Below are 72089 nucleotides of genomic sequence, written 5' to 3'. Positions count from 1 at the left end.
TTGAGGGTTGACTTTAGAATTAGTTTACTTTTGGCCAATTGTTAGTTTTAGAATGAAGACTAAGGGTTTTACCTTGTATGGATTGATAGGAGGTGTCAATACCATTCTTCGGTTGTGGGTGTTGTTAGCTGTGTTTCGTCTGCGAGGTGAGTTTCTTCATTGTACTAATGGGTCGAAGGCACCAATGTCGACCCACTGAATTATGTTTGTAGGATGATAGTTGTCTTTATGAAACTTGTTGCTACGCATGTATGTGCTTGTTATCTTTGTGACTCTTGTTGATATGATTATATGCTTGGCTGTAGGGGTGGAATAGACCCAATACCAGTTGAAAGATACCGAACGGTGAAATAGGCCCAGTACTAGTTGAAAGAGATCGAAGGTGGTGGTGGTGGGTGGGGGGGGGGGGGGGGTGAAATAGACCCATTTTAGTTTTGTACTATTATATATGTATGGTATGGGGTATTTTGGGGAACTTACTAAGATTTGTACTTACGCTTTATGTTTACAATGTTTTCAGGTACTACTGGTTTCAAAAGGAAGGACCCGACTTGATCGTATTGCATCCCTTGGAGCTTTATTCCACATTTACTATTTATGATTTTACTATGATGTTTTGAGAATTTTTTTATTATGACCGTATTTTGGGATAATGAATGAATAACTTTGACTTTTTTAAAATAAAATTTTAACTCGGTAATTTTGGGGCGTTACACAATGTTCCATAGAAAATGATTATTTTGCAAAAAAGACCATAAAAATTAATTATTTTTGTTAAACATATCATCTATAATTGTTAGTTTGCTTAATTTATAATGGAAAACACATACACTCTCTGTCACGTCCTAAAATGCTCATTTTGTCTCTAACGATACTAACCATAAGTTGATGGGTATCCTTTTACCAATGCCTTATACTATTAAGTCACAAGCCGTTTGGTGTTGGTTTACTTAATATCCTAAAATAAAATATTGATCTTAATACATTGGGCCATGTCAAATAGAAAGAACGTATGGATGTATATCTAAAATTTGGATCATAGACATCGATCACATAATCTCGATTTTAAATTCAGACTTATTTTAGAACATGTATCTTAAGCTAAAGAGAGTGAGATTGGGAGAGCTCGACATATGTGAGGTGAATGAGGAAAGCACCAACCCACCAGCTCGGTATGACGAGGTTTTGTGTAGAGTTTAACACTCTCTTGTCATTTCTCTCCCATCGATAAAGAAGGGGATATGACTAGGACTGTAAACGAACTGAACGTTCAACGGACTATTCGTGAACCGTTCGACGGGAAGTTTGTTTATGTTCGTTTATTTAATAAATGAATAGACATGAACACAAATTCTTGTTTTTTTAATTAAATAAAAGAACATGAATGATGGTCTTGTTTGTCCAGTTATGTTCGTGCATGTTTGTTTATGTTTGTTCATGTAAGTTCCACTTATGTTCATATATGTTCAATTGTCTTTGATTACTTAAATATATTATTTATTTGTTTATGTTCATATATGTTCAATTATGTTTGTTTATCTCCATTCGTATATGTTCATTTAGCATGTTGTGATAACTGGCAGTTCTAGGTCAGCAAAAGTCAAACAAGCCAACGAAAGTCAACGAGTTAGGACATAAATCGAGACTTATACCTTGCTTTAGGGTTCTCGGCTTAGGACACAAAACATTGTGATTTCGGTTGGTACGTGGACCGAAATCACCATGTGATCTCGGTTGGTACATGGACCGAAATCACCTATTGAACTCGGTGGTACCTGGACCGAAATCACCATGTGGTCTTGGTGGTACTAGGCCGAAATCACCATGTGATTTCGGTGGCTTTGTGAGGTTATCGGTTGAAAAGAAAGAGGAAAATAGATGACTTCGGTGGGGGGGGGGGGGGGGATACAAGAAATATTTGGAACATTTACATAAATTTTTGCTTGATTCATTCCTATGCCAAATATAAAACATAATTTGCATGAAATATGGTTATCACTAGTTTTTAGAATATTTATTTGTGGTAAGTTAGTTTTGAGATGTAAAACTAAGAAAAACAAAACATCAACTATGTTATACATCCATAAGGAAAAGTTATAATTACAAAACTACAAAGACTAAGATTTTCTTTGGACAAAGTATGGAATTTCTAGCAAAAATGGTGATAATCTAGTTATTATACCATTTTTAGGGATAAAACCCAAAAATATGTTGTTTTGGTCATGCATTTTGAAACTAGACAAAATATCAAGGAGTTAGTTTTACAAAAAGAAAACTCAAGAATTTATCATTTTATGAAAGAATGGATTTTTAAACAAAAATGGACTTTTTTCGTATCAATTTTTCATACATGTGTTAAATGTAAAGTTTTTATGACACAATCCTTTAAAAAACACATAGACAAGATATCTATTACGTATTTATATAAATGATTATATAAATGGATTTAACAAACATTCATAATAAACTGTAATTGATATAGTTTAGGAATCATAGATACTACATTATCATTTCGGACGAAACATATAATTATTTAAATGTAAAATTATTTTTACACTATGTAACCACTATGGAATGGTAATACTTTCATCTACAAGAAAAATGATTTTCATTAAACTATATGTAAACCTGTTGATAAAAGTTTGTGAGATCACTATCTTCACCACACCTACCATAGTACACACTAAAGTCTTGAATTATAACCAGAGTCTCGGTAAAAGAGCGTACCACTTGTGTATAGATCTATACATGACTGAAAACCCCGCACCTAAGCTGTTAGCTACAGTTAGACCGACAGGTTTAGAGTGACAAATGTCTAACATTCATACAAGGAAAAATTACCGATTTTTCGCATACAAAACTCTTCTAAAACCACCAACTTAATTGTTGACACTTTTTCAAAATCGCTTGTATTCTCAGAAAATCAGTAAATAGATAACCAAAAGGGTTTTGAGAATGGGGCGTCATCGCGTCACGTCATATATTTTTGTCATATGTATTTAGTATCAAGCAAACAATTATTTGAATACAATATAAACTTATAAATTATCAATATGATGGTTGTATGACTTTGATCATTATTATTCATTTGTTATAATATTGTACATGAAGTCATCCACCCCCAGATGTTTCCCCCGTTCTGGTTTGGGGGCGTGACACATGTTCACGAACATAAGCGAACGGACATGAACTATGTAACTTGTTAAACAAACGGACATGAACAAAAAAACTTGTTTGTTTTATATTTTCGTGTTTGTTTGTTTGTTCGACTACCTTAAACAAACGAACATGGACAACCTCGTTCATATTCGTTCGATTCATTTACAACCCTAGATATGACTTCTTTCTAATGTAAAGCTCGATACCGCCACTCCTATCCTTATAGTTTATAGCCATTCAATCCTATCCTTATAGTTTATAGCCATTCAATACATAATTAAGCTCCTTAAATTATGAAGATACCAAATTTTATATGGTTTCTAGACCTTGTACTTTATTGTAAAATAACAAACATAGGGGACTAAACTTGCATTAACTCAATACTTTAAGGTCTAATAAATCAGGGTGTATTCTCTCTATGGGTCGGGTCTCCTCGATGGAAAACCTAACTCTTTGATTTCTCCCATACTCGATAATCGCTTCTCCCATCCATCTTCTTACCTGTACAGAGGAGGTTGAGAATGGGGTTTTTCGATCTTAATATACCCTACACTGAATCCAACAAGCGGAACCCTACCACCGAAAAATCGATACGATTGAAACTCGCCGTCAAAGCCATGGAATTGGGTTACACCGGCGTTGCATACAACCGTACTATTACCGGAGTAATGTCGGAAGTAGACCGTTGTTCAATCTCTTTGTTCCCACTTTCTTCTGTTCTCAAGGTCTCTCCTTCTATCTCCACCTCTGTAAACCTTCACCGCCGCCTCCTCAATGTTCCAACCTCCACACCCTTCCGTCAATACACTCGTCTCACGGTTGTTGTTGATACACCCGCACAAGGATCAGCTCTTAATTCTGGCAACCCAGTTCTTAAAACTTATGACATTGTTGCTGTGAGACCCTTGAAACAGGACGCCTTCGATCAAGCTTGTAAAAATTACGAGGTCTTGTTTTGTTTCATTTTTTTCAATGAATATCTACATCATACACAAGCAGATAATTAGTAGAGACTTGTTTAAGGTTTATTTTCGCTGATTTTATAAGGGGATACTAGATTCATAGAACCAAAGTATGCTTATATGTCAGTGTTTTCGTTATTAGTAACTGATTTAAGATTCTGAATGTGTTTGCATATAGGTGGATATAATTTCCATTGATTTTTCAGAGAATCGTTTTCGATTGAAGCAACCCTTGATTAAGGCTGCAATCGAGGTTATAATTCTGTAACTATCCCTATTTGGTTTGTTTTTAAATCTTTTTGTTACTTACCTTCTAGAATCTTTACAGAAGTAGAAATTTCGACATGGGTATTTGATTATGAGAAGATATTCTTGTTGTTGATATGCAGAGAGGAGTATATTTTGAAATTACATACTCAGGTCTTGTTCTGGATGCTCAGTTGAGAAGACAAATGATATCCAATGCCAAGGTATAACTATAAGATCTTCCATTTTTATTTTTATCACACAACAGATTTATGGAATTTGTCTTCTGATAAGAGGTCTATGCTATTTGAACTTTGAAGGTGTTGGTAGATTGGACACGTGGAAAAAATCTAATTTTTTCAAGTGCTGCTCCTTCCGTAACTGAACTTAGAGGACCACATGATGTTGCAAATCTTGCATCTCTACTTGGTTTATCAATAGAACGTGCTAAAGCTTCTGTTTCAAGAACATGTAGGTATATAAATAATGCTTTTTTCAAAGTGTCATGTGGTAAATTATCGACTTCAATTTGTGTAAACTATTTTTCTTTCATGATCCACAGATCTCTACTTGAAAACAGCTTAAGAAAGAAGAAATTCTACAAAGAGGCGATAAGGGTTGAGTTAATCACATCTGATACTGAGGGAGCTGGTTTTGATGACTGGCTTAAGTGGGACCCAATCTCTAGTGGTGAAGGTGATTTGCAAATTGATGACATGGCAAAGTCATTTGCAGCCTCAAGTAAAGAATCAAAAACTGTTAAAGCCATTGATTTTGTTTCAATCATTGATGGATTGTCATCACATGGATTGCACATTAAGGACATGGTATCTGAAACAAAATTAGAGTCATATGATCCTATTGAAAATAACCAGACTTCATTAATGGAGGCTCAGGAGAAAGGAGAAAATGAAAAGTTTGAAACTGTTGAAGTTTTGGCTAATGTTGAGGGAGGTGAAACTTGTGCTATGATTATAGAAGAAGTGAATAAGATACAAAGTGATGAGGCTATATTAGAAGCAAATGTCAGTAAATGTGAAGAAGTTGACAAATTTTCTTTTGATGCATCTTTGTGTGAAGAGTTTTTGGAAGGAGAACACATGAAGGATGCAAGAGATGTGATAGCTACTACACCTGTTAGTTCATCTTTGCCCTTGTGTAGTGTATCTTTGAATGAAGATGTTTTAGAAGAAGAATTGAGTGTAATGGGGGAAGATGTTTTAATTGCAGCTTCCAATACTTTGGCCACTTTAAGGTCTCATGATGAGTTGGAACAGATTGATGGTGATTCAGTTGTTCATGAGCCATTGGAAGATATGTCAATGGAAGTCAAAGATCATAGTCAAATCAATCATTTGTCTTCATCAGGTACATTATTCTTTTAGCAAAGTCTTATAAACTTTAAGAATACTGCCTTCTTACTTTGAAGTGTTTCTCATTTACATGAGACCTTGTTTGTGCATCTTGATTTTAGTCTTTATCAACCATTGACACAATCTTGACATAGATGTTAATTGTTTATAATTAACATGTTGAATGAAATCATTTTTGTAATGTTGGAGTTGCATCTTCAAAAGTATTTTCTATAGTCATTGACATCTATGATTTGTCTTCTTCCTACTTTAGTGAATCCACATCATTTCCTTTTAAGCCATTTTTGTGTTGTTTTATGCAGAGAAAGTTAGAAGAAAGCAAGGGAGTTCACTAGGATCCACATCATTTCCTTTTAAGCGTTTGTTGAGAACTTCTTCACATTTCAAGAAATCTCGGAAGCACAAAACAAAGAGCAGAATTTTGTAAAAGAAACCAACTTTTTTGTACAATTTTGCATTATTGATTTTTTTTGTCATTAACTCAGTGATTAACAGCTCTATCATTGTTGGTTAATGCAGGAGTCTAAGCGAACTTATCGGGTGAGATCTGATATCTAAGAAAGTTCTCAATTTTGACTTTTTTATTTGAAAATTTTGACCATTAGATCATGTTAGTGTTATTATATGAACTTGTGCTTGATGGTTCAATATCAATTGCATGTGGTGATCGCTTACTATTGAAAATTGAGTATGTCTTTTTACTATAATTTGATTTGATCATATTCATTTATACTATGTAATCATTTTTAGTATGTGAGTCTTATTTTACTAAATGAGGAGATATGAAAATGTTTGTAGGTCCTATTTACTTGATCTGAAAAATAATGGAAGCCGATAGATGAAGGGGATTATTTTTTTAGCATTATTTATGTTTATTACTATGAGGAGATATGATATTTTTTTTTAGAAAAAATGAAATCTTGAAATACAATTATAACAAAAAATACATATTTTTACTTTAAAAAATTAAAAAAAAGAAAGACTTTTAACTATTTTGAAAATTTCAAAAAAGCTAATATTATTAGATTATACGACTAAAAGTAATAATTTATAATTATATGTACATATCATTTCATTCCCGTAAGGAATGAGAAAAAAACCCTCTCTAAAATAAAAACATGAGAAGAAAATCGTATTTTGTGGGGAATGCTCAATTCTATATCTTATGACAATTAAGCATGTTTTTTTTTTTTGTTCATTACGATGTAAAACTTAATTCCATTCCATCTTGGATTATTAATTTATTAGGTGTGAGTCATATGTAATACATGGGTTTATTAAAAACAAAAGTTTAATATAAAATTGTAAACATTACATATTTTTTATTTAAAGTAATGCTTTTACATGTAATTACCATTGTAGCACGTGTGTGGCCCAGCCCATAAAGGCCATGCGGACTTGACGTCATCCCCACCTTCCTGTGCAGTGTATCACTAGCAGTCCTTCTTGAGTGCGACACACATCTTTTTGTTTGTTTCGAAGCCGTTTTGGCGGGGTGTACTAAACCCACTACGTACCACACCACCGGACAGCTCGCCTGAATGCCTAGTCTTTCTCTGCCGTCAACTCGACATCGTCATCACCTGCAAGATAAGGCCAAAAACTTGAGTTTACTAACCAAACGATAAAACCCTTTCTATCTTCTTGGTCAAACGCGCTAGCTGCAATCAAATTCAAGTGCACACTAGAAAAGAAAGGGCTTAGGCTTCGAAAGGCGCTGGCTACAGATATGATATACGAATAAAATAAGTGATTCAATAAATACTAATTAAAAATATTGATATTTTAAAAAATGTGTGATATACTTATTTAAGATTTAATTCTAAGAGAACTGAAATTGAAAAGAAAGAATGCACAATATATATATATATATATATATATATATATATATATATATATATATATATATATATATATATAGGTTTAGGTTTTATGGAAAACAAAAAACCCTAAAAATCATAGAAAATGCATAAAAAAAAAATACTTAGAGATCACAAGATTTTTTTTTTGAATTTTTTTCATATATATATATATATATATATATATATATATATATATATATATATATATATATATATATATATATATATATATATATATATATATATATATATATATATATATATATATATATATATATAGGTTTAGGTTCTATTGGAAAACAAAAAACCCTAAAAATCATAGAAATGCATAAAAAAAAAAATACTTAGAGATCACAAGATTTTTTTTTTGAATTTTTTTCATAAAAAATCGCAGTTTTTTATAAAAATTCGCTGAAAAAAAAATAAAAATAATATATATATATATATAAAGTTTTTTTTTTTCAAATTTTTTTTCCAGCGATTTTCTTTAAAAAGCTGCGATTTTTTCTTAAAAAATGTCAAAAAAAAGTTTTGTGATCTTTAGGTATTTTTTTTTATGTATACATATATATATATATATATATATATATATATATATATATATATATATATATATATATATATATATATATATATATATATATATATATATATATATATATATATAAACCCTTTGTAAAATATAGATATTAAATTTAAGAAAATAAAAAACACAAGAAAATGACAAATGAAAAAAAGTAATTTCAAAAATAATGTGTCAAAATTAAATGAGAACGTTATATTTTGGCAAAAACTATTTTTATTTATTAGGTTAGATTATATTACAAATGATACCATCTAGTTTGGTTTCATATTTAATTATGACTTCATAATTCTTAATCACAGATTTTAAAATTACTTGATCTTAACATAACATTGGTTAAAACACATTTTGTACTAATTATCTTTTATTTTGTTGAATACTTTGATATAAAAATATTCTTTACCGAAGATTGACAAAAGTCGGCAGGAATTTTAACGTGGGTAGAAGATTAAAGATGAAGAAAGCTGGATTTGTTGGCAGACCCAACAGCTCTTTAGTTCTAAGACTGAACTCACTGAACATGCATGTGGGGTGGGGTTTTGTTCGAAATATAATAATAATAATAATAAAATTGTTTATTTTGAATTTTAACTGAAAAAGGAACAGAATTAAAATAAGTTAAATAACACATTCAACTTTACAAATAACAATAAAACCCATACTTTTTTAAATAAATCCTAAATTATTTAATCGAAAACACTATTAAAACAATATAAATATTAAGACTATTAACAGCTTTTTGCATACAAAAATCTATTATGTTTTCAGTAATTTACTTCATAAATTATGAAATTATTTTATTTTGTGATAAAACTATTATACAAGTTTTTTCTTGGAGATATCATCGGTGCCTTGTTATATCTTATTAAGTTATCACTGGGCATTTGCAAAACCAATTTTTTCATTAAAGTCATTAAAGTTTTATTTTATTTTAGAAAAACTATTGTTGTGTTTATTGTGCCGTAATTATGTTATAAGTTAGTTTATTTTTATGGTTTTTTAGATTGTAATGTTTAATAAGTTAAAAGTAAGTTATATGCTGGTTTTAAAAAAATTATTAGGCTAATGTTAAATAAACTTATAAAACCCTTTTAAATTTCTTTTAAATATATAGTAAGGTATTAATTATCTTTAGAATCAATTCCCCACATTTACTTATTTTTTGTTTCATATTTTAATAAACTTTATAGGTAGCTACTATATTAAATATATTTAGAAAAAAAAAAGTATTACTGAAACTACAAATAATTTTAAAATAAAGTAACTTAACATTTATTTATTTATTTATTTCTAACCGTAGATCATCCCATTTAAGTGATTCGTCATTTACCGGTCATATGATTTTCAACATTGTTCTTCAATGATTAGATACCTACAAAAATTTAGACGATGATTTAAAATTTAAGCATAATAACATTCTAAGAGTTATACCACGAGATATGATAAATTTGTGATAATATTGCAAATATGATATTAGGGGTGACAATTATTGACACGACACGATAAAAATACACGATACGAAACGAAATTGGGATGAAACTGAAATTCAAATTCGTATTCGTGTCGTGTTCGTGTTAAGTGTAAAAAACACGATGTTGTGTCGTGTCGTGTTCGTGTTTAAAATTCGACACGAAATTGACACGATTTAACATTTATTTTTCGTGTTATGTATGATAAAATATTAATTAAATAAACTAATTTTTTTTATTATTTTATCTATATCGTGTCGTGTCGTGTTACATAAAACATTGCCGTGTCATGTTGTGTCAGACAAAAACACGACACGGTGGCCTGATTTTCCACCCCTATATGATATGAGATGGAAAAATTTACTTAAAAAATAAAATAATTGAAGAATTGTTATTTATTACTTATTTTAATGGGAAATCATTAGTACAGTCTGAATGTTTTGGATCAATTTATGAAGTTTTTTTTTTTTTTTTTTTTTTTTTTTTTTTAATAACAAAAAAAGTCATAAAAATCGGTAAAATGTTGCATTATGGCAATTCTCTCAATGTTACATCACATCAGCAGGTAACCCTACAGTCTACTGTAAAATTTCATCGAAAGACCACCACCGCTTGGTAGGGGTTTTGTACCAGATTATGATGAGATTGTAGTAGAGGTGTTTGTTTTTAGAAAAAGTGGTTGAAGATGGTGGAAAGCGGCGGTGACAAGCGACGTGGGTGGCGGTCGGTGCACGCTTCTCATGTGGAGGAAAGACGTAGCTTTTATCTAGAATTTGTTGTGCACATCAAGAAGGGTGGAATGATGGTGGTTAGGTTGAAAATGCACAGTGGGAGCAACGATTTCAAGATTTTCCGGCGAGTGCTTCATCTTCTCCTACGACTTCCCTTCACCTTACACACTTCTTTTCTCTTGTTCTCTCCATAGTGTTGCCATCAAATTTCCTATCCCCCTCACCTACGATCACTTCCACCCACCACCATAAACCACCATTGCCGAATATGCTTCTATCACCGTCGACAACCCTAATGGTGGTGGTTTCGCATGGTTTTTAGGCGGTAGTATAAAAGAAATGAAGATAAGGGTTTGCTCACGGTGGTAAGTAGAGGTAGTCGGGTGAAAATTGTAACAACCGTTTCAGGAATACTTCTTTCGAGACTTAGTCATTTTAGACCTTCTAAATGTGGAATTTGGTGGTGCCCATGACGTGGTGGGGGAAGCACCATGACATGACAAAACTATATGAAGCACACATTTTTTATGTACAAGGACGTGGCAAGGATATGGCCACGATGTCGTGACACACGGAGTGCAAAACCCTAATTTTCAGACCTAGAGCCCTATTTGTAACGATAAGTAATTCCCCAAAGTATTATATATATATATATATATATATATATATATATATATATATATATATATATATATATATATATGTTGGGCTAATTAACTAAATTGGTTTGGGCTTGAATCTATTGGGCCCTTATGTTTGGGCTAAGATAGCGGACGTAGAGCGGACCACTCTAAGTACGCGCAACATACTCACGAGTTATGGACGCAGATGCTATGCGCATACGCGTTGCGTTCCATAGGGAACGCGCAACGTACGCATGCAGTCCCCAAAACCTTAAATTTTGGGGTTAACCCTATATAAAGAACATTATGCACTAAAGTCTAGCCACCCTCTCACCCTTAAGCAAATCCCAAGAAACCCTAAACCCTTGTTTGTGTGTTTTGAGCTTAGAAGACCCTTTTGTAGTGCATTTTGGTATTTTGAAGAAAGGTGGCCATTGTTGAAGCATCATCAAAGGAGCAAAAGCTTATAGATCCAGAACCTTGTCAACATTTGGCCTTCATATAAGGTATAAAGCTTTGAAATTAGTGTTTATTTTCTTAGATCTATTGAAGTATGGGTTTATGGATTTTTGGTCCCAATGGTGGAGTCCCTTGAGTCCATGTCGCTTTTGGAGCTTAGAGTTGCTACTCTTAGTGCTACTTGGGACCTAGAACCAGAAAGTTGCCATTTTTGGGGTTGAAATCCACCCATGCATAAGTTAAGGTCATTTTCATAAAAGTCTATTGCTATTTCTTGAGATTGGAACTTTCGGGGGCATGCAAAGTCACCAAATTCGTGACTTTATAGTTCTAAAGGTCCTAAATGGTTGCGATCTACGTTTTGGGTGGTATGGATTAAGCATTAAGTGCTTAATGGCGTTTTTGAACTCTAGCCGCGAATGCGCTGCGTAAGGTCCACGAACACCCCGCGTTCTGACCAGAACCCGCGATCTGAACAGATGAGGAACGCCTTGCATTCGATCCGGCAGTGGGCTTCCTTGGGCCATTTTCTTGGACTTTATTACCATGGGCCTTAGGGGATCATCATTTGGGCCTTATTACATGCGTCCCAATAGTGGATTAACTAGACCAAATCCGCGGGCGTTACACGTATCAAACATGTTGAAGTGGATTTCCACTTTGTCAGAGAGAAGGTTATGTGTGGAAAACTAAACGTTCATGGCATATCTATAACAAATCAGGTCACATATATCTTTACAAAACCCCTTTCAACACAAAGATTTATGTTTTTATGATCCTAGCTTCAGGTCGTTTTCCATCCTTAGCTTACAGGGGAATGTTAGACTATCAATTATGTTTAGGCTAAGTTTAGGGTACTTAAGTGTAATATCAAACTCTATATATATTGTACCATATATTGTATTTCATAATGAGAATCAATTACAATCTTCTCTATCTATAGTCTCATATTTGGTTCTATATTAATTTTTGTAATATATATTTTCCATTCTTATTTTCATCCACCTCCTCTATACATAATTTTTTGAATTAAAACTTTATTTTAATATTTTTGTGATGCACTTGATATGATATAATCGTTACAATATATGAACTATTGACATTTGTAAATCACATTCTATATTTGAATTGCAAAATGAGTTATACCATGTATTAAAATTATGTTTTGGTTCCTTACATATTTTTTATAGTTTTTGTTTTTATTAATTGTAAATGAGTTAACCACAATAATCTATGGAATAACTTATAGTAGTTATTTTTCTGGTAATAAATTTTTGTTTTTAATTTTTTTCCCCAAAAATTAAACAACATGTCAGGTTTTTTTGGTTCTTTTTTTAGTTATATTTTTTGACCTTGTATTATAGGGTGTTTTTATTTTCAGAAAAACGATCGATTTAAGAAATTTGTCTGTTTTTCCAATCTAAACCTGACTGCTTAACTTTTTCGTTTTACCTTTTTTTTACATGGTTACTACTTACTCGGTTTTTTTTTTTTTTTTTTTTTTTTTTTTTTTTTTTTTGTAAATAACTAAAATATTATGTCTTTTATGGTAATAATATTTCCTTTCTATATGTCAGGTAGGGGTGACAATTTATGATACGATACGACAAAAATATACGACACGAAACGAAATTGGGACGGAACTGAAATTTGAATTCGTGTTCGTGTTAACAATAAAAAACACAATGTCGTGTCGTGTTTAAAATCCGAAACGAAATTGACACGATTTAGCAGTTCTTTATCATGTTATATTTGATAAAGTATTCATTAAATAAACTAGTTTTTAGTATATGTTATATTTGTCGTGTTTGTCGTTTTTTAATTCGTTCGTTTTAGTGTTAGTTAAAAAAAACACAATATCATGTCGTGTCAGTATTACATAAAACCTTATCGTGTTAGACAGAAACACGAAACAATACCACCATTTGCCACCCCTAATGCCAGGTAATGACAATACATGGAAGTTCGGTCCAACTTGTTTTTGTTTCAACCTTGTGACTAAGTTTGATTTTTGTTTCAATAATATCGGTTTTTAGCAAAGCAAAATGACATTTTTTTATATATAAATTTAGTACCGTTTATCTTTTATTTATTTATTACTTATATTATAATTATATATAATTAGTTCGGACCACTATCCACCCCCATTCGTACCCTCGCTTCCTCTTACTCCCAATGTAATCCACCTCCTCATGTTTGGTAAATAAAACCATATGGATGGTATATTCTTTATGCGTATGTTTGATTTGTGTTTGGAGTTTGGTTCATTATTTATATACAACGTATTCTCCATGCAAATTTTCATTATAATATACTATAATTTAAATTGTATATCGATCTCAACTTCAAAACCATATAAGAACAATTTTGATTGTTATAGGAATCTCACTTTCTCTTTTGAACATTTTTTTACCCCAACATGGTGTAATTTATGATTTTTATCATCTTTGTGGCTCATGGGGTAAAACTTGGATAATCTATAAAGGAGATCTCAAATTCAAACATTAGAAGTTTCTATCAAAAGTGTCCAAAAGTGGCTAATGCAACATCTTTTGCAAATGCAAGACAAACCGTTTCCATATATTCACCAAAATGTTGAACCATCTCCCAAAAATGAGAAAACCCACCTTAAACGACAATACCTTTTTAAAAAAAAAAATCTATTATGTATTTATTTATTTATTTATTCATTTATTATTTATATGAATACTAAAACAAATGGGACTCACAAGTCACAACCCCACTCGTATCCCCTTCATTGTCCCACCCAGCCCCCCTTCGCATTCTAACCTCATATTTCTATAACTTTAGAGGTGAGTATTAAAATAAATGAAAGCCATATATATCTTAGTTTTCTCATTGAATAAGATTAGTCTGGTGCTTTCCCCCTTACTTTTGATTTTCACATATAATCATTGATTTCTTCATCGTTTCTTGCACAGTTGTCTTTTCTATTTTCATATATAGATTCTCAAGCTGAGATGATAGAAGTATATAATCTTCATGTAAACTTTCACGTAAATTGTATACTGATCTCAACTAAATGATGAGCAACTTTGGTTGTTATAGGTAGGTCGTTTTCTCTCAGTAGCTTGTGTAACCAACCACTTGTATTCAATAAACAACAATAGTATTGACTTTTTCACCTCTTTGTAACCTTATATTAAATTTTAAACATGAATGAGATGGAAATGACCACTATTAATATAAAAAATCTCAAGTCCTACTCTAATGTGTTTCATAGCAATATTGATCAAAATTAGCATTTAAATGAAGCGAGTGGAGGTCGGTGTGGGTGGTAGAGGCGTAGAGCCTATCTAAGTAAAATAGTAAATATTAATATAAATAGAAAATACAAAAGGGATTGGAATAAACTTGAAAGTTTTTATATAGAACCCAGACCATTCTAATAATTTAATTTGTAAAAGACCATAATATATTTATACGTTAATGTTATAAAACGGGAACAAACTATTTTTTTTTTCACAAATGTAATATTATTTGATGTTATTTTATGACAACACAAATAGTTCTTTACTTATCTATAGTACTTATAATACATGTTGTTTATATATAAAAAAATAACAATTAGTTCATTGTTCATTTATGTGTGTGTGCGCGTTCTTTAATATTTTCCTATGCTTTGGGATGGGTAAAAAGTGCCCGTAGATGAAGACGGAGATGACCGACAATAAAAAGGATGAATGAGATGAGAGGAAATACATTTAGGAGGGAATCATGTTTGGAACTTTCTTAAAAAGATAGTGCAACGACTTATTCAGTTAAGAATAGAAAAGACTAACGACTTATTTGCGAAAAGGTGTATACTAACATCATTACAAGAGTTAATTTTGTAAACTAACAAGTGAAAGACATATAACGGTTATGGTTTCGTATTATTATAAAAAAGAAGTACAAATACAATGACAAAGAAAAACGTAATATATAGACTAGTTAATTATGATTTCATAGCTAAAAGACCCAATCATAAAACCCAATACATGATAAAAACCTAAAATCTTATCAGGCTAACATCTCCCATCAAACTCACAATGCAACAACAATAAACATTAAGAGCTTGTCAGACATAAAATAAAATTGAGGAGCAGTCAACGACTTCGTAAGAATGTGGTAAAAAAAAAAAGAATATCAACAATCTGCAAAGATGAAGGAACATAAGGAAGGAAGGAACATAAGGAAAGGAGATAGTCCCCTTCTGGAGATGATGACGTGTGAAATGACAACCAATCTCAATATGCTTTGTGCGCTCATGAAACACTGAATTATTGGCAATCATTATCGCACTCTCGTTATCACAATACAAAGGGTAGGCTGAGAGATATGAACGCCCATATCTGCAAGAAGTCATCTCAACCAAACAATCTCACAAGTGGCGATAGCAATGGCTCGGTACTCAGATTCTGTAGAAAATCGAGAAACAACATCTTATTTCTTGCTTTTCCATGATATCAATGAATCTCCAAGAAAAACACAATACCTAGTAGTAGACTTACGATCACAAATATCACTATCCCAATTTGCATCACTATAGGCACACAACTCAAGAGATGATGTAGATGGAAACATAAGAGTGTGGTACTGAGTACCACATAAATATCTCAAATACGAAGAACAACTCCCCAATGAACAGTAGTAGGAACAGTGACAAACTGGCTAATTACCACATGAACTGCATGAGCAATATCCGGTCTAGTGACGGTTAGGTAAACCAAACTCCTAACAATGGTACGATAAAGGCTTGGACCTGATAATGGGACACCATCAGTTGGAGAGTACTTTACATTACTCTCTATAGGCGTATCAACTATTCGATTATTCGTGAGTCGTGCACGTTCAAACAAATTTGAAATATACTTCGTTTGAGATAAAAGATAACCCTTTGGAGATTGAGCAACTTCAATCCCTAAGAAATAACGTAGCAAACCCAAGTCGTTCATAGCAAAACGGTGAGCCAAATCACGCACATAGTATTGCCTCGCAAGAAACTTTTCATAACATAACTCTAATAGGCATAGTTTTTTTCCATCAAGTTGAATACTAATGGACTGAAGAGAGAATCATCTCTGGACCGTATTTCAATATCAGTCAAATAGTAAATACAAGTAGCAGCATAAACAATCAAGATCTCGAAATCAACAAAGCCAACAGACGAAATGAAACCCTCAAAACCGACAAAACGAACAAATCAAATCAAACTGAATACAGAAATGAGCAAGAAAACCATACTCAAATTTGCAAACAATGCACGTGAACAGTGTAATGAACAATATTCGGTGAATAATATATATGAATAGTGCTCGAGGAACAATGTCGATGAATAGTAACTCCCCCCCCCCCCCCCCCCCCCCCCAAAACGAAAAGTACAAATAATCAATCGAGCTCTGATACCATGTAAACTAACAAGTGAACGACATATAATGGTTAGGGTTTCGTATTCTTATCAAATAAAAGTACGAATACAATGAAATACAAAGACATAATATATATACTAGCTAAAAAACCAAATCATAAAACCCAATACAAGAGAAAATCCAAAATCTTATTAGGCCAACAAATTTGACATGTCATAAAAATTGACATAAAAAACCATTGTATGGTAAAAAAAAGTTGGCAAATTATACATGTATTGCATATATTTCAACAATTCGTATATTAAGAGAAAGAAGACGAGCAAACACTAAAAACACATGCATGAGCATGTGGATTCCGGTTGTAAATCTTACACTTTTTTGGTATAGAAGTGAACGCTACGCACTAGGTATTGCGTATCAACCAAGAAATACTTCAACATAAAGAAATATATGATATTATAAATACGATTAAGAGTTATGGAAATGATAATTTAAAATATATATTAAACCTTGGGTCTTGAGTGTTATTTTTTAATATTTTATTCAAAGGAACTTCTGTAAAAACCATTATATTTTGGTATATTTTGGTTTAATCACTAAAATATTCATTTTTCCAAATTAACCACAAAGAATTGTTTTATGTTTTATAAAAAATCGTTACATAAAATATTGGATTTCATAAACATTTAACGTATGAAAATAAGGATTTGAAGTTATTATAAAATGTTTAACAATATTTAAAAAATAAATATTTGGGCAAATTGATATTTTGATTTGTAAAAAATAAATATGATATTTAGAAATTAAAATTATGATATGTTGATGTAAAAAAAGTATATATAAAATTTTTCCCACTATAAATCATAGTTAGGAAAACAATTAGAGGGTGTTTGGATAGAGAAAAAATAGGTTGCTTATTGCTTAAATTCACCGGAATAAGCAAATTTAAGTGTTTGGATAGAAATCTTTAAAAATCAACTTATTACAGTAGGAATAAGCAAAATAAACTAATTTTAATAAGCAAGGGGAGAATGCTTATTGTTTATTGTTTATTGTTTATTTGTCATTTTATTCATATAAGCTGTTTTATTTTGCCAAACACTTAAATGTTTATTGTTTATTGCTTATTCTCATCGCAATAAGCTAATCCAAACACATTTTAAAAAAAATGTTTATTCTCATCACAATAAGCAAATAAACAATAATCTAATAAGCTAAAAATTATTTATCCAAACACCCCCTTAATATAATCTTTAAAAAAACACAAAAAACCAATCTAATATAGAACATCTTAACCAGCCTTTTTTAAAAAATTAAGAACTCTACAAACCATGTCAAGTTATTCCCTCTCTCAAAAAAAAAAAAGTTTAGATCGTTGAAAATATTGTCTTAGAGATTGATATACGAGATTTTAAATTCCTAAGTTTAAATAATTTGGATTGTAGTACAATCATTATTAAATATACACAAGCCATGTTGCCATGCCTACAAAAAATTATTTGTCATTAAATTTGTTTCATTCAATAACACGTGAATCTTGATCAATGTTGTTTTAAACCAACTAATTATTTGCAACATTAAACTTTGATTTCTCATAGATATTTTTTACTACTAGAGTCTTCGATCCGATCATTATTTTTGAATATCATCTATGAAAAATATGTAAAATATCATATTTTGCCAACATGACTTTCTTGATTTATTTTAAATTTTAATTAATGTTACAAACATAATAATAAACTTTACTCTTATATTTAAGTTGAACTGACATGATGAACTTTTTATATACAAACATAATAATAAACTTTAATTTTATTATCTTTTATATTTCTATTATTATATTGTATTTGGTTAAAAATGCATATCATAAAATTCAAATTTTGTATTTTTTTTTTTACCAAAAGTATATTTAGGATAACGGGCCATAACTTAAAAAAAGAAAAACAAAAATCCCCGTCAACTTTAACGAGCTGGAGCCTCAAAATTCAAACGCCCCCGTAACGGCCATAATTTTTGAAGTCCCTTTTTCTTCATCATCTCACATTCTCACCTCATCTCTCTCTCTCTCTCTCTCTCTCTGTATATTTTAACCTAAAAAAACTCACCATTTCTATGAATTAACTCCATCTACACTGAATCTACCTCACTATTCAACGTTTTGAAGAACTTGACGACAGTCGAATTCAGGTTTCGCATATTTCGTCTACCTCCATTAATTGTTTTGGTCACTGTTTGCATCTTAGTAAATGATTCATTAATTGAGATTTGAATAGGAACGGAAATTTCTATAGATTTTCGTTTACCTTTCTATTTTCATCTACATTTTCTTTAATGTTTTTGGGAATCTTTTTCCAATGCACTGTGCTAGCTATTTTGTTTCCTGGAAAAACATTTCCAGTTTTGATCGAGCACGCACAGTTTTGATTTTTGCATTTTCATTGAATTTTAAAGTTTGTTTTAGACTTAAATCTTTTTTATTGTATAAGTCAAACTATCATCTGTCGTGATCCAACCGGGAGGTTGAACAATCTAGTGTTTTCTGCATACTAGCATTCTTCTTATTCAATTATTTCTGAATATTTGTATGTTCGCTAGTGATTTTTTAGTTAACGATAGATTTATTGGATAAATAGTTTTTGATTTTCAGATTTGAATCTGGTTGACAGCGATTCATAGGCAAAAGTCGTGATTTGAAGAGCGAACTCTAACGTTATGGAGAAGAAAGGAGGAAATACAGTTCCCAGTTCACCATCGCACACCCCGAGGTCCACTGACAAGGCTGTAAGAGATCTCCGACATGTAGAAGGAAATATGAGTGGTAAACATGATAAAGAGAAAGGCGTGAATGTTCAGGTTGTTGTGCGTTGCAGGTGTGTACTTCTTCTCTTCAAGCATGCGTGTAATTGAATTTTGGATGTTACTCCATGAAAATGGCATTCAATCGTTTTGTTTCAAAAATTGCAGACCAATGAATGCTGATGAGGAGAAATTGCACACACCCATGGTTATTACATGTTCAGAAAACAAGAGGGAAGTATGTGCAGTTCAGAATATCGCTAACAAGCAGATTGATAGATCATTTCTGTTTGACAAGGTCTTTGGTCCAAAATCCCAACAAAAGGACTTATATCATTCAGCAGTATCTCCCATAGTTTTTGAAGTTCTTGAGGGATACAACTGCACTATATTTGCTTATGGCCAGACTGGAACTGGAAAAACATACACAATGGAAGGAGGAGGAAGGAAAAAGGTATACTTTTAGACACTAATTAAATGCAGACATTGTGTTTGTAAGTTGTAACCCTTTTTTGCATAATACTAACTGTTTTCTGTTCAGAATGGGGAATTCCCAAGTGATGCAGGTGTTATTCCCAGAGCTGTGAAGCAGATATTTGACATATTAGAAGCCCAAAATGCAGAATACAGTATGAAAGTTACATTCCTAGAGCTATACAACGAAGAGATAACAGATCTTTTGGCTCTTGAAGAGGCTTCAAAATATCCAGAAGACAAATCCAAGAAACCCATAGCACTCATGGAAGATGGAAAAGGTGGTGTTCTTGTTAGAGGCTTGGAAGAAGAGATAGTTTCCACAGCTGATGAAATATACAGAATCTTAGAGAAAGGTTCTGCTAAAAGACGCACTGCTGAAACCCTTATGAATAAGCAAAGTAGTCGTTCTCATTCCATATTTTCTATCACAATTCACATCAAGGAACGTACTCCTGAGGGAGAAGAGATCATTAGATGTGGAAAGCTTAATCTTGTTGATCTTGCTGGATCAGAAAACATCTCAAGATCTGGTGCAAAAGAGGTAATATATAAAATCATAGTTTTCACCATTTTAAATTTCTTTTTCTTTTTCTACATCTTCTATCCATTAAAGGGTGTGATATTTCTTAAGTCCTTGTGATTTTTGATTGTTGCAGGGTAGAGCAAGGGAAGCTGGTGAGATAAACAAAAGCTTGCTTACACTTGGCAGAGTTATAAACACACTAGTTGAAAGATCAGGACATATACCTTACAGGTATCATTTTATTTACTTGAAAAATATATTATTTGAATTTACTAATTTATAAACCCTAATTTGTTGTTAATGACAGGGATAGTAAACTAACAAGATTGTTGAGAGATTCATTGGGGGGAAAAACAAAGACATGCATAATTGCTACTATTTCCCCTTCAATCCATTCTTTGGAAGAGACACTCAGCACATTAGACTATGCCCATCGTGCAAAAAACATCAAGAACAAACCAGAGGTTAGTGTTAAGATCTGTTTGTTTAATTCTTGAAAAGCTTCTCCTTTTTCAGCTTGTGATGACTGGAGTTTCTTTTATTGTTGTTTTAGATCAATCAGAAGATGATGAAATCTGCAATGATGAAGGATTTGTATTCTGAAATTGAACGACTTAAGCAAGGTTTTGTGAAACATTGAAAACACATCTATTCTTCCTTCTTGACTAATCTTTCTCAATAAAGCAGCTCACAATTAACAATGTCATATACTTGAACAGAGGTATATGCTGCGAGAGAGAAAAATGGGATCTTTATACCAAAAGACAGATATCTTCAGGAAGAAGAAGAGAAGAAGGTCTGTTTCCATTTTAGCCTGATATTCAAATCAACATTGAAGTTTTTAATAATATTTAATTTCTTTGATTTTAAATATAAATACAGGCAATGGCTGAAAAAATTGAGCGCATGGAACTTGATTCTGAGTCAAGGGGCAAGGTAATAAATAAACAAAGACAGAGAATTTCCATCATTCTCTTGTTTTTATTAAAAAAAAAAGTTAAAAACACTGGTAATAAATAATGATTTTCTATGTTTGTAAACAGCAAATGATGGAGCTTCAAGAACTTTATAACTCTCAGCAGCTAATAACTGCAAATTTAACTGGAAAGCTTGAAAAGACAGAGGTATAATAATAAATATATAATCATTTTTTAATTTCATTTCCTTCATCTTAAAGATTCTCACACCTCTTTCCTTTACAGATAAAGCTCCAAGAAACTGAACATTCATTGTTTGATCTTGAAGAAAAACATAAACAAGCAAATGCCACAATCAAAGAAAAGGAATTTCTCATCTCCAATCTTCTTAAATCTGGTAAAGAAAGAAATTTCCCATTATAGAAAGAAATAAAATTAAGTTGTTGCAAGTATATAAATGACCTTTTTTTTTTTTTTTTTTTAAACATGACAGAAAAATCACTTCTTGAAAGAGCGTTTGACCTTCGTGGGGAGCTTGAAAATGCTGCATCAGATGTATCTAGTCTATTCACCAAGATTGGTAACAAATCTTGAATTATAAAATAATAAAATAATAAAATAATAAAAATTTTATTATCAGAATTGATATTAATTTATATTTTTTTATAGAACGAAAAGACAAAATTGAAGATGGAAACAGAATTCTTGTTCAACAATTCCAGTCTCAATTAACAAATCAACTAGACACCTTGCATAAGACTATAGCAGCTTCTGTAACACAACAAGAACAACAACTTAAAGGCATGGAAGAAGATATGCAATCTTTTGTTTCCACAAAAACCCAGGTATGTGCAAAAGACGAAAATACCCTCGTGAACATAAGGATATAATAATATATAATCTACTTTTTTTTTTGTAGGCAACTGAAGAGCTTAGAGGTGCACTAGAGAATTTAAAAACAATGTATGGTTGTGGTATTAAAGCTTTGGATGATATAGCTGATGAGCTTGATGGAAACTCAAAGTCAACATTTGGACTTCTAAATTCTCAAGTCTCCAAAAATTCTTCTGCTCTTGGGGAGGTATTTTTATATTTTACAATTTATATTTGATGTCCAAGATTTGAGGTACTTTTTTGATTTTTTTTTTTTTAAAAAAAAAATCTCCAAGATTTTAAAATTTAGCTGTTTATTTGATGTCCAGCTTTTCAAGGGTATTGCATCAGAAGCTGAAAAATTGCTTGATGATCTTGAAAAGATTCTCTACATTCAGGAAAATAAACTGACTGCATATGCACAACAGCAAAGAGAGGTTAGATTTAGATTTTTTTTTAATTTTTATTTTAAAAAAGAAAGAAATATCCAATTAAAATACGTTGCCATTTTTACCCACCCATATATGTATTTATTCAGGCACATTCTAGAGCAGTTGAAACATCAAGATCAATATCCAAAACCACTATGACCTTCTTTGATACTTTAGACATTCACGCAACAAAACTGACAAAAATCGTTGAAGATGGTCAAACGGTCAACGACCAACAACTATTTGACCTCGAAAAGAAATTCGAGGTAATAAAATTCTGTCTTTTACTTATTAAAAAAATACAAATCCCTTGGTTTTCTCAATCGATAATAAATTAATAAACAATACTTTCAGGAATGCGCTGCAAATGAGGAAAAACAACTTCTACAAAAAGTCGCAGAGTTACTTGCAGTTTCAAACGCTAGGAAGAAAGAACTGGTAATTCTTCATTTTATTATTATTTTTTTCAAAAATACATTTAAAAAAATTGTAACTTTTTATTTTTTTTATTATTTTATAGGTTAGAACAGCAGTGGATGGTTTACGAGAGAGCGCAGTTAGTAAAGCTAATAAATTCGAGCAAGAAATGTCAACAATGAAAGATTCAAGCTTTTGCATAAGAAATGAGTGGAAAAATTACAATGAAAAAGCTGAATCCAATTACCTTCAAGACACTAACGCAGTTGAAATTGGAAAAAAAGATCTCGATGAGATTCTTCATAATTGGTATTTCAACTTTATACTGTTTCTTAAAACACTAGAGAACAAGTTGTAACTATTTTCATTAAAAAATTACAGTTTGGAAAAGACGAAAATGGGTTCACAACAATGGAGTAGTGCGCAAGAATCATTGCTTGGTTTAGAGCAGAACAATGTTGCATCTGTGGACGAAATTGTCAGGTAAAAAAAAATTTACCGTTAGAAAATTACTGTTGAAAAAATTACTGTTGGTAAAAAAGTTAAGTTTTTAACTGTTTTCCAGGGGAGGATTGGAAGCCAATCAGATATTACGATCACGATATTCGTCTGCAGTGTCATCTGCTGTTGATGACACAAATGTTGCAAGCAAAAACCTTCTTTCCTCGATTAACCGTGAGTTTTATTTCTTTTTAAAATATATTTTTTAACTAAATTTTTATTTTCTCACAACAAAAACAAAATGTTTTTTTTTTGTTTTAATTTTCAGATTCATTACAACTAGACCATGAAGCACGTGAAAATCTGGATTCCATAATTGTTCCTTGTTGTGGAGAGCTTAGAGAATTGAAAGGTGGACATTACCATAAGATTGTAGAAATTACCGAAAATGCTGGGAAAACACTTTTGAATGATTACACGGTTAGTCTCGTAAATAGAAATTTACCTTTTTTTTTTTTATGAAAAGTTATTAATTAATGTTTATTATTATTATTATTAAAAAGGTTGATGAACCAACATGTTCGACACCAAAAAAGAGGCCATTTAATCTACCGAGTATTACGTCTATTGAAGAGTTAAGAACTCCATCGTTTGAAGAGCTGTTGAAATATTTTTGGGATTCAAAATCTTCTTCTTCTTTGAAGCTACCGAATGGAACTACAAGAGATTCTCGACTTCCGCTTACTGCTATTAATTGAGATATAAATATATAAATATATGTACAGATAGATTTAAATTTAGGATTTGAATCTGGAGTGTACCTTTTTTAATTTTTTATATTCTTTTGTGATCTCGTATTTGTAAGAGTTCATAATTATATGATTGTATTGGTTTCATATTGCTCGATATGAGATTTAATATTTGAAGTGCGATTTGTCGATTTCACCTGTTAGTTTTGAATCTTTTGTTTATTTTGTTTTGAAGATGCCAGCTGTATATTTAGGTATTGTGGCTCTAATTATACTCATTGCTAGCGTGTGTTACGTTCCGCTAGCAATGTCAGGCCGTTCTGGGGTGCCAACTACCCTCTGGTCTATCTCAAACGGCATCGGGGACTATTTCACCCCTACCTTTATCATACAATAACAAAATATAATCATACAGTCAGGCATATCTGGGGTACTGACTTACCCTTCGGTCCTAACGACTAAGTCAGGGAAAAACTATTCCCTGCTACTACCACTAACTCACATAGCATATCACATAAGCATATTTCATAAGCATGTCTCATAGGCATATCACATAAGCATATCTCGTAAGCATAACAAGATAATTATCACAAAGACAATTATCTACTGATTACTCTTATTGGTGGGCCGACATTGTGACCTTAGACCCATCCCTACTGGAAGGTAACTCACCTCGAAGTCGTGTAGCGTTTGCACTGCCCTCGGTGTGAAAGTCGGCTCTCCTCGACTCCTCAATCCCTACACGACAACCCTACTAAGTTATCAATTTGTACCCACAACCCCTTCAAGGTTCAACTTGAATCCAAATCAAAGTCAAACCCTAGTCAAGTCAACTCTTTGGTTGACCGGACTCGTCGAGTTGGTCCGCCAACTAGCCGAGTCCCTTCGTCCACATAATACTACAAACCCGTCCCCACTCATCGAGTCTAGCAAGAGCTCGACGAGTTCACCTTCAACAACACTTCAGTCAATCTTCAACCGACTCGGAGAGTTCTTCCCTGAACTTGTCGAGTTCATCTTCAGCATATGAATGCGTCCAGTCTATGACTCGCCAAGTTGTAAGAATAACTCGTTGAGTCCATCTTCAAAGATTACTAGATTAGGATATTCCCTCAGACTCGCCGAGTGTGTTCTAGCACTCGTCGAGTCCCATGACTTCTAGGTCCAAGGCAACCCCCTAGCAGGATGAGCGTTCCTTCCACTTAACCAAAACCATTTTTAGAAGACGTTTTTGGGGAAAAAGCGTCTCGACTCGCCGAGTCACCTAAGTGACTCATCGAGTCCCTCCTTATTCAAAACTATACAGTCGATTTCAGTGGGACTTAATGCATCCAAATCATAGATCTGACCTCCTAGGGTCCCTTTTATACGTCAAGTCACAAACTTGATGTCCATGCATGGGGTCTTTGGCTCAAAAAGCCATAAAAGATGGTCTACAAGATGCATGGGGTGTTTATGGCAACAAGGTGGGCACCTTTATGCCATAAAGACCCCCAATAACCCCAGATCTGAACCACAAACTGACTTCTAATACTCAATCCCGAATACAACCTCTCTAGGGCTTACAAAAAATGTAGAAAAAGGCCCAAAATCAAGATCTAGACAATGAAAAGACAAAGTTTCAGCTTTATACCTCTAATGAGCTGAAAATATGCTCAAAACTCTGGATCTTCTTTTTCACCTTGATCTCACAAGCCTCCTACTCTTCTTCAAACTTCAATCACACAAAGTAACACCACAAGGCTCAAGAACACACTAAAAACGGCTAGGGTTTTGAGTTAGGGTTTGCTCTGGACGATGGGGGCTGAGTTGAGGGGTTATAATGTGTTTAAATAGGGTGTAAACCCTTAATGTAGGGTTTCACTCAAACAACGTCTACTCGCCGAGTCGGCCCGACTCGTTGAGTAGACTACTTAAACTTCCCGCAGATCACGACTCTACTCGACGAGTTGGGCATCCAACTCGTCGAGTCCCAGAGAAAAACATAATAAATACTTGAATTAAAGGCATACCAGGAATCGGGTGTTACATAAGAAGGGGATGCGGAGGAGCAGTGGCGCTACTGTGGGGTCCGTAAATACGAGGAGCAGGCGGGGAGGGAATCCGGTGGTGTTTGTGATGGTCGGTGTTTGGCGATGTCTTTTGATGGGGAAGAGGCAGAGGAAGCCATCACTCCCGGCGATTGCAGGTACGTGGACGGAGGTATGCTCTGGCAGCCTCCTATTCTTCTTCCTCTGGTCCGGTAATCCAACAACTAGGGGAGAGAATGATGGGTTTTGGTCCTAAGACATCCTGTGTGCTCATACAAACCCTAAAGCTCGGATCTAGGTTTCACTATTGTACATGCTTTGAATCCAAGACTATAAACCCTAATTCTAGCATATGGAAATCGATATTAACATATAATTAGGTTTAAGATGTTACCTTGATTGTTATGTAGCAATAACAATCCCAATTCCACCTTGATTTGACTTTGGAAGGCTTAGAGTTGCAAGTGTCACTCCTCTAATGGTTCACAAACACCATAAGCAAGAGGATGAAGAGGAGAGAGGTTGGAGGCCACCAAAAATGTGTAGAAACCCTAACAAGAAGCTTAGCCACGTTTTTGAGCCTTAAGGGGTCTTTATATAGTTGGGTTATTAGGGTTATCTAACAAGGAAACCCTAAATTAGATGCTTAAGCCTTTAGCAACCCATGGACCCTTCTAATTAAGGCATTGGACGATTTCATATGGGCTTCCCCCATAGAATTCGTCCACCCCTTGATACAAGGCAATCCATGGCCCAAATTGCAATTATCTTATAATTACAATTTCAGTCCCTTAAGTTTAATTAATCCCTTTTAGTCACAAAACTAATTACCAATTAATTATTGACTAATATTAATTAAACAATATGATTTCTCCTTTAATATATTATTCTCATAATATATTAATAAATCATATTTAATCCTTTCTCTCCATAATTCATCCTATCAAGTTGCTTTGGTGAAGGCAACCCAAAAGGACCATGCACCATCGGGTCAAGTACATACCAAAATAGTTATGGACTTAGACACTAATCCAACAGTATCCCACTTGGATAAGTCTAATAACTATTCTGCGTATGACTTCAAATCCTGATCTGCAATCGTAGCTTTCCAAAGCCTTTGTCAACTCTGATCATATCAGATACGCGTGTCCTTAGATAAGGGATCATATATTCCTCCATTCTAGATACCGTATGAGACATGATTTCTAATCATTCTCTCTGTACTATTTATCGATTTCCGATTTATGACGACTGACTAATTGAACAAATCAAATTAGCCCTAGCCCGGCTGAGCATTTACGTTTGTCATCACTAAATCATCGAGGGGCCCAAAGATATCGCTTTTGTCCTACTTTGGATAAAAGGAACGGATAAAGTTTGATACAATGCTTGCTTGCACTCACTCATCGAATCACACACAACAATATGTTTTATAACACCAAGTTACTAGTGCGTTTTCATATTATCAATGTGCAACCGATTAGCAAGATACAACTCACACATCTCAGTTTCAAGAATATAAGATGTTATCGTCTCACCAATCACTCGTGATACAATTCATGGAGTGATCCAAGTGAGCGTGGGTTTAATCCAATGCTCAAATTCATATTCATAAGCACTCATGAACGTTGCAACAAACAATTGCTTATGTCTAATACTCTTTTAGACAATCCACACACCAATTGACGACAGTCTTCATTCATATCTACTTCCAACATATGAACGACTGTGGCCCGTTCGAATAATTCAATTATTCTTAATAAATTCAATTATTATGGAAGTCAAAACATGCAAGGTGAAACACAAGCATAATACTAATCCCATATGGCCTCAACCCTTTGAGTATAAATAAAACTCCTTTTATTTATCACCATATCGATTACTCATTATTTGTCGTTTCAGATAATCAACTTCTTACTTGAATTTCTACACTTATCCCATGCTCATAACATGCACACAATGTTTACCTATGGTTCTTACTTTGTGAAATAGATCAAATTGGACACATTTCCAATCATTCTCATTTCACAACTCCAAATCCTTTTTCATAAGTGAAAGAATATCAAATTCTTGCTACTTATAGAATATGCTAGATTCTAACATTCTATGCAATGATTCTTCCGTAATATCACTGCACCAAAATCACAAAGACTATTGCCAATCATATTACAAAATCTTCTATTCGGAGATTGTTACAAGACAATTCCTTAGATATGATGTCTCTCATTCAAAGTGCATTCTTTGAAAATCCTTTTGCATAAAAGTTTCTAATCTAGACATAGATTTTCAATATTCAATTCCTAATATGGACACGCTTCCATATTTTCCATTTGACAACTCACTCTAAATAGAATCTTGTCTATTCATAATAATATCGATATGGTCCATTCAATACCATGCTTCCAACTACTCACAAGCAACCAATCCTCATCGAACTTTGGATTATCCTTTGATAGTTGTTTAATTATTTTAGTCAAAACCGATTCTAGTCCCTTTTCCCTCTAAATGCGCTAGAAATTTGGAAAATTTTAGAATGGTCAAATATTAAAGCATTTGCAATCGATCCTATACCTGAAGCATATGGGACACGACGCATAATGTTTTATTCGCTATGTTCTCAAAATTCGAATTGTGAAAAGGAATGTCGTAATCATAATCGAAATTTTAAGAACACACTAAGTACCTTTGACTAAATTTATCAACATTTCTCAACCTAATCCTTTAGATTTGAAATGAAGCATAAAATTCTCTCCCTTAATTATAGCAAAACAACTATTCCATCCTTACAACTTTGCAAAGAATGACTCTTGTTTTCTATAATTAATATTGCCAACTTGCAATACTTTCCTTAATAATCATACAATCATAACATTTATGCTCCCACTATCATGATGATTATTATAAAACATAACACTTATGCTCCCACTAGCTTCGACATGTATTCATAAACATCTTAACTTTCAGAAAACAATACCTATTGAATTTCTTAAGTCCATGTTTCTAATACTTAATGCGTTGATAATCTTTTATCAAGGCTTCTCGAACTTATACACCTTTGCCTTAGATAGTTCATATGTGTGAATAAACACTTAAGACTAATTGCCAAACCTCACAATTCAAAATATGGAAAGGGATATCGTAACCATAATTGAATTCGAGAATGCAACTTTACAATCACTATCTTCTTAAAATCTTTCTTAGTGAAAGCATTTCCTCACAATCATTTTCATGAAGGAGGAAATTCTATGACACTTAGATTTAAACGGTGTATGTGTTCCTATCCATGTGAATTTGTTAAAACCAAAGTTTACGACATATTCAAACTCATATGGACCGAACTTTGTTAATCTTGATTTCTTGCCTTATGGTAGCACAGCTGCCCACCACGTCTTCCAAGTAGTTAAGCATCTCACCTTTTCTTATCAATGTACTTTTCATTGATCAAGGTCGTTGCCTTTTATGTATTCAAATGAGAACTCATAGAACTCACATGCATAATTAACTCGATTGGATTGGCACAAAATCAAAATATTGTTAACACGATAGGTTGTAAACCTCAACTCGTGTGCTAGTGATGATCGATAAGGTTTATTTGATTTGTTCTTGAAACCTTTCAAGACCATTAAGACTCCCACTGACTCCTTGACATATAAGATTCTCTTGTCAATAACCATTTCTTGACAAAACAAATATTCAAGAGTTAGTGTAGCTTTTATCAGAACACTTCATAAATTGGTCCTAGTTGGCCTTTGTCTTATCCAAGATATCACAACTTTCCACATTTGATGAATTTTATAAACCTTCTTAATACTTGTCACTCATTGTCACAATCTTAACTTTAAGACTTGTTATTGGAACGAATTATGATTGACCTTTTGATTTAACCATTTCTTCAATTCTTGATTCCTCTTCTTAAACATACAGTTGTACTAAGACTCACTTAGAGGATCAATTGAGATATGGTTCTTAATCATTAAGACCTATCATAAAGCATAAAAGGTACTCTCCCTTCTTCTTAGAATGGAGAAACTTTTATCTTTCTGCCTACTTGATTCTTATTCGTTTTGCTATTGATTTAAACCTTTTAATCAATTCCGAATTATACTTAATCTTATAAGTATAATCATATTTACTAAACCTTTAGTAAATCGTGACGAATATCTTTGTTTCTCTTATGGTGGACTTGATCAACACACAACTTTGTGTGTTCGATCTCCTAGTCCTTTCACTTGACACTTTGTCAACGAATTAGTCTAATTTCCAAATATGAAATTTCTCATTCATCATGCAACCAAGTTGCGTGATTCCAAATTTCTGTCCAATTGAAATTTGGGCGATGAAAAACTCTCCCTATTTGGCAAATTCTCGATATTTCCATAAATAACATAACTAAGAATCATATCCATTCATTGTAGAAATATGCAAACATCAATTTTCATAACGATTTCATTGCAAGGAAGTAAACAAATAAATAAATAAGTCAAACAAAATTTATTTTATTTATAAAAGCAGCGGAAAAACATTTGTCCTTACAATGCAAAATCTCGATTCTTGACTAATTGAAGGAAGAGGAAGTTAACGAAAGCATCCATGGCCAACATGTGATCTTCTTCTTCATCTTATTTTGATATGAATCCATGGAAAGTTGGATGTTTAGTTTTTCCTAAAAAAAAGTTATGATAATCGATGGGATATAACTCATGGTTGTGTGGGTTTCGGTATTTGACAGGGGAATCCTTGTGTGTTTTTTTTCTTGAATTTATGACTGGGAATGAATGTAGATATGTGTTGATGATTCAATCCCAGGTCTTGAATTATGTAATGTACTCTCTTAGAATTTAGTTATATAAATATATTATGTTAGAATGTATGAGAATAATTGTTAGCAACATGTATATTTGTTTAACTGGTAATGAATTTGTGATACTTTGTGGCTGACTTTATAGTCTCTACTACATTCTATCAGAATTTACTGCTTTTATTTTCTACTATATTTTGTCAAACTTTATATTGTTTAATACATTTTGTCAGAATTTATAGTTTTTATTCTCTTAGAATGCATTGAATTTTTTAATTTTTGAAACTTGATTATGTTTTCTTTGTGGATTTAGGTTTTGAAGAGACTAACATTGACGTGGAGAAGGAAGAAAACATAGAGAACGAGAGTGTATTATACCAGAATGTGTTATGATACAATGTATAAAGTGTTGCTTAAAAATAATATTATTTCAAAATAGATTAGTGTTTTGTTAGATTTTGATGTTTTTTTCTTTTTTCTTTCAGAATATTGTTATTATTCAATGAATAACAATCATACAATGTAATTATTTGTTATATTATTAGTTCAAGATTTGATTTTGTGTATTCTTTCAGAATGTATTTACTACTTTATGGTTGGCATTCTGTCATTCTGACAGAATAAAATCGAAAAATATATTTACTAGTTTATGGTTGGCATTCTATCATTCTGACAGAATAAATCGGATTTTTAAATTTGAATTAATTTAAATATTCAGGTTTTTAAAAATAAAGGAATTAATTATCCCTAAAAATCTGAAAATTTTCTTTTTTAATATAGGTTAATTGACTAAAATGTCCTTATACTGAAATTTGTGTGATTATATGGTAAACGTTATCCTATTCTAATATTATAGACCCTCAGATCATGACCTTTGATTATATTCTATCTGATGGTCCTGATCTATGCATTCTGGCACACAATAGTTACTATAAACAAAATAACCTAATCCTTCAGAGTTAATTTTAGGTAACAAAAACAAACAGTAGGGACCTTCAAAGTTAAATAGATAAGTCAATGACCAAGCACGCAAATTACCCTAAACCATAGGACCATTCGTGTAATTTACTCTATCTCTCTCTCTCTCTCTCTCTCTCTCTCTATATATATATATATATATATATATATATATATATATATATATATATATTTGTTGAAAACATTTGAACCTAACTCTATATAAGGTTAGGTTATTTTGTTTTTACTAACTATTGTGTGCCAGAATGCACAGATCTGGACCATCGGATAGAATATAATCAAAGGTCATGATTTGAGGGTCTATGATAGTAGAATAGGATAGCATGTACCATATAATTACACAAATTTCAGCATAAGGGCATTTTAGTCAATTAACCTGTATTAAAAAAGGAAATTTTCGGATTTTTAGGGATAGTTAATTCCTTTCTTTTTAAAAAATATGAATATTTTAAATTAATTCAAATTTAAAAATCCGATTTATTCTGTCAGAATGATAGAATGCCAACCATAAACTAGTAAATATATTTTTCGATTTTATTCTGTCAGAATGACAGAATGCCAACCATAAAGTAGTAAATACATTCTGAAAGAATACACAAAATCAAATCTTGAACTAATAATATAACAAATAATTACATTGTATTATTGTGATTCATTGAATAATAACAACATTCTGAAAGAAATGATTTTTAAGCAACACTTTATACATTGTAGCATAACACATTCTGGTATAATACACTCTCATTCTATATGTTTTCTTCCTTCTCCACTTCAATGTTAGCCTCTTCAAAACCTAAATCCACAAAGAAAACATAATCAAGTTTCAAAAATTAAACAATTCAATGCATTCTAACAGAATAAAAACTATAAATTATGACACAGTGTATTAAAAACTATAAAGTTTGATAGAATATAGTAGAAAAATAAAAACTATAAATTATGATAGAATGTAGTAGAGACTATAAAGTCAACCATAAAGTATCCCAAATTCATTACCAGTTAAACAAATATACTTGTTGTGAGTTGACATTTTGTGTATGTTTGACCTCTAAGCCACTTCAAAATATGTTAGCATTCTATGAGATTGACATTTTGTGCGATTGACATTCTGTCATAATTGTATTGCATGAGAATGATTTTATACAAGGAGTTGCAAAAAGGAGATAAACATGAGCATGATTTTATACAACATGCATTAGAATAAGTAGAATAATTTGAAGTGAACATTTTGTCAAACCAACATATTAGATTTCATTCTAACAAAATTGGAATTCTTGATTCCATTATGGCAAAATTACCCTCATCATATTAGATACTAAGATGATTTTGCTACTGCTACTAATTGAAGATTATTCTTTTGGTGCTTGATATTAATGAGGAAGATAATAAATAAAATTTTCACCAATGTCTTTTTCAGATATCAAATTCTACAAGATAGAATACAAACATGATAAAGTAATTGTTTATAGGTTATCTGAAACTATTCTAAAATTCTATGTGCCTGAAGTCGGATGACTTCACCATCTTATTTTTTGATGTACTAGTAAAATTCAGGTTGAGCAAGTGAGTCATTGGCTAAAGACTTCACCATCTTTATATGATGGATCTCAAAAAATCAAGAATATAGTATCAAATGGGTAAATAAAATTAGGAAAAATCAAACACTTACATATAGTGTTAGAACAACTTCCATGAAAAAACCCCTCAATGCAGCTCTAATGGGTTCATCGGTGGTTGAACAAATCACAAGGAAGGGAGATCTAATCTCCGGCAGGCTTCCCTTGGTTCACTATCTCCGTCTCCGTCAGCCACCAATCGTGGAAAGGAATGGAACGGAGGCAGGCGTGTTGCCGTCAAGTGGCAGCGACGAATGCTCCTTCTATCCGACAACAATCACGCGGGGAGGGAAAGACTTCGATCCTCAGTTGATCGGAGAAGAAAGAAACACACAAACATTCAGAAAATGGCCATTGACTCTTAATCGATCGCAAGGAAGGGCTGCAATCGGCGGTGGGAAGTCGCTGAATTTCTTCTCTGTAGTGGTGCATTTAGGCACACAATATTTGTTGATAACATTTGAACCTAACTCTCTCTTTCTCTCTCTCTCTCTCTCTCTCTATATATATATATATATATATATATATATATATATATATATATATATATATATATATATATATATGAGGTAGCTTCAAATGTTTCTCACATCTATTGTGTTATAGTCTAACGCCCCATTTATTTAAATAAATTAGTAAATGTGAGTCTCGGTCTAATTTGTGAAGAATTTTAGAAGTCGGGGGTTAAAAGAGTAAGTTCGGGATTAAATTGAAAAGATTTGAAGGCTGAAGGGTTTATTGGTAATGCAGGGATCTATTATGAAAGAAATTTATGGGATCAGGGCTTAAAATGTAAGTTGTGGATTCAGTTTGTAAAGATTTCGGAAGGCAAGGTTAAAAGTGTAACATATGAACTTATTTTGAAAGAAAATAAGGAAGGACGGATCGATTATGTTAATATGGGAAATGTTTTGAGAGGCATCGGGTATATATTTGTCTTAAGCAACCCTAAACCTAAAGATGTGATGTCGGCTGTCACCCCCACTCCCCTTCATCCTCCAGCCGCCAACCTTATGACTCCCACCGGTGCCGCCATAATTCCTCCACTACCGCCGCTAAGGCCTCAAACCTCCGAGGCCGACCACCTTGCTTCCTCCTACTGTCGGTACATCCATTGGCGACCAAGTCGGAGCCATGAATGTCAATGAGAGGGTTGTAGATCTCCTCAGTCGTCGCCCAGCTGAGTTCATCCGTCGTTGCGCCGCCAAGCTAGCTGCCATCCGTGAAGACTGTTGTCGTTCGCTGTTCCGACCAAGCAGGGCGCCTGTTACCTCGCCAATGAGCACCGCCGACCGCCACACTGTTGAGGAAGGTTGCCATTGTGATGTTGCTGCCGGAGAATCGTCGTTTCTGGGTTCCTACCATCGTTTGCCACCCATGGTGCTTGAGTTGGGAAAGTTTCAGTCTCCGGATCGTGGTTGTGTGTGGTTGCTATTTGTTTGCTCGGATGAGGGACAAGAAAGACCACCGCCACCACCATTGGGTGGTGGCTAGCATCACAACTGCCGCTGCTGTTGTTTTTTTTAGTGTTGTTTTTTTTAGTGTTGTTGCAGCTTAGCCATTGGCAAGCGAGCTAGTGAGCGTGACAGCGTGTGAGACCCTGAAGGATATGATTTCCAAGAGTTGCAGATGCGAGGCCGATTTGGAGCACCCTGGAAGGAGAGGGTTATGCCAGGTGTGTATTATAGAGGGTCCCGGGAAGAGACCCATGACTTCTGATCATCAGGTGAAAGGCCAGTAGGGTCGGAGATGGTGCAACGGGTACGAGAAAGTGCATGAGGGAGTTTGTCACTCCAAGGATTTAGGCTGCTACAGGGTAGCGGGGTTGGTCATGTCAGTAGAAGGGGATCAGTATTCCTCCAGATGTTGCGGGTATTGCTATTAGGTGGATGTTTGGAACACATCGCTTTGGAATTGTGAGTGAGTTTGGATAAGTCAGATCTCGGGTTGGTTTTCTGCTAAGTGTTTGGGTTACCAAGGATCATATATGCCATCCTGCATGCCGAAAGGTCCTTGATGAACCCAAAGGGGGACGCATCTTGCGGAGTGGGTTCCGCGCACATCGTTATCATTTCGGATCTTTGTCAGGATTTATGCAGGAGTATTATTTTAAGGATACTCGATCAGGGTTGGAGTGATTATTCTCCAATGAAGTTAGCGTTCAGAGGTTCTATCATTGTTTAGGTATGGTCGGTAATTGTTTATGGAAGAACTTTGGAGTTCAAGGCACTACCGTTGCTAGGACAGAACTTGTGACAAGAAGAGGGTAGTGTCAGTCGCGGGTGTTAGATGCATAAGTGGTTGGTCACTGGATTTTCAAGAGAATTGTGTTTTCGCATGGGCTGTGTTCGGTTAGAGTTCAGTGGTACTGCAAGTTTGGCAGTGGGAACGAGGATTCGTGAGGTAGAGTGAAGATTAAGGTCTTCAATTGATAGCATGTTAAATGGAGTGAGGTGTCAGACTGGATCAGATTTAAGAGTACTCATCGAGACTTCTGAGGATGTGAGATCTCAAGGTTTAATCGGTGATTAAACGCTAGCATTGGCAGGCACAGGTTGCCATCAGTGGGATATTAGAAAGCGAGAAGGATTGGAAATCCTTCCATTCTCATGTAATGTGAAGACTTAGTCGAATCTAAGTGGGTGAGAGACTTTTTATAAAGTTCCCCAAATGTGAGTTCTGGTTGCGCAGGGTGCAAGCTCTTGGGCACCTTGTGAACCAAAATGGTATTCTAGTTGATCCGACCGAGATAGAGGCCGTGATGCAGTGGGAGATTCCGAGGTCTCCATCTGAGATTCGGAGTTTCCTGGGTCTAGCAGGTTACTGCCGGAGATTTTCAGGGGGCTTCTCAGAGATTGTGGTTCCTTTGACTCGACTAACCAAGAAGTCGGTGGCCTTTCGTTGTGGGCCTGAGCAGAAGGCAGCCTTAGAGACTCTCAGATAGCGGTTGTGTGAGGCACTTATTCTCACCATGCAAGAGGGCGTAGATGATTTCGTGGTTTACTGTGACGCTTTGATCACAGGCATGGGTACAGTACTGATACAGTGGGGTCACATGATAGCAAGTTTCGGGAATCAGGTTAGAGTTCTGGTTAGGACTCAAGTGTAGTGGTGTGTTAGGTCGAGTGCGTGTTCGACCCGGTTTGGAAGAGTGTTGTAAGTCTACGGGGGTAACCGTAGCATTCACTAGTAGCCAGATAGTACTAGAGTGATGTGAGTATGTGGGTGTAGCCGCAGCCTTCACTAGGTTGGTAGATAGCGTGAGTGCGTTGTTAGGACGCGGAAAGATCAGTAGTACCCACCAGTTCGGGTATAGTAGTGAGGAAATGGAAATCCACGGATTGGATTTCGGAATTTCCCAGACGGATGAGACCTGGTTAAGCCAGTGATAAGATTGTAGAAGCGCCGCTATAGAGATGAGAGCAAGGAAGCAGTGGACTGCTTAAGTTCATTTATGACATAAGGCTACAATTAGTGATGTAGCAATCGCGTTTAGCCTTGGGTTTGGTGATGTTAGGATTCGACGCAGTGAACCAATCAGTTAGAGCAGAAGGCCGTTAGGGCCACAATGACGAGATAACTACTAGCAGCTAGATTCATAGAAGGATTTCGTTCAGAAGTCGTTCGAGACGGCTAAGTATGGAGTCCTTTGGCTCTGCAGTTGGGCTGGAACCTGATAGTTCAGATGATTGGCGGAAAATTGAGACCAGGTAGGTCTCGGTAGATGTCAGGAAGCAGCCATGTGGTAACATATAGTTTCAGGCAATTTAGTGGTTCAGGTAGTTCAGTGTTCATACAGTTCAGTGTTTCAGGCAGTTACAACTCTTGGGCAATGTTAGTAATTGTGCCCTAAGTTGCAAGTACAGACAGGATAGCTGGTTTATTGGGAAGCGACAAGTCACTCACAACGGAAATAGCTAAGCATTGGCCAAGTATAAGTGATCTACATGAATAATTAGGTTTGTGAACCTGTTTTGTAGTGGGAATTTTCGAGCTAGCAGAAGTTGAGTAGTTAGTAGAGAGATAAGCAGGCTGGTTTCATCGATAATAATTTGGTATGAGTGGTCTGTCAGGGAATCAGACCATCGTAAGGCAACAAATATCAAACGGAATAGATGTGATCTTGTCGCGAGGGTTGGTTACAGTTACCCTAGAAAGGCTAAGGTGTGCCCAGGATGGTGACCAGGTTGCTAGAGTGGTTTGAAGTGAAGGGAATGGTAAGGAATGGTTTCGAGGATGAAATCTAATTTAAGTGGGGGAGAGTTGTAACGCCCCATTTATTTAAATAAATTAGTAAATGTGAGTCTCGGTCTAATTTGTGAAGAATTTTAGAAGTCGGGGGTTAAAAGAGTAAGTTCGGGATTAAATTGAAAAGATTTGAAGGCTGAAGGGTTTATTGGTAATGCAGGGATCTATTATGAAAGAAATTTATGGGATCAGGGCTTAAAATGTAAGTTGTGGATTCAGTTTGTAAAGATTTCGGAAGGCAAGGTTAAAAGTGTAACATATGAACTTATTTTGAAAGAAAATAAGGAAGGAGGGATCGATTATGTTAATATGGGAAATGTTTTGAGAGGCATCGGGTATATATTTGTCTAAAGCAACCCTAAACCTAAAGATGTGATGTCGGCTGTCACCCTCACTCCCCTTCATCCTCCAGCCGCCAACCTTATGACTCCCACCGGTGCCGCCATAATTCATCCACTACCGCCGCTAAGGCCTCAAACCTCCGAGGCCGACCACCTTGCTTCCTCCTACTGTCGGGACATCAATTAGCGACCAAGTCGGATCCATGAATGTCAATGAGAGGGTTGTAGATCTCCTCAGTCGTCGCCCAACAGAGTTCATCCGTCGTTGCGCCGCCAAGCCAGCCGCCATGCGTGAAGACTGTTGTCGTTCGCTGTTCCGACCAAGCAGGGCGCCTGTTGCCTCGCCAATGAGCACCGCCGACCGCCACACTGTCGAGGAAGGTCGCCATTGCGATGTTGCTGCCGGAGAATCGCCGTTTCTGGGTTCCGACCATCGTTTGCCACCCATGGTGGCTGAGTTGGGAAAGTTTCAGTCTCCGGATCGTGGTTGCGTGTAGTTGCTATTCGTTTGCTTGGATGAGGGACAAGAAAGACCACCGCCACCACCATTGGGTGGTGGCTAGCATCACAACTGTCGCTGCTGTTGTTTTTTTTAGTGTTGTTGTCGCCACCGTGAGCCACCAAGGGAGGGTGGTTGGACCTTTGTGCAAATAGAATCTTGTAGGTGAGTGTGTTTTGTTGTGGAAGGTGTTAATGGCCGGAAAACGGAATAGATGCCCACCATGGCCACCAACCATGGTGGCTGCCGCCTTGTACCACTGGCCATCGCCGACCACCACTAGGGTGGTTGTGTGTGTGTGTTAGTTAGTTAGTGTGTGTATAAAGCATTGTAATTGTAATTTCCAAAAGATTAATGAAAAGATATGGAAAACCACCACCTTAGGGTGGTGGCCGCCGCCGTGTGCCGCCATTTACCACCACTACCCGAGGTGGTAGTGGGTGGTGCCCCACAAGCAAAGCCCTAATGGGCTTAGAGGTTTATTTTGGGCCTATTGGGCCACGTTTGGGTGAGGAACCCTAATTAGGGTTTAGAAAACCCTAATTATGAGTATTGGGCCTTAGACCTATTGGACCCACTTTTGGGCCATTGGGATTGGATTGTGAATTAAGCCCAAATTATTCCATGTCATTTATCTAGTAGAATAAATAACTTAATGGACTAAGTCCTTAATGGGCTAATTGAGAAAATGCTAATATTTGAGAAATTACCAGGACACACTCGAGAATTATTTAATAAGTGAAATATTAAATAATAATTATTGGCAGAAATTAATCTAAGCAGTAATAGACTTAATGAATTAAGTCCTTAATGGGTTAAGCCCTTAATGGGTTAAGTGAGAAACACTTAACCCTAATTGTCATTTCATGTGAAACTCTAATTTCACTTGGGCTTTGTGTTGGGCCATCTAAGAATAATCAATTGGACTAGAGTAATTAGTTGGGCTTTAGGGTAAGGCCCATATGAAGGATTGGGTCCAATTTGGAAAATTGGGCCATAGATGGGGCCTAGATGGTTGTATGATATTGGGCCCTAGAATGATACATGTTAGACTGGACTGATCAATTGGGCCTTAAGGGAAGTCCATGTAGAGGTTTGGGCCCAATTTGGAAAATTGGGCCATATGTTAGGCTTGGATTTCCTAGTGGACTTTGGGCCTAAGGATTGGGCCTTGGGCTTGCATTAAGTCAACCTTGGGGTAATGGAGTAATTATCCAAGTGTGTATCTATGATTATGTGTTGGGACCCAATTATTAATTGGGTGTTATTTTTGTGTTGACAGTTCGAGAATCTGTTATCTAGTAGGTAGGGTGAAGTCTGCGGGACTTCAGCAATGTGGGGTTATGTCTACGGGACTTCAGCAGTATGAGGTGAGTTACCTTCCAGTAGCGGTGGGTCTAAGGCCACAATGCCGACCCACCAGTAAGAGACGTATGATAGATGATTGTCTTTGTGATATCATCTAGGTTTGCTACTACCTGATATGTTATATGCTAGCATGATATGTTATATGTGATAGTAGTTGAGTTTGGTTGTTAGGACCGAAGGGTAGTCAGACACCCCAGATACGTCTGACAGTATGTTATGATATGTTTGCATGCTGGCTTGTTATGTTATATGCGATAGAGGTAGTAGGAGGGGACCAGTCCCCAAGTTCGGTTGTTAGGACCAACGGGTAGGTCAGCACCCTAGAATGGCTTGACATGGGCAGGTCAGCACCCCAGAATGGCTTGACACGGGTAGGTCGGCACCCCAGAATGGCCGTACCGGGTGGGTCGGCACCCCAGAATGGCCGTATCGGGTAGGTCGGGCACCCCATAATTGCTCGACAGTATGTATGTTATGTATTGTATGGTATGTGGTACGATGGGGGAACTCACTAAGCTTTGTGCTTACGGTTTTCAGTTTTGGTTTCAGGTACTTCGTGTCTAAAGGAAAGGAGCCGGCTTGATCGCAACGCATCACATTATGGTTTTCCGCACATGAGATCTTTGGGATTACACTCTGATATTGTTTTATGATAACATGTTTAATTAGTTCTACGTTGGTTTTAACATGACATGACATTACAAATGTTTTATTACACTGTTGGTTAAAGTGAAATTTTTGGCCTGTATTTTTAGGATGTTACATATATAATGCACTAATAAGAATTTAGTAAAAATTATATGCATATTAAATGATATCCATACTTATAATTCATTTTTATAAAAACTAATTAAATTCTTCATTAGTGTTTACAATAATATTCTTTCAGAATGAATTCGTATTTAGAAGAATGGGAGTGTATTCTAGCAGAATGAAAGTGCATTCTAGTAGAATATACTCTCGTTCTTCATATTCCATACAATAATATTCTTTCCTTGAACATCATGCATTTGAAACTCCCATGTATTTTTCCTTTCACCACATTCATTTGAAACTCCCATGACTTTTCAATTTATTTCTAATAATAATTATAAGTTGGTTAATAAGGTTAAATGAAACCTAAAGTGTAATCATATATAAATAAATTCCAATATTAAAAAAAATTAATAAGGTTAAATAAATATCAAACCTAAAGTATAATCATATATAAACTAAATTCCAATATTAAAAATATATTTACTTTTACTTGTAAAGTTTATGTTTTTAACCTTTAACATATTATACTTAATTTATTAGTTTTAATATATTGTTGGATGTAAATGATTATCATTTTAAAGATACAATTTTGTAACAATTTGTATAAAATAGTTATATTATTAATTTAAATATAACATTATAGGGTCAACTTAAATATAAATTTTACTATACCTTAACCAACAAAAAAATATTTTATAAATAGTTAAAAGTGATAAATTATAGTGTCTTTCTAATAATGATTATAAGTTGGTTAATAATGTTAAATAAATATTAAACCTAAAGTATAATCATAGATAAACTAAATTTCAATTTTAAAATAATATTTTTACTTCTACTTATAAAGTTATGTCTTTAACTTTTAACGTATTATACTTAATTTATTAGATTTAAAATATTGTTATATGTAACCGTTATCAGTTTAAAGCTACAACTTTTGAACAATTTAAACAAAATATTTAAATTGTTAATAAATATAACATTACAGTGTCAACTTAAATATTAATTTCAGTTCCACTTAAAAAAGCCAAAGAATATATTATAAATAGTTAAAAGTGATAAATTGTAGTGATAAATGCAAAAACTAAATTGTAATATCAATTTAACTAAAATATTTCCTAAAGATATTTTTATTATCATTAAAAGTTTTCAAATAGCTTAAAATAACTTACAATAACAATAGTTAAAAATAACTATATATAAATGATTATATTGTTACCTTTAAAATCAAAAAACAATATTTGATGTTTTAAATAATTATAATGATAGAAAATAAAACATTAAGCAAATAAATTTTAAAAGCTTTATTAACAAAAAAAAATAACTATAAACAACATTAAACCATATATTATATTTAATTTTATTCATATGTAATTCATGGGTAGAAGTTATTCAAACGATTGAGATAATGCAGTTATAATAGATATATATTATCATACAATTCAAAATAATCAATATATTATATCAATTTAGTATACGAATTATTATATAAAATTTAACAACAATATTATTGTTATGTTTAAATAAAACATATGTTTGTAAAGACTTCAACAATATAGGTGTTTTTGCGCAACGTGCGGACATTCGCCGTGTGTGTGTGTGTGTGTATATATATATATATATATATATATATATATATATATATATATATATATTTATCACATGTCATTCTTTCATGCACTATATCACATGTCATTTTGTCATAATATTAAGATAGTTATTTTTCACATATCATTTTAAATTTTTTAATATATCATTAATTTAGTTTCCATAAATTAAACATACCATAATAATTATATTAATTTCAAATTTCAAACTTCAATTTCGGTTTTAAATAAATTTATAGTTTAAACCTTTGTATTTAGTATTTTGTTATAATTAATACGTTTAATACATGTGCCTGACAACTAAACAAATGATTTTAATTTTTTTGCATTTTTTTTCATAATGTTCACTTATTTCAAGTTTCAAATTCAAATAAACTTTCCGTAACATTTTGTTTTAATCGACCCGTATAATATACGAATGTCACAACTAGTGTGTGTGTGTGTATATATATATATATAACTAATTAAAAAAATAAAAATAATTTTATAAGAAACCTATACAAAATCTATTAAAATAAAGAACAGATAAAATTGTTATATAATAATAATAATAATAATAATAATAATAAATTGTTAAAAGAAAATGAAAAAGAAAAAGAAAGTATAAACTAGTCTTTTTATATGATGCAATGACCAAAACTTAAATATTTATAAACTACTGGGATGCAAGCTATTAATTTTTAAACTTAAAGACCAAAACTACAAATCTGACCAAAGCACTGTATCACTAAAAATAACTAGTTCATCATCATTATTTTGAAGTTATAACATTTACATTATCTTTTTTTATAAACAAATACACCTTAAAATAAATACATATTTAAATCATATAATCAACTTTACCTATGGATTGAAATTTTAACTTTGTTGTTATTTTCACGTTACACACATTTTTTATAATCATTACATCTCAATGGTTAAATGATTAAAAAAGTATTTGTTTGAAAAATATATATATAAAAAATTAGATTTCGGTCACCTTTTTTTCTTAATATAGAATTTTGATTTATGTTTTTATATTTAATATTATTATATTTAATAAGCTTGAATGAACATATAATTTAATTAAAAAATTAGTTTTGTTGACCATTTTTAGTTCATCATTCTTCTTTTTTCAAATATCAATAATCATTTTCAAAGTAACTTTTGTCATTTTGACAAACAAAAATTAAAAAAAAAATTATGCTAGTTGTTTATTTATTATTATTATTATTATATTTTTTTAATAAAAAAAAACTACTTAAACGAGTTTTTTCATGCGTTTTAATTGTTTTTCTAAATATACCATTAATTATGCCATTTAATATATATTCTAGCTAGCTTATTAGCTAGTTTTTTATCAAACATTATTTTTATTGGTTAGTACACTAAACATAATCTTAATATGATTTTTTTTAATTTATTTTATTCATAACTAATATTGTTTTTAATTATAAAAATGTGGTTTTTTGAAATATTATAATTATTACATCTATTGATTAGGGATGTCAACGAGACCAAATGGGAACGAAAATAGCTGCCACCGGTCCTGCCCCTGGTTACCTCAATCGCTCCCGATCCCGCCCCAGTTCCCCCGGTTTATAGGCTTAAAATTCATTTTTTTTTTGTTAAACAACTACTTTGGTTTAGGCTAAAAAGATTCAACATTACGAAGCTTAAAACCTAATCTTTTAGAAATTAAAAAATAAAAAATTCAACATTACGAATCCAACATTACAAAATGACAATTCTAACAATCTTATAAATATAAAATACGATAAATCCAATATTTCAAATATAAAATACTTACATGTAGAAAAAAAATAAACATGTAGAAAAAGCTATATAAAATAGTAATTTTGTAAAAACAATTTGTAAAAAAAAAAATAAACATGTAGAAGAAGCTATAAAAAATACTTTTTGTAAAATAATATCAAGGTTGTAAAAAACGCTCGAGTTAGCTAGTTGGTGGACTAGGGTCAAGGGATTAATCGGATAGACGGAGATTTATCGGAGGATTAATCGGGGACCATTAATTGCTAATTTGTTGAATTTTAACAAATTAAATATGACTAATATCATATTAAAGTTCGTAAAATACCACTAATATGATAACAAAATAGGTTAATATGATTAATAGAACACTAATCATGTCTCAAATAGTTTCTATTGAATTAAAATTTATTCTAAATGTTAAAATTTCATATTTTTATAATGTTTCACTCATTAAGTATGTATTATTTAATCGCTAGGCGCCCTCTAATCGGTTGAGTAGCGCCTAGGGATTAATCGGAGATTAATCGGGACCTAATCGAGATTTTTACAACAGTGTAAAATATATAAAATGAAATAAAAAAAAATAATTTATGAAAACAAAGAAGTTTTAAAAAACATACATAAAATACAGATAATAAAGTATTTGTAAAAAACTACTTTTTATATAAATGAGTTTCTATAAAACAAAGTTGTAACAAAATAGATTTTTAAATAAAGACTTTTTTTAATAAAAATATATAAAAAGAAAATTGTAAAAAAATTAAAAAAGAAAAAGTTTTGACCAAATAGATATTAAAAAGGAAATATAAGAAACCAATTTTATAATAAAAGGTAAAAAGATGGGTTAAATCCCTAAAAATCAAAAGTTAAAGGTAAAATGGCTTAACATAAATGGAAATGTTTTTTTTATTTATTTATTATTATTATTATTATTATTATTATTTAATATTTTAATTTAGAGATTTTAAGTTTGGAAAGAGGTTATATAAAAGAACCGTTGGAATGGAAGTCGAAAGGATCGAGTCGGTGAAATTGGCGCTTAATATAAAAGAATCTTTTCTTCTTCCCTCTTCCACTCTTCACTCATTCCGCTCGCTGCTCTCCAAACACCGCCGGAGATTCATCCCGCCCGAACTCCGTGAGTCCACTCTCCTGAGATCCTCGCACCCCAGTCCTTCGCAGCACACTCACAATCATGTCTATTATCCAACGAAATTATCAAGATCATTGTAAGTTTTCCTTCTTATTATTTTCCCTTCTCGTGCTTATTTTTAGTTCTCTAGGGTTTTTTTTCTCCAATTTCGAGTTGAAATTTCTTCCGTATATATCATGTATATGGACAAGAAAAGATCGACGTTTAGTTGCTGCTTTTTTTAACTCTTTTTTCTTTTCTGAGTGGCGAGTTTTTTTCTGTAAAATATGACATCCTAAGTGCTCAAGTTCTATTCTAACATAAAATCATAATGAAAATACATAGTATTTCTGTAGTTTTATCTATCTTTTTTAGGGTTTTATTCTCTATCTTTTTATTAGGTTTTTTGTTTTTTCTGTAAAATCTTCATTAAGCTTGTCTGGTAGGCTTATTTCAGAATGTGTTTCTGTGGTTTTTATGATTATTTGATAATGTCTTGTGTTTGGATGATTTTTTGTTGGTTGTTTGAGAATGTATTTCAAATCTCTTTTTATGAGTGTGTGATCATGGAATACTTCATCTGCTAATGTTTATTCTGTTTCCTATTATGGATGTGCCCCTGTAAGATCGTCAAAAACCCAAAGAAACATTAATACTAGAAGCTATCTAAGCCCTAAGAGCCTAAGATTTGTAACATACCAAATGTTTAACCTTTATCTGTTGCCTGGGAAATCAGTTGAAGCCTAAAATTCAAATTTGAACTAGGAACTTGGTTGGGTTGAGATGATTATGTTGGGTGCTTAACCTATAAGTACCAAATGAAGTTCAGAAAATGCTCCATTGAAAAGGATGCTAAAGCAGCGTTTGCTAACTCTGTTTCAGAAGTTACACAGGTGGACTGAACTTACCTAATTTTCCTTTTTTATACAATTTATCTTTCTAATATTTGTCAAATGTACAGATACCCGAGATTCTTTAGGTGTCAAAGCAGATTAAGGAGAAGCTGAAAGAAGTTGATCAAAATGGTAAATTCTTCTGGTAGCAATTAACAACTTTAAACATTACAAAATGCAGCTTAATAATTTTAACTAGACAACAGTACAATTCCTTTATTATATTTGGCATGCCATAAAATGTTACATATATTAAAATGGAACAAATGCCATAGGAACCAGATACATTTTGTTTTGTTGTTGTAAAGTGCAATTTAAATAATGGATTTGATATTTAGCATGTCCAACTGATTTTGGAAAAAGAACTTATATCAGATTGTGTATTGTACCTTATATAAGGCACATGTCCCCTTATTCTTTTTCATCAAGTGTTGCACTAATAAAGTGTTGAATTTTATCTATGATTGACTTGATAGAAAATGCTTTCCTTTAGTAAAGTCTTTTAATCTTTTTTTATGTTAAAATTCACTTAGATTAAAAGTTATTGATGTGAAATGCATAAATCTAATGGCTTTCCTGGTCAACATTTATCTGTTTACTCAACAAAGAAGATGTGGATGAGGTTCTTTCTGGAAAAAACAATTTTATTTTAAACATTAAAGTTATTTAATAGTATAACTATCTATAAATATTAACTCTTAAACTTTTCTCAGTTACAACAGTTAAAGGTTTACTCAACAAATACTTAATTCTTAATCAATATGTTATTTTTCTTTTCTACGTTTTCTATTTATTTGGTTCATGGATTCCATAGAAATTTGAAAGAATGGGAATGGCAGATCCCTTCAGTTGCAAATTTGGTTAACAAAATAGATTCCATCAAATTCCCTCAAAATCTGTATTCAAAGGATTTTATCATTCCTAGGGAAGATTTGAATTTCCATTATTTATTTCTTTATTAAAAAGATTAATTACTTTTTGATTAATTATTTATTTTTACAGGACTACAGGTAGCAATAGCTATGAGTCTATGACCCTGTTTGTGTATTTCCATAAATACCCCTCTGTTCCTAAAACTTGTGCTTATTTATTATCTTCAAGAAATGTTGGGATAAGCATACTTCATTTTGAATCAATAAAAAAGAAAGATGTTGAATATTGCATGGAAAACGCCTTCAGCACTTATTTAGTATGCCTGGTAATTTTTTACACAAGATATTTTGTTATTTAGTCAGATGTTTTATTTATATAAAAAGTTTAATTTTTTTTTTTTATGTAGTGAATTGGGAAAACATAGAAGGGAAATGCCACAATGTGTGGTCTTTGGTGGGTTGAACTTGAAATGTATAAAACAAGTGGTCAATACAAAGAGGTAGTAATCATTTCTATTTTTTGAATAAAAATGTTGCATATGAGATTAATCAGATGTTTGATATCACCCGAGTTGGTTAAGATAACAGCTAGCTTCAAAATCTATGTTAATTTTTTAAGGAAAATTGTGAGAAATAACAATGTAGTTTTACCGATTTGTACAAAATACTTTATTTTTTACTCATAATGGCAACGTATTTATAGATTTTCTTCCATAAACATCAATCTTTAACCATACATGTTATTTTATTGATTATTTTGGTTGATGGCAAGGGTATTTCAAGAAGAACATTTGAAATCTTTAACTTGATGAATTTTAGAACACATATGCCAAAGTGCAATTGTGTTGTTCAATGCTTATGTATGGTATGATAGATTTTTTTACATGTATAGCATATTTTGATGTTTGTTTTCTGATTTTCTTACTTGTTACACCAATTTCCTGATGCTCTTCAGGATTAGGTCACTTAATCGAAACTAAAGCATCCATCAGATGAAGATGACTGGTTTTGAAAAGCCAAAAAAGTTTTGTTTAGTTGCTTTGTTTTCAGGGTGAAACATGTTGTATTGAATTAGGTAGAGAGAAGTACATAATCACAAGCCAAATTAAAAGATTAAACAATTTATTGAGCTATTAAAGATTCAATTAGGGAAAGATTAAACAATTTATTGTTTGTATTTTTTACTCAATTAGAAAGAAATAGAAGTGTATTTTGTTTCTGTTTAGTTAAGTTAGGATGAATTTATTGTGTACAGGTCAAATAACAATCTAATTTCTAGCTAATTTAGCCATGTAGTCAAGTGTTAGTTTTTTCTAAGTTTTTTTTTTTTTTTTTTCATTCAAATAGGTGACAGAGGAAAGGCTAAAAGAGGTTATCTGTAAGTTTTTCACTTTAATGTTTATTATTTGTTTTAAAATAAAAATATTTTTTTAGTAAATAGCATTTCTACTATTTTATTAGAAAAGATCACTAAAGGATGTTTTGGTCCTTTAACATAATTTTCACTTTTTACTTCAATTCTTTTGATAGATTTGCAAAAATAAACACAAAACAACAAATGAATGGAATCTAGTCCTTTCCATTTCCTGTCAACCATGCACATGATAGATTCCAATTCCTTTGACAAATTCCATTCATTTTAAAAATATTCTGTGCACCACAAGTTCCCTTTACTTGCTATTAATCTTAATTCCAATTCCTTTGACAGATTCCACTCATTACACTGCAACAAGAAAACGTTTTAGAAACCAAATAAAGTACTTATGTTACGGTGGAAAAAGAAAAGAAAAGAAGAGTCACCCGAGAATCAAGGTGTATGTTTTTACCCTTAACACTATAAAAACAATTGATGATTTATATGTTATTTAGTTTTTCTGTTGATGTTTAAAGGTACACTATTAGTTCCAATGAATCTCAAATAAGGATGTTGTATCATTTTCAGAACTTATTATTCAGGTACGTAAGTCTTTTTGTTGAATCACAATTTAGTGTTGGACTTAGCACTATCTCTGTCTTGTTATAATGATAAAAGACTTAAACATCTCCAATAACACGCGTTAATCAATCTTTCATGATTTCTGCCATTTTGATTACTGATTTAATGGTGCTAATAACTTAAAGTTAACAAAGAACTTTTTACTAAAACGAAACAAATCTTTCATGTTATTGTTTAAAGGTACACTTTTAGTTCCATTGAATCTTAAATAAGGGTGTTGGTGGATTTTTCTTCATGGAAATGATATGCAGTGTACAGGTAGCTATAACTGAGTCTATGACCCTGTTTTTGTTTTTTCCAGAAATACCCCTCTATCCCAGAAACTTGTGCTTATTTATTATCTTCAGGAAATGATGGGATTAAAAAAGATGTTGAAAAAAGGTGTACTTTTTATTTAGGCAATCGGGACATCAGAGAATGGAAATGCCACATGGTGTGGTCTTTGGTTGTTTGAAATGTTAAAAACAAGTAGTCAAAATTCCTCTTTTTTGTATCTATGTGATTCGTGCATACAGAAATGTGCTTTTTATTTTTAAAGAAACAACATGGAGTCGGAAATATATTTGGGGATTGTGTCTATTTTCATGTAGGACAGTAAGTTAGATTGGTTGAAATTACGTTATTACCCTCTTTGGACTCATGTGGTATGTTTTTCTTTTTTGGAAGGTTTGATGTGGCAAAGAAGCACAACATCCAGCTAAAGGAGTTGATGAATGCGTACTCTGATAATTCTCCTGATGAGGTAATTTTTTTTTCATTATTTAACAAATATAAGTACTTTTTGAAAAATGAAAAGGTTATGGGATGTGTGTAGACTTGAATAATATTCCAAGGTTCAATGATTTATTAAACATAACCAATTTCCTGGCGTTCTTCAGGATTCCATAGAATTTTATCATTCCTTGGGAAGATTCGAAGTTCCATTCTTCATTAAAAAGACTAAATTTATGCTTACAACCCAAATATCATCATGTGGAAGCTTGCGCCTTCTTTATTCTCACCCTTAATTTATCTTAATATACAACTCTATTATTGTATTATTACTTATTTATTTATTCAGTAATTAGCAAGTTCGATTTTATTTTATTAAAAAAAGTCACTAAAGGGTGTTTCGGTCATTTAACATAATTTTCACTTCAATTCTTTTGATAGATTTGCAAACCAAACTCAAAACAACAAATGAATGGAATCAAATCCTTTCCATTTCCTGTCAAACCATGACATGGCAGATTCCCATTCCTTTGACAAATTCCATTAATTTTAAAAATATTCTGTGAACCACAAGTTCCTTTACATTAGTATGATGGTAATTGCTATTTTTGTTTTTTTTTTTTTCTATTTTTTTTTTAATTATTTTTAAATTCCAATTGGTTTGACAGATTCCATAAATTACTCTGCAACAAGAAAAGGTTTTAGAAACCAAATAAACAACTTATGTTATGGTGGAAAAAAAAAAAAAGATGCTCCCAAGAATCAAGGTGTATGTTTTTGCCCTTAACACTATAAAAACACTGGATGATTTTTTTGTTCTTATTTAGTTTTACTGTTGATGTTTAAAGGTACACTTTTAGTCCCCCCATTATACTTATCAAAGTGTTAAACCATCTATATTTTTGCTTTAAATTTTATAAACTACAGGTAATGCCCAATCTTACAGGTTCAGTTGCTGATGGAAGAGATGACATTATTAGCTTATTTGTATCACACATTTTCAGAACTTATCATTCAGGTATTTCAAGTCTTTTTGTTGATCCACATTTTAGTGTTGGACGTTTCACTATCTCTGTCTTGTTATCATGATAACAGACTTAAACATCTCCAATAACACGAGTCAATCAATCGTTCATGATTTCTGCCATTTTGATTACTGATTTAATGGTGCTAATAACTTAAAGGTAACAAACAATTTACAAAACTTTCTTCAATACTTTAAGGAATATAATCTGTGTGATATTATCTTAAAGTGTAAGTTATTTTTAGGGCTAATTGCACAAAATAACAACCTTCTTTCATTCGTTTGTGTTTTATAGCAGCATCCTAGTTTCATTTTTCTTTGTATTGTCTATTCAGCTTTTTCTTATTAAGACCTTGCACTTTGAAAATTTACCCAATTATAGCATTAGGTCCTTATACTTTTAGATGTCTACCCAATTATAGCATTGTATTTTCATATCTTTATCTTATTAGGGCTTTATTCTTTGAAAGCTCTACCCAATTTTAGCACTGTACTTCCAATTTTTTTTTTCTTATAATGATATTATACTTTGAATAATCTACCCATTTATAGCTATATAGCTTGTTATTAATGAGAACAATTTTCTGATTTCCTTTGTCTCTAACTGTGGTTTTGTTGATCATTTGATAATGTTTTGTGTGTTTGGATGGGTTTTGTTGGTTGTTTGAGAATGTATTTTCAGATTCTGTCAGCATTCTGTACTTTAACATTTACCAAATGTATTGTTGGCAACTGTTCCTAAGGTCAAATCAGAACAATACTTATTGTTCATCTCTTTAACACATCCATGTATCACATTTCTTATTTATTCTTTTTAATCACTTTCTTTCAAGGCTTTGTGCATTCTCACCATGTTTGGCTGTTCGTTTTCTAGCGTTTCCAGCAAGCATATCAGAAAGGGTCTGTCTTTTTCTACAATGATGAAAAAATCTGCAAAAAATTAAGTGAGTAACATAACCCTAAAATTTTTGACTTTCTTGATTTCAAAATCAGTTAGTATTTTGTCAAAGCATAAAATTTGAAAAAACCCATGTTAGATTTCATGTGTAGTATTTTGCAGAGTTTGTAGTACATTTTATCACCAGATATCTACATTGATGCACTTAACTTCAAAATAATTTGAAGTTAAGTAGGGTTCATTCTGTTTCAAAAGCAACTAAGGTGAAAAACAACAACACACAAATTTATGTTCTTTAAATCTTCTTCATTCCATTTGTTTATACTTTTTGATCATCTTCAGTCTTATTGTTTCCAAAGGGGGACATTTCCATCAGCTGTATATATAGCTTCCTCATATTTTTGTAGCTACAAGCTGTGATCAAAGTTTTATTCTTTTTAGGGAAGTAACCACCAATCATCACCCTTTTCTTTTTGTCCACCAATACCAAATGATGTTTTTTTGCTACAATATGTTATACAACTGGGACACCAACGGTTTCTATTTCTTATTTACCTAAGCCTTTTCCTTTTTTTTTCATCTACCAAAGTTGAATCTTTCTTTCCACTTATGCCTTTATGATAATGATTTTATTGTAATTAATCACATCAAGACAAAACTGTTGTTTCATTCTTGTAGGACAACTTGAAACTGTTGGATGACATGGCGGAATGGAGACTTGCAGTTTTCCATGATTATATGATGGGAAGCATTACTTAAAGGTAACTATTTACAAAAGTTTCTTCGGCAAAAGGGGGTCCTTTTTGCTTTTCATACTTTATATAGAATATAATCTGTCTGATATTATCTTTCAGGAAAGAATGCCTGTTTTGTATAGTATGTTCTATTATATTGTTCTATTGTAGTGGTAAGATATACTTCTTTTCCTCATAAAAAAGGATTATGCTAAAGCAGCAATTGCTATCTCTATATCACAAGTTACAAAGCTGGATTGAACTTACCTAATTTTCCCTTTTCATGCATGCTCATATCAGTTTATCTTTCTAATATTCTGATTTCTTAAAGGTGCAGATTAAGGAGAAGCAGAAAGAAGTTAATCGAAATGGTAAATTCTTTTGGTAGCAATTTACAGTTGTTTTAAACACTACAAAATGCAGCTTCATAATTTTAAGTAGACAATATTACAATTATTCCTTTATGGTATTTGGCATATGCCATAAAGTATTAAATATGTTATAAATTTTAACTAGATAGAAGTGTACCATTTTCATCCTTTTTCTTATTAGGGCATTCATTATGCTTTGAAAAGTCTACCCAATTATAGATAGCATTCTACTTCCAATTTTATTTGTCTTGTTCTTATTGTGACATTATACTTTGAATAATCTACCCATTTATACCATCACACTTTAAATTTTTTATTTTATTTTTCTAAAAAAATCACCTAATTAAGCAGTGAAAATGCTTATGGCATTGCTAAAACTGGGTTTAATGCTTTCCCAGGTCAGCATTTTGGCCGCTTACTCAACACAGAGGATGTGGATGAGGTTCATTCTGAAAAAATAAACAATTTTATTTCAGTAAATAGCAATCCTATTAATTTATATAAAGAAAATGACTAAAGGGTGTATTGGTCATAATTTTCATTTTAATTTTTTTGATAGATTTGCAAACTAAATAAAAAACAACAAATGCATGGAATCTAAATCCTTTTCATTTGCTGTCAACCATAAACATGATGGATTCCAATTCCTTTGACAAATTCCATTCATTACTCTGCAACAAGAAAAGGTTTAAGAAACCGAATAAAGAACTTATATGGTGGAGAAAAAGAAAAGAAGTTACCCTTGAGAATCAAAGTGTAAGTTTTTACCCTTAACACTATAAAGCCCTTCATGCCTTATTTGTTTTTATTTAGTTTATTTTTTTTTTGTTATTGTTAAAAGGTACACTTTTAGTTCCATTGAATCTCAAAGAAGGTTGTTGGGTGATTTGCCTTCATGGAAAAGATATGCAGGTGTAAATGTAGCTATAGCTATGAGCCTGTGACCCTGTTTGTGTTTTTCCAGAAATATCCCTCTGTTCCTAAAACTTGTGCTTATTTATTATCTTCAGGAAATGATGGGATGAACATACTTCATGTTGAATTAAACAAACAAAAGATGTTGAATATTGCTTGAAAAACATCTTCAACACTTATTTAGTACGCCTGGTAATTCCTTACAAAAGATGTTTGTTATTTATTCAGTTTATTTATTTATTTAAAACGTGTGCTTTAAATAAAAGCAAGTGGTCAATATAAAGAGGTAATAATCAGTTCACTTTTGTAAAAAAATATATTGTATATGAGAATTTTTTTAAAAGAACCAACCTCAAATAAGGAACAACATGGAGCATGTCTTGTTTTGGAACAGGGACCGGAAATGTTACCAGAACCTCAAATAAGGACCCAAATTCATAAATTAGCTATGATCAGGGACCAAAAGTGTATTATAGTCTTGTTTCTAGGTTTGTGTGCTTTATATCCTATTTCATATATGACAGTAAGTTAGTTGTAAATGAGTTATTAAAGTTTGATGTAATATGTCAAATTGGTTGAAATTACGTTATTACCCTCTTCGTACCCAAGTGGTTTGCTTTTCTTAGAATGAAACATATGTTGGAAATTGTGGCATTTGTAGTATGGAATGGATCACAACATCAAGCTAAAGAAGTTGATGAATTCCTACTCTGATAAAACTCCTGATGAGGTAATTTGTTTTTTATTGTTTAACAAAATATAAGCACTCTTTTTTCATTGTTTAATAGTCTCTTAGAAAATTAAAAGGTTATGGGTTGTGCAGGCTTTTTTTTAGTTACTATGATGTTTAAGGGACAATATCATTTTCCTTTTTGAAAATTGGAGAGCTGGGGTCTATGTATGAAGCTCCATTGGTTTAAATTTAGTCATGTAATGCTTCTGTTTTCAATTTCAGATTAAAAACATTAAACTTTTTTTTTTTTTTTTTTTTTTTTTTTTGAATAATGGCAACAAGAGAGGCAGAGATGATGGATATCACCCAAAATGGTTATGATAACAGCAAGCCTTAAAACTTATGTTAACTTTTTAAAGAAAATTATGGGAAATTACAGCGTAGATTTGTATAATGTAATCACTATAATCGGTAATATAACTATCTGTAAGGGATCAAGGTAATAATATATCTATCTGTAATTGTGTAATGGAATCACTATAATGGTAAAATGGTAAATGATTTAGTGTTTTTATGGATTTCACCATTATATTATTTACCTATAGTGCGTAGATTTGTATAATTTTCAAATCAAAACTAAAGCATCCATCAGAGTAGATAATCAGTCAAGCAAGTGTTGTGATGTGTTGTTAGTAAAAATTTAATTGTTTTGAAAACCCCAAAAAAATATTGTTTAGCTGTAGATTGTTCTTCATTGCACTTTAGGTGTTTGATGAACTACTGTATAATTTGCATATTTGAAACAGTTTTTGATTGTCACTACTACAAAAAAGAAATTGGACTTTTGTTTTTAATTTTTTACTGCAGGATTTTAGAGATTGAAATTTGATTTTTGGGGCATAAGGTCAAATGCTTAACATGGATACTTCCAAGAGATGTTGTGATTTTTTGTGGGCTTGTTTATGTCGTTGCCTCTCTTCCTAATATTCCCTTTTTATACATGCTCATATCAATTTATCTTTTCTAATATTTGTTAAATGTACAGATACCTGAGATTCTTTGGGTGTCAAAGCAGATTAAGGAGAAGCCGAAAGAAGTTGATCAAAATGGTAATTTCTTTTGGTAGCAATTAACAACTTTAAACACTACAAAATGCAGCTTTATAATTTTAACTAGACAACAGTACAATTCCTTTATGATATTTGGCATGACATAAAATATCACATATATTAAAATGGAACAAATGCCATAGGAACCGAATACATTTTTTTTTTCCATTGTTGCAGAGTGCAAAGGAAATAAGAATTTTATCAGATTGGTTCTTGAATCTTTACTTTAAGTCCTTGTTACAACATCTGATGGGTTCGATGTTTAGCATGTCCAACTGATTTTGGGAAAAAAAGCTTATATCAGATTGTTTTTTTTTTTTTCTTTCCATCAAGTGTTGCACTGATAAAGTGCTACCTCGATAATGATGTGTTATATTTTATGAAGACTTAAATCTATTTTATACGTTAAATGTTCACTTAGTTTAAAAGTTATTGATATGAAAATCATATCTAAGTGATGCTTTCTTGTGCTTGGGTTTTGGAGAGCATAGATCTTTGCTATGGAATGATGGAAGATGATATAGTAATCAGTGGTCTTTCTCTTACTTTTTTTGGAGGCCCTTTTGCCCTATGTGAATATGTAGGTGCTCTTCGGTATTTAAAATTCACATGCTGTTTTTTTCGCTAACTGAAATTTTTGGTTACAAAATGGAGATTATAAGTTATGACCCAAATAATAAGAAGCATAAGAAATATGTCGAAAAGTCCTAAGTCATTTAACTTTTACTTTATGAAAAGATGGAAACAAAATATAAGTACACACCCTGTTATCTGGTTTCACTTCATCAGCTGAAGAGGCTAAATAATGTCTTTTTTATTTAAAACATACTTAGTTATATTAGCTATTCATATTTGATGAAAGTTAATTACAATCATGTCATGTTTATTTAGAGGGTTTCTTATAAAACGCTCGCTCAAAAAAATGTTTAAGTGATTGAAATATTTTTATGTGGAATTGAAATCCTTTCCATTTTCTGTCAACCATACACATGATGGATTTCAATTCCTTTGACAAATTCCATTCCTTACCCTGCAACAAGAAAAGGTTTTAGAAACCAAATAAAGAAATTATATGGTGGAGAAAAAGAAAAGAAGATACCCTTGAGAATCAAGGTGTATGTTTTTCGCCTTATACTCTAAAGCCCTTCTTGCTTTTTATGTTCTTATTTAGTTTGCATGTTATTGTTTAAAGGTACACTTTTACTTCCATTGAATCTCAAATAAGGGTTTTGGGTGATTTGTCTTCATGGAAATGATATGCAGGTGTACAGGTAGCTATGAGTCTATGACCCTGTTTGTGTTTTTCCAGAAATACCCCTCTTTTTCTAAAACTTGTGCTTATTTATTATCTTCAGGAAATGATGGGATAAACATACTTCATGTTGAACAAATAAAAAAAAAGATGATTGGTCAAGCAAGTGGTGATGTGTTTTAGTAAAAGTTTAATAGTTTTGAAAACCCAAAAAAGTTTTTTTTAATTGTAGATTGTTCTTCTGTGCACTTTAGGTGTTTGATGAAATGTCTTGTTTAAGTTAAAGAGTTGTTTTGCTTTGTTTTGAGGGTGAAAATGTTATTGGATTGAATTAGGTAGAGAGAAGTACATAATTACGTGCCAAATTAAAATATTAAACAACTTATTGAGCTATTAGAGATTCAACTAGGGAAAGATAATTTATTGTTTGTAGATTTAACTCGATTAGAAATAGACCTGTATTTTGGTTCTAACTAAAAGTTGCTTATAAAGTTGTGTGTTTTTGTTTAATTAAGATAGGATAAATTTGGTGTGTTTGTCAACCAACTACTGTATAATTTGTATATCTGAAAGAGTTTTTTAATTGTCAATGCTACAAAAATATGTGGACTTGTGTTTGTAATTTTCTTTCTGCAGGATTTTAGAGATTGAAATTTGATTTTTGGGGCATAAGTTCATCAAATGCTTAAATCTCAATCAAATGAGTTGTGGTGATTATTTGTGGGCTTGTTTATGTCATCACCTCCTATTTCCTAGAATTCAAGATTAAAGAACACAAGTTCTTTGTTAGGTCAAAACAGTGTATCCTGTTTTTTTGTATGTGTTTCTGAATCACATTGTGTGATATGTAGATGATTCGAAAAAGATGAAGCTTTGTTGCATTTAGCCCCAAAAGAATGTTTACAGCTTGTTGTAGTCCACTAATTCAAGTTCAAATTGCATCAGTTGTTCTATACAACCAAATGTTGAGGTATAAATTAATCTATCTGTTTACATGTTCACAACATTCATCACATGTTACAACGCTGATGTATAAGTTTATCTGTTTAGTGTTCGTTGTTTGATTTAAAACTCTGAGAAATGTTTTTTTCATTCAAGTAGGTGACAAAGGAGTGGTTATTACTGATGCATAGATCCATCATCCATCACCTATAGAAACTATACCCATGTGTAAGTTTTTTTTACCTAAATATATTGCGTGAAAGTTATACACAGTTGTAAGAGTTTAAATTTTATCATTTTAAAATGATTTTGTCTCAACATGATTCTTTTATTTTGTTTTACAACCATAGCCCTTTTTGTCCACCAAAACTAGATGATGTTATTACAAAGGTTTCTATATCTTATTCACTTATTTATTTATTTTTTTTCTTTTCAAGTCTACCAAAACTGAATCTTTTCTTATCTTAAGTGGAAATTGTTCCTTTGTTACATGGTTTTTCTGTAGTTTTGTTGATCGTTTCATTGGGTATTTCTTTTCTATCTTTTCATTGGTTTTTTTCTCTTTCTTAAATGTGATTTTGACAATGTCTGGAAGGCTTTTTTCAGAATGTGTTTCTTTAATTTTGTTGATCATTTATTAATGTTTTGCTTGTTTGGATGGGTTTTGAGAATGTGTTTCAGATTCTAACATTTAACAAATCAGACCAATACTTGTTTTTCTTCTCTTTAACATATTCACTGTGCTGTGAGGTTCGTTATTATCATGGAATGATGAAAAAATCTTCAAAATTTTCACTTCAGTTATTTGAACCACAAGTGCGCTTACATTAGTATGACATTAATTGCTATTCCAAGTTCCAATTCCTTTAACAGATTCCATTCATTACTCTGAAACAAGAAAATATTTTAGAAACGAAATAACCAACTTATGGTGGAGAAAAGGAAAAGAAGATGCCCCTGAGAATCAAAGTGTATGTTTTTACCCTTAACACTATCCACTGATTACAAGCTGACAAAGCATGGAAACGATATGCAGGTGTACAATTAGCTATAGCTATGAGTGTATGACCCTGTTTGTGTATTTCCAGAAATACCCCTCTGTTACTAAAACCCGTGTCTATTCATTTTCTTGATGGGATTAACATACTTGATGTTGAATCAATCAAAAAAAGATGTTGAATATTTGGAAACACCCTCAGCGCTTATCTGTACGACTTGTAATTCTTTACAAAAAGATATTTGTTATTTAGTCAATTCTTTTATTTATTTAAAATAAAAAATGTGCTTTTATTTAGGGAATTGGGACATCAGGGAAGGAAAAGGTTAAAAAGAGGGGCTGAAATGTTAAAAGCAAGTGGTCAATATAAAGAGGGGATGGTGTTTACTTTTGTTTCTCTGGTGAGGTAATAATCATTTCTTATCTGTCAATGAAAATATTTATCTATATATGAAAATCTTGCTAACAAACAACAAGCATCTTTATGTTACCTTTTAGCCAAACCAATTATGTTAAGAAAGTATGGTTTATAGCTGATTTTTTCAGTTTTGGTCCTCCATGAAAAGATTCTCTATTTTTTTTTTTGAAAATTTGGTACTCATTTCATGGTTTCATATCGTTTTTGGTACCCGAGCCTTTTGCATCTCTTTCATTTCCATGTTCAAGCCCCAATAAAAGTCATCACTTTCCTTAAAAAAGTTGCGTCTGATATCTGATTGATATGTTTAAAATTTTTTTGCTTTTTATTAAGTCATTTTTATTGCTTTAGATCATCAAAAGATTCGAATGTAAATTATTGTTGAAAGATGAATCATAAGCTTTTAGGTGTTTTGTTTCTTTAATGGAAATGTTAGGTCCAAATTTCAATATATATAACATGGGTATTTTGTTCTATTGATAAAAAGAACCAACCTCAAATATATATAACATGGAATTTCAAGAAATTTGACAGAATTGAAATCCATCCAAGCTGTCAACCAAACACTAGAATCTTGAATTCCAGCTCTTCCGGAATCCGTGATTCCGTTTCTTAGCTGTTGTTACATAACATGCCTTTTATTGTTTTGATATGTCAGTTGGTGGAACCTCTCAACAGCCCATTTGGTTTAAGTTATGTTTTATTATTATTATTATTATTATTATTTATATTAAAATTATTAATATTTTTTTGATAAATGTAAACAAGAGAGGCAGAGATGAAGCATCAGATGATGGATATCACCCAAATTGGTTATGATAACAGCTAGCCTCAAAACTTTTTAAAGAAAATTGTGCACTTTAGGTGTTTGATGAAATGCCTTGATTGTCGAATCAAGCCAAATTAAAATATTAAACAACTTATTGAGCTATTAGAGATTCAATTAGGCAAAGATAATTGTGCACTGTATATATTGCATAATTGAGACAGTTTTTGATTGTCATTGCTACAAAAATATGTTGACTTATGTTTGCATCATGATTTTTTGTATTTATGATGTCCTCTCAGTTTTAAAATCTTATTTTCTGATATGCAGATGATACGAAAAAGATCAAGCTGTGTTTGCATTAATGTACAGGTCAAATAACAATCCACTTTCTAGCTATTTTAGCCATATAGTCAAGTGTTAGATTTTTTTTCTGAGAAATGTTTTTTTTTAATTCATTCAAGCAAGTGACAGAGGACTTGTTAAAAAACAGGTTATCCATAAGTTTTTCACTTACTTATACTGTGTGAAAGAAGTTTTTGTCATTTTAAATAATTTATTTATGTGGTGGTGTATTCTTTTCAGACCATGAAGCCTTTGATCATCATGTTACATGTAAGTTTCTAAAGTGCGTTATTGCTCATTCTTCCATAGAATTTTGAAGGAATTGGAATATAGAAATTCCTTCAGTTACAAATTTGGTTGACAAAATGGATTGGAAATGAATTCCAACAAGTTTCCCCAAAATCTGTATTCATAGGATTTTATCATTCCTAGGGAAGAATCAGAATTCCATTATTTATTTCTTCATAAAAAGATTTTTATTGTTTTATTAATTGTTTATTTGCCTTCATAAGTCCTTTTTAATGTCGTATTTGTTTTAAATTAATAGCAATTCTATTATGTTATTAGAAAAATACACTAAAGGGTGTTTTTGTATTTTAACATAGTTTTTCACTATTCACTTGAATTCTTTTGGTAGATTTGCAAAATAAACACAAAACAAAAAATGAACGGAATCTAATCCTTTCCTTTGACAAATTCCATTCATTTTAAAAATATTCTGTGCACCACAAGTTTCCTTTACTTGCTGTTATTCTTAATTCCAAGTTCTTTGACAGATTCAAAGTGTATGCTTTTACCCTTAACGTGATACAACACTTGATTATTTTTTATGTCCTTATTTAGTTTTTTTGTTGATGCTTACTTTTAGTTCCAATGAATCTCAAATAAGGGTGTTGTGTTGGGTATACTTTATCAACAAACTGGAGTGGCTAGTTGTTGATCATGCATCACTGTCCCTTTATACTTCATCTTGAATTACTAAAAAAAAGATGTTGAATTTGTTATTTAGTACGCCTGGCAATTCTTTACAAAAGGTGTTTGTTATTTAGTCAATTCTTTTATTTATTTGAAAAGTGTAATTTTTTTTTTAGTGAATTGGGAGATTAGAGAAGGGAAATGTTAAAAACAAGTGGTCAATATAAAGAGGTAATAATCAGTTCTCTTTTGTGAATAAAAATATTGTATATGAGAATTTTGTTAAAAGAACCAACCTCAAATAAGGAACAATATGGAGTCAGTCGTATTCGGGATCATGTCTTAATTTGGAATAGGGACCAGAAATGTTACAAGAACCTCAAATATGGACCCAAATTCATAGATTAGCTATGATCAGGGACCAAAATTGTATTTTTTTTTTTTTGCTTATTAGGACATTAAGCAGCGAAATCGAGTTGTATTGTATGGCATTGCTAAAAGTGAGTAGATTTTTGTTATTATAACAAATCACTGAAAAGTACATTGCTAGGTTTAAACCCTTGAATCGATTTTCAGTTGCCTCGCTTGTTCTGTTATAAGTTGTTATGAATGAGAACATTTTCCTCTCTTTGGTAAGTTTTCTGTTATATAGCACTGTACATCTGTTTCTTTCTATCGCAACATTGTGATTTCAACTTTTTCTTATAAGGGAATTGCATTAGGAAAATTCTATGCAGTAATAGTGTTTTACTTTTAATCTTTCATATTTGGATATCACACTCTAAAAAAAATCTATCTGAGCATAGCTATGAAAATTTCTTTGTATCTTGATGACATTGCTATACTTGGGAAAAAATTTCTTAGTATAAGGGTATAGTTAGAAAATTTGAAAGTAGGATGCTATAATAATTTCATGCAACCTATATTGATGTATACACTATTCCTCCTGTTTCAGACCAATACATTTCTTATTTGTTTTTTTAATCATTTTCTTTCAGGACTTTGTGCATTTTCACCAGGTTTGGATGATTGGTTTCTAGCATTTCCAGCAAGTACCACAAAAGGGTGTGTCGATTATCATGGAATGATGAAAAAATCTGCAAAAATGTCAATCGATGACATAACCCCAAAATTTTGACTTTGTTTATTTCAAAATCAGTTGGTATTTTGTCAAAGCATAAGATTTGAGAAACCTGTGTTTGATTTCATGTGCAGATATCTACCCTTGGTGACTACATGTATTATTTTTCAAGATCTGAAGTACATTTTATCACCAGATATCTATATCTACATTGATGCACTTAATTCCAAAATATTTTGAAATCATGATCCGTTAATAATGCAGATAGATGCTCTGCACTGATGCATTTAATTCCCAAATATTCTGAATTAATGTTTCATTAATAATGCAGATAGATGCTCATAGATGCTGGAGTGCACACATAGCAACAACATCGTTTGTTTCAAGATTTTACAAAATATTTAGAGATTCCCTCATGTTACTTTTGCTTTTATGACAAAAATTAGCATGCTACTTCCATTTTTATCTATATGGTTCACCCTCTATGGTAAGCAGTTTTCACTGCTGATTTTACAAAATATAAGGAAAGAGTCAAAAGTTCAATTCTATTATTCAGGTAATTTCAACTCATATTGACTGGATTCACTTATGCCTTTTCTTTTCTTTTCAATTCTAAGTCTATCAAAGCAGAGTCTTTTCTTTTCCACTTATTCATTTTCCTACATGCTAAGGGGGTTGTAGTACTTTGATATGGAAACCTTATTATGTTCTTTCCAAATTACCTTTTATGATAATATTTTTTTTTATTTATTGTACTTAGTCACATCATGACAAACTGCTGTTTCTTTTTTACATAATTACTACCGTATTTTCATTCATGTAGGACAAGTTGAAATTGTGGGGTGGCCTCGTCTTTTGACTCTTTGTATGTTATGCAATTATGCATACACATGTAATCTGCATTGGAACTGTGGATGTGATTTTGATGTTGATTTTTGCAGACAAAGTATTCTGATTTATGATTTCTTAAATGTGATCTATAATCGCAATGGTAAATTCTTTTGGCAGCAATTAACAATTTTAAATACTTTAAAATGCAACTTTATAATTTTTACTAGACAGTAGTAGAAGAATTCCTTTATGATAGATATTTGGCATGACATAAAGTATTACAGAAGTGTACCCAATTATAGCATGTGCTTTCATCTTTTTTCTTATTAGGACGTTCATTATGGTTTGAAAACTCTACCCAATCATAGATAGCATTGTACACCCGACTGAGGAGGTAATTTTTTTCATTGTTTAATATAATTGTAACTGCTCTGTCTTGTTATCTTGTTAACTGTACTTAAACATCTCCAATAACATGAGTCAATCACACACATGTGAGATCGATTCCACATCATCGTGACCATTGCCAAAATGGGTCAGGAAAACATTCTTTGCAAAACGCCTAACGGCGTGACAAAAAAAAACCCAACTGCAAATTGGTTTTTTCACATGTGACATGATTGCTTATTATTGCTTATCTACCGTTCTACGTCATTCTTGACAGTTCTTTTTTCATTTACTTTCACATAAATTTTTGTAACCACATGCAAAAGCTTTAGCGAATCAAAAAGCTCAAATACAAACACAACCTTTAAGGATTTCAGTAAGTTTTCGAACTAAGTTAGACTGTTAAACTTAATTAAAATTTGAATGCAGGGTATGTTCTTTTCGACTTTTGAAACATTTGATTGAATCGTTTTTTGAGTTCACTATATAATACCTTATTTGTAGCAATAATTTGTGAGTCAGATGTTTCATCTTATTGAATTTCAAAATTTAAATACATGATTTATCAGTCAGATGTTTCATCTTCTTAAAGCCCTATATTATTTTATGGTTCTTTACTCTTTTGCATCAATTGTGTTTCTTTGGTTTACCATTTACTTGAGTATCTTCTTGTTTAGTGTTATAAATTTGATTTTGAATATTTAAATCATTAGTTTTTGTAAAGAAACTTATTTTCCCAACATCATCATCTATTATATCATTTTAGGACAAATAGACAGATGGTTTTCATATACTTACAACGAAACCTCACTACACAATTCCTATTCTACTCTCTTACATAACACTCATCCTAATCTACTGATTAATCAACAAACAATGAAAGATTATGAACAACTAAGAACTGATTGAATATACAAACCCTAATCACTTTTCTTAGAGAACTGAGAGAGAATAGAAGCGTAGAAAATATCTGTGTGTTCCAGAATCCTCTCATCTTCCTTCTTATATCTCGGTTCAAAGATCCGCGTATTGACCTGCGTGTTAACCCGATGGCATTTTACTAATTTCCATTATTTACCCTGCACAATCTTAAATGACAAGTTTGGCAATAACATCAACAATATTCAACACCCCTCCTCAAACTTGACATTTTAAATTAAAGATTTATATTAATTAAAAGGATTTATTAATCCAATTTCATCAATTAAAAAATTACGTTGTGATACACTTAAGAACTTAGTTAACATATCAGCTCTTTGTTTTGAAGAAACTATCTTTTCAACTTTTAAAACACCATTTGTAATCTTTTCCCTAACAAAATGTAAATCAATTTCAAAATGCTTTGTTTTTTCATGAAACACAGGATTTAAAGCTAATTTAATAGCAGATTCACTATCACAAAAAACTAAAACAGGTAATGAACTTTTGATTCCTAAATCAAATAACAGTTTTAAAACCCAAATAATTTCACATGTAATAGAGCCTAAAGCTCTGTATTCTGATTCTGTTGAAGACCTAGATACAGTAGCTTGTTTTTTACTTTTCCAGGAAATCAGAGAATTTCCAAAATAAACCAAATATCCAGTGACTGATTTTCTTGAATTAAGACACTTAGCCCAATCAGCATCTACATAACCCACTAAGTCACAACTCCCAGATTTTACAATAGAAATACCACGACTAGGACTATTTTTTAAATATCTAAGTAATCTAAAAGCAATGTTTAAATGTGACTTATGTGGTTTATGCATAAACTGACTAAGAATTTGAACACAATAAGATATATCTGGTCTTGTAATAGTCAAATATATAAGTTTTCCAACTATTCTGAAATTCAGTAATGTTTTCAAGTAAAGGATCACTACTAACACAACTCCTTTTAGGAACAAAATTTGCTTCCAAAGGAGTTGAAGCAGGCTTACAGCCTAACATACCAAACTCATGTAACAATTCAAGACAATATTTTCTTTGATTTAAACATATTCCTTTATTAGTATCTACTACTTCAATTCCAAGAAAGTAATTCAATTTTCCCAAATCTTTAATCAAAAACTTTGAGTTAAGAAAAGACTTAACATTTTGAACCTCAACTTCATCACTTCCTGTTAGAATAATATCATCCACATAAACCAACAATACAACAATTGAATTACTGTTTTGTTTAATAAACAAGGAGTAATCATTTATGCTTTGAACAAAACCAAAACTAAACAATTCAAAACACAACTTTTCATTCCATTTTCTAAGAGCTTGCTTTAACCCATATAAAGATTTAACCAATTTACACACTCTAGTATCACCTTTAGTATGATACCCTTGAGGCAAGCTCATATATACATCCTCAGTTAAGTCTCCATAAAGAAAAGCATTATTAATATCTAACTGGTATAAAGGCCAAGAATTATTCACAGACAAAGTAATAACTATACGAACTGTAACAATTTTAGCTACAGGAGAAAAAGTTTCCTGATAATCAACTCCTTCTCTTTGATTATAACCCTTAGCTACAAGACGAGCTTTATACCTCTCTACTTCTCCATTGGGTTTGTACTTAATCCTATAAACCCACTTACAGCCTATAGGTTTACGTTTTTTAGGAAGTTCTACAACATCCCAAGTATGATTACGATATAAAGCTTCCATTTCATTATTCATTGCTTCAACCCAATTTGAATCTACACAAGCTTCTTCAAATGTTTTTGGTTCAACAGTTTTATTTAAATTTGAACAAAAACATTTATTTTCAGCACTAAGAACAGAATAATTCAATGTATGTTCAATTCCATATCTATGTTTTCCTTCAATTACATAATCATTGAATTTAACAAGCATTCGAGACTCTCTCCTAGATCTAGATGCCCCTATTGACTGTCCTAGAGAAGGCAATGAAGTTAAATGACTACTTTCCTCAGTTGAATCAGAATGACTTGGCATAGTCCTATCAAATGAAGGTTCAGATACCTCGCTAGTCTGGTTATTATCAGAAGTAATATCATTCAAATTTTCACCAAAATCCTGAGCTGCATTAGAGCCATCCATTTGATGGTTAACACTCAACTCATTAAGATCTATTAAATCATTCACATAATCAGAACTATCATAGTCATCATAGGAAAAAGGGTCTACTAAATCTTTAAAAACAAATCGATTATCAACAGTTGTTGACTTCAGTTTAAATGGAAAGACTGACTCATAAAACTTCACATCCCTGGAAACAAAAACAGAATTTGTATCAAGACTCAAAAGCTTATAACCTTTTTTCTCAGAAGAATATCCTAGCAAAACACATTTTTCAGCCCTTTCAGAAAACTTATCCAAATTATTAAGCTTGGTAGCAAAACATAAACTGCCAAAGACTCTTATGTGATCAAACACAGGCATTTTCTTAAACACTAATTCATAAGGAGACTGTCCTTTTAAAACTGAAGTTGGCATTCTGTTTATCAAAAACACTGAAGTGAGAACAGCCTCTCCCCAATATTTTATTGGAAGACCAGATTGGAAAAGCAAGGATCTAGCAACATTAAGAATATGCCTATGTTTCCTTTCAACAACCCCATTTTGCTGGGGTGTATAAACACAAGTAGTCTGATGAAGAATACCATTAAGATTAAGAAAAGTTTCCATTTTATGATTTAAAAACTCAATTCCATTATCAGAACGAACTATTTTGATTTTAGAATCAAACTGGTTTAACAAAACATGAAAAAAAGAAGTAAAGTTATCATAAACTTCATCTTTACTTTTTAAAAGATAAACCCAAGTAGCCCTTGTGAAATCATCCACAATAGTCAAAAAAAACTTATAGCCTTCTCTAGTATACACCCTATAGGGACCCCATACATCTAAATGAACTAGTTCTCCAAGTTTAGAAGAACTATGAACACTATGAGAGAAGGACTCACGAGTTTGTTTAGCTTTATGACAGACATCACAAGGAGGAAGAAAAGAATTATCAAAACGAAGAACATCTTTTAAAGAATTCAAGGACTGTTATGTAGGATGACCTAATCTACTATGCCATGTAAGTTTAGAAACACAGCATTTGACAGAATTACAAGAACTACTACCTGAGGGAAAAGCATTTAGATAATACAATCCCCCAGACTCTCTACCACTCTCCACAACCTTCTTGGATTGTAAATCCTGAATTTTGCAAGAAGATTCATTAAAAACAACTTCACAATTTGTGTCTTTGCATATCTTATGAACAGAAAGAAGATTTACATTAAAACCAGAAACAGCAAAGACATCAAACAATGTTAATTTTTCAGAAAACTGTAAGTTTCCAATTTTTTCAATCTTAGCAGATGAACCATTAGGATGATTAACAAGCAGATTTAATTTAGAAACATCAACAGTGTCTTGTAATAGAGATTCAGATGAAGTCATATGTTGATTTGCACCCGAGTCAACAATCCACTTTTGATGATTAATAGTAGAATTATAAGCATTAAATAAAGGAATACTTGCCATATTAGCACTGACTGAAGTATCCTCAGAAGTTGAGGACCTTTCATTAATAAGACTCAATAACTTATGATATTGTTCACTTGTGAAACAATATGTACCATCACTTCCAGGAACATTAGAAACAACACCAGAGGAAGAACCACTACTAGAAGGAACAGAAGAAGAATTAACAGAAAAAGTCTTATTCTGATTTCTTTGATTTTCATTAAATGGCTTAAAATCCTTTGGATAACCTATCAGTTTATAACATCTGTCAATAAGATGACCTTTTAGACCACAATTTTTACATTGCAGATTTTGATTTCTACTTCTATTAGAACTAAAACTCTTTTTGTCATTAAATTTACTATTAAATGCTGAAGACTGAGTTTTAGACACATTAGAGACAGAGGTCAAAACTCCATTTTTTTGATGAGACTCCTCCCTAGAAACAATTGAAAATGCAGTTTTAACATTTGGAAGGGGTTCCATTAACATAATATGACTTTTTACTTGATTAAAAGAGTCATCAAGACCACTTAAAAACTGCATTAGCTTCATAAGCTTGGAATGGTCATTATATTTAGCAGCAGCCTCACAAGTACACTCAGCAAGATTAGTAAGACCATCAAACTCTTTCCAAAGTGTATCTAGTTTATTAAAGTATTCAGATAGAGAGGAACCATCTTGTTTAAGTGCATTAATTCTTTGATGTATATTAAAAATAATAGATCCATCTGCCTTATTGTAGGTTTCAAAGAGTTCATTCCAAATGTCTACAGCAGATTCAGAATAAGCATGACCAGAATAAATTGATTCAGACAGAGACCCAAGGATCCAAGAACATACTACAGCATTAGCACGTTCCCATTTTGAGGATTTGAGTTCATCAGTAGAATCTTTTTTTATAGTTCCTTCTACAAACCCTAGCTTATTTCTAGCCTTAAGACTCCTAGTCATAGAGCTACGCCATACACGAAAGTTATCTGTCCCAGTCAACTTAAAACTCACAATTGTGGTTACAGTATTGTCAGATGGATGAATATAAAGAGGATCATCGTAGTTCACGGAATCAACCTTTGAACTACTACCAGTCTCAGGAGGAGAATCAGCCATACTGACGAACGATTAGTACAATCAAAGAAAAGGAAGCAAAAGAAAAGAATACAATCAGCCAAAATAAGAACTCCTATGATCCTTATATGTCCAGATGGTCACCACAGTATGTTGGGGCCCAAGACAAGAATCACAGAGCTAAAACAACACAGAAAATGAATAACAACAGTTTGTGTACTCAAGATAACCAGGAAACCCACAGTTATAGCTAAGAAGAAGATAAAGAAAGGAACAAGAGAACTTCTCACAGAGCTATAAGCAGATTGGATGAACGGGTCGACTCCTGTAACTCCGTTCTCTTTAAGAAACAACGGTGATGAAATCCGTTGTTTAGAGTTATTTCAGAGAACAGGATTAATCGACCCAAAATAAACGAAGAACCGACTTATCAACCAAGGATCTCCACTCGAAGATAAACCTGCAAGATTTACAAAAGAGAAACTCGCAGTACCAAAATCTCAAGAACTAATAACTAGAAGATGACTCAGATCAACTGATAATCGTACAAAACATCAAGAGAACCCTAGATGTTCACAAAAGAGTTAGATTACTGAGATTTCAAAACAAAAATCTCAGTACGAACCCAACTATAACGAGCTACAAGGATCTGATCACGAAAAAAACACAAAGCGAGACAAAGAGTACCTTTGTGAAAAACAATCTTCAAGCAGAGATGAACGCCCTAACGCTCTGATACCATGTAAAGAAACTTATTTTCCCAACATCATCATCTATTATATCATTTTAGGACAAATAGACAGATGGTTTTCATATACTTACAACGAAACCTCACTACACAATTCCTATTCTACTCTATTACATAACACTCATCCTAATCTACTGATTAATCAACAGACAATGAAAGATTATGAACAACTAAGAACTGATTGAATATACAAACCCTAATCACTTTTCTTAGAGAACTGAGAGAGAATAGAAGCATAGAAAATATCTGTGTGTTCCAGAATCCTCTCATCTTCCTTCTTATATCTCGGTTCAAAGATCCGCGTGTTGACCTGCGTGTTAACCCGATGGCATTTTACTAATTTCCATTATTTACCCTGCACAATCTTAAATGACAAGTTTGGCAATAACATCAACAATATTCAACAGTTTTTTCTTGGTTTCACTTGGTTATAGATATAGTTAATACTTAGTTTTCTAGATTTGCAAACTGTTTGAACCGATTTTACTCTTTTTTTTTTTTTTGAATGTCTACATGTATGGCTTATTGATGTGGTCACAAGAGCTCTAGAACCTATATACCCAATATAAAAGGTAGTTAATGGTAATCATTTCATCGTATGTGTATTTTCCCTATTGATTAAGAAGATTTACACACACACATACAAAGACTTCCAAGTTTTAGTTAATAGTCTATCATAAGGATGAAATGTTTTTTTTTTCTTGTTAAAAAATTACTAATGTTATTCGTTGCATTTATTGTAGGTATAGGTTATTTTAACACTCTCTCATGAATATTTTTCTTTTAACTTTGTCTGGCACAAATGTATCTTTTTTACTCTCATCATGATCTGTTAAGGTATACTTCATGAACCAGAACCAACATGAGCTCTTTAAAAAAGTTGTATTGGTTGTACTTATTCCTTTTGCATGGTCGATATGGAGGTAAGTGATGATGTCTTCAATGGTAAGGTCGAGAGCTGTCATTTCTTGGCTATCAAGGGTATTTTCTTTAATTGGATACATAATGTATTTATTCTTGTGTTCTAACTGTTGGTAATGATGGTTCGTTTTAGTTTTATTTGTTGAAATCACTACTAGACTTTATTACTTCATGTATACTAATTATTGGTCTGGAATAGTTTTGCATCGAGATTTTATTGCCGATCAAACCGGTCAAAATTCCGGAATACGTTAAGATGTTACAATTATTTGTAGTTAATATTATGAGTAATTAATTGCAATTTGTAAAGAAGTGACACATAAATGAATTTATCAAGGATTATAAAAACTAAAAAAATTATCAATATTACATAAATTGGTTAATACTTAACGATTTTTATGGTTTTATCTAATAGCTGCAAAAAAGTATTCATAAAAATGATTTAATCATCACCCAAAAACAATTTGCGCTGCCGCTTTGTGCGGGTAACGACTAGTGTGTGTTTGGCACAGAGTTTTTGGAAGTGTTTGGTAGCTTCTAGCTTTTAGTTTTTAACAAAACGTTGTAATTTAAACAAAAAGTTTTGTTTGGTAGTTTAAACAAAACACTTCAAATCTAAAAGCTACTTCTTGTAGCATTTAACAAAACGATACTGAGCATTTCAAATCAATTTTCATAATTACCCTTTAAAATATACTTATATATTTATTTATTTATAATCAATTGTTATTTTTATGTAACTTTATATATTTTAAAAGCTTACAACTACTTTTGTCAAACATTTATATATATTTCAGGAGCTTGTTATTTATTTTTTATTTTTTTTCTGAATATCCTCTCAATTAATTATAAAAAAAACATTTTTTTAAATGTCATTTAATATCTCCCACATAGATTATTAGCTAACTAGTGGGGTACCCGCTCGACGCAACGGTCGACGAATCGTTTTATTTCGAAAACATATCATATTTCAAACAACATATAATATACGAATGGGCATTTGAGCCAGAGAAATTGGATCTGGGCGGAAAAACGGAAAACAACAGGACCTGGTACTCGGGTAATTGGTTCGGGTATTAGTTCTCCATTTGCCACTATGGTTTTTGGTTTTTTAGTTTTCGTCCGGTTCAGGCCGGGTCCGCAACCGAACACATCCTTGAAGAGCACAATTCCTTG

The 72089-nt window shown here is 32.2% G+C and overlaps 2 protein-coding genes and 3 long non-coding RNA genes across 7 annotated transcripts; all 5 read left to right on the top strand.

Annotated features, from left to right (window-relative positions):
* The first annotated feature begins 3592 nt into the window (after window positions 1-3592).
* GAF1 (Polymerase/histidinol phosphatase-like protein) lies at window positions 3593-6492 on the top strand. Its single transcript, XM_078996586.1, has 7 exons — window positions 3593-4106; window positions 4300-4374; window positions 4511-4591; window positions 4688-4842; window positions 4930-5735; window positions 6043-6163; window positions 6260-6492. Exons 1-7 carry the CDS (start codon window positions 3681-3683, stop codon window positions 6282-6284), a joined length of 1689 nt encoding a protein of 562 aa, XP_078852712.1. The 5' UTR covers window positions 3593-3680; the 3' UTR covers window positions 6285-6492.
* Window positions 6493-18868: 12376 nt separating this feature from the next.
* LOC145048152 (kinesin-like protein KIN-5D) lies at window positions 18869-24646 on the top strand. 3 transcript variants are annotated; one of them, XM_078996585.1, is made up of 22 exons: window positions 18869-19026; window positions 19506-19709; window positions 19804-20089; window positions 20177-20653; window positions 20769-20866; window positions 20943-21099; window positions 21189-21258; window positions 21355-21431; window positions 21518-21571; window positions 21679-21759; window positions 21838-21949; window positions 22046-22132; window positions 22222-22397; window positions 22472-22633; window positions 22755-22862; window positions 22964-23122; window positions 23211-23294; window positions 23377-23582; window positions 23655-23756; window positions 23839-23948; window positions 24043-24194; window positions 24278-24646. In XM_078996585.1, exons 2-22 carry the CDS (start codon window positions 19552-19554, stop codon window positions 24470-24472), a joined length of 3111 nt encoding a protein of 1036 aa, XP_078852711.1. In that variant the 5' UTR covers window positions 18869-19026; window positions 19506-19551; the 3' UTR covers window positions 24473-24646. The 3 variants fall into 3 exon arrangements, with proteins under 3 accessions (XP_078852711.1, XP_078852709.1, XP_078852710.1); XM_078996583.1 differs by having other exon boundaries at window positions 19487-19709; XM_078996584.1 differs by having other exon boundaries at window positions 19473-19709.
* Window positions 24647-49073: 24427 nt separating this feature from the next.
* LOC145048041 (uncharacterized) lies at window positions 49074-50071 on the top strand. The gene is made up of 3 exons (XR_013682697.1): window positions 49074-49165; window positions 49244-49309; window positions 50016-50071. It is a non-coding gene; the product is annotated as an uncharacterized LOC145048041 (long non-coding RNA).
* A 3583-nt stretch (window positions 50072-53654) lies between these two features.
* On the top strand, window positions 53655-54735 carry LOC145047636 (uncharacterized). Its single transcript, XR_013682301.1, has 4 exons — window positions 53655-53843; window positions 53929-53999; window positions 54098-54194; window positions 54664-54735. It is a non-coding gene; the product is annotated as an uncharacterized LOC145047636 (long non-coding RNA).
* Window positions 54736-58953: 4218 nt separating this feature from the next.
* Window positions 58954-62901, top strand: LOC144998801 (uncharacterized). Its single transcript, XR_013660438.1, has 6 exons — window positions 58954-59186; window positions 59274-59381; window positions 60490-60531; window positions 60745-60774; window positions 61596-61650; window positions 62418-62901. It is a non-coding gene; the product is annotated as an uncharacterized LOC144998801 (long non-coding RNA).
* The last annotated feature ends 9188 nt before the right edge of the window (window positions 62902-72089 follow it).

The sequence above is a fragment of the Lactuca saligna genome, chromosome 5 (assembly GCF_052625555.1).
Source record: "Lactuca saligna cultivar CGN05327 chromosome 5, ASM5262555v1, whole genome shotgun sequence".
NCBI lineage: Eukaryota > Viridiplantae > Streptophyta > Magnoliopsida > Asterales > Asteraceae > Lactuca > Lactuca saligna.
This window is presented reverse-complemented; position numbering and strand designations above follow the sequence as displayed.

What these genes read in the sequence shown, in the direction of transcription:
- LOC145048152 (XM_078996585.1), top strand. Translation starts at nt 19,552, where the DNA reads ATGGAGAAGAAAGGAGGAAATACAGTTCCCAGTTCACCATCGCACACC. An exon ending in CTCCAATCTTCTTAAATCTG is followed by an intron (nt 21,950 to 22,045) that starts GTAAAGAAAGAA and finishes TAAACATGACAG; the next exon opens with AAAAATCACTTCTTGAAAGA. An exon ending in ATTCTTCTGCTCTTGGGGAG is followed by an intron (nt 22,634 to 22,754) that starts GTATTTTTATAT and finishes TTTGATGTCCAG; the next exon opens with CTTTTCAAGGGTATTGCATC.
- GAF1 (XM_078996586.1), top strand. Translation starts at nt 3,681, where the DNA reads ATGGGGTTTTTCGATCTTAATATACCCTACACTGAATCCAACAAGCGG. An exon ending in AAATGATATCCAATGCCAAG is followed by an intron (nt 4,592 to 4,687) that starts GTATAACTATAA and finishes TGAACTTTGAAG; the next exon opens with GTGTTGGTAGATTGGACACG. An exon ending in CAATCATTTGTCTTCATCAG is followed by an intron (nt 5,736 to 6,042) that starts GTACATTATTCT and finishes TGTTTTATGCAG; the next exon opens with AGAAAGTTAGAAGAAAGCAA.